Genomic DNA, 60,948 nt, shown 5'->3' on the forward strand with positions numbered 1-60,948 from the left:
TGCTTGGAGTAGATTTTTTTTAGTTTGACTGTGAGCAATGAACCTGGTGCTAAAGCTCCTTTTCCATTAGTAACTACTCGAATCGACTCACTATGGCTCGCCCCGACTCAACTCAGGTTGACTGGTTTTCCATTACAATGCAGTACTACCTAAGGCCATGTCTCCGCTTTGGCCTTCCGTCCACACTGAGACAGCGTTTTTAGTCAAGGAAAACTGAACTCTTTGAAAAAACTCTCCAAAGTGGATACATTTGAAAACGCCGTTTTCACGTCACAGTGTGGACTGCGAAAACGCAGTCAGCCCATTTAAAAAGCTCGGTGCTTTTCCTCGACATTTAGCAGCAACATTTCAAATATAAATGGCAGATAGAAATAACGCAGGTCGAATTGTCTTACATTTCACGCATGTGCAATACAGGAACAGTTTCAGTCATTTCAGTGTGGATGAACAACTGTTCGTAAACGATTACAAACGATAGTGTGAAAGCAGAGAGTTTTTAGACAAAAACGCTGTTTTCAAATTTATCCGGATTAGTGTAGATGTAGCCTGATGTGTGTGGTCTCTCTCCCCACTTGGTGGCATGCAGTCTGACGACGTCACATTTTAGTACCTGCTCACTTGGAACCCCGGGTGGGGAGGTGCTAAAATAGTACTTGGTAGCAGGTATTATGACCACAATGGAAAACCCTTAAAACCGTAGTAAACCGTGCCAAGTCGATCCAAGTAGGTACTAATGGAAAAGGGGCTTAAGTGTCCTATTAGATTTTTGAGACTTTTTTTTTTTACTTTTATTTAACTTTTTTCCCCAACAAATATAAGACTGGTTCACATCCAAAATAATAACACTACACAGCACTAGAATATTACAACATTATGTCCATAATTGTTGTCCACTAGGATCCAGTTTACAGGTTACTCCCAGTGCTTCCAGTGGTTTCTTCCATTTGTCCACAAAAATTCGGGAGCTCCCATCAATATAGTGTCCCAGCCTGATCAGAGTCTTAACTTCAATGATGAGCGACTTCCATAGAGAAATGGAGGGAGGCTCAGCCCCCACCCATCTCAACATAATGCTTTTCCTGGCCAACATTAACAGTGACTGAATTACATGCTCATGTTGTACCAGTGAGACAGGAATATATCCCAATATACACATTATTTGGTTTTCTGTCACCTGATGACCAATGGCTGTACTAATATTGGCGCAGACCTCTTTCCAAAATGACTGGATAATAGCACACTCCCACAAGCAGTGGAATCTAGTGCCCACTCTGACCTTACACTTGAGACAGTTTGGAGATGTTCCCATATTATACTTACTATAAATATACGGAGAAATATACACATTGTGCAAAATTTTGTGCTGCAGTTCTTTAAATCGGTTACAAACAGAGATTTTAGATGGAAGGACCAGGATTTTGTCCCATGCCTGTATATCTATTTCACATTTAAGCAGCGTCCCCCAAGATTTTCTCAACCATGCCAGTTTATCCACAATTAGGGCATAAATCTCGGAATAAAACTTTGATACAAAATGTTTATGCTCCCTATTATCCAGAAAAAATTTCTCCAACCGAAAAGAGGCAGTTGAGATTTGTAATGATTTAGCATTTTTTAACACATAATTTCTCAATTGCAAATACTTATAAAACTCAGTCTTTGACATAGAATACTGGGATTCTATGTCTTGTCTTCAAGGATTCAAATGATTTAAACTCACCATGTTTAAAGAGGTCATAAAACCTCTTTACACCTACTTTATGCCATCCCACAAAGCTTGACCCTACGTTCTGCGGCAGAAGGTCAGGATTATTTATAAACGTTGACAAGATATTAAACGGAAGACTACCGTTAAAAGATTTTCTCAGTTTTCCCCACGTCCACATAGCATTATATATCAGTGGGTTATGCTTTATTACATAAGGTAAGTCATTTAGACTTTAGATTTTTGGGACTTTTAATGTTCTTTTTTGTTTTTTACTGAGGTGAACCGAGGATAAGCCAGTAGCTGTGGAACCTATGGTGGTGGGTTGTTTCCACTTTTGTTGTACAGCACCTTGGGTCCAAAGTTGGTTGGTTGGTTGGTGTGTCTGTGTGATTTTTCTCTCTCATGGTCCTCAGCTTCTGGTAAGTCCAGGTTGTTTTATCTTTGATCAATGGTTGCTAATCAATGATACATCCAGATTAACAGAGTCACCTTTATGGACTGAATCTTGTCTTTTCTTCAGATGAGCCAGGGCCACTGCTGTCAAAGAATGATTTTTATCTCTATCTGCAGGAATTCATATTTAGTGGCATTGCTCTGATCTGGGTGCTTCCCTTCCACATGCATACAAGGGAAGTGTAAGGCAAGGACAGCAGCAGCAAGACCCCAGCACAGAGCACAACAGGCAACATTGAAAACAAGGGTATAGGTGGGTTGCAATGTAGCTTGCAGATGCACAGCAAACACAGTCAGGCTGAAGCGGCTTAAATAGTGTGACCTCTTTTTGACGCATAGAAGAATAATCAAGCCATCAACTGATGTGGGCTGACACTGAGACCAGTTGATCTTCCTGGATTACACCATACTTGACTTCATGATCTACCAGAATTCACTCGTCCCGTCCGCTGTCATGCCGTACTATAAAATGTCAGCTGTGTGTTTGCCAGAATCACTGGACTCTGATCTGGACGGCTGCCATTCATTCAACTGTTTTATTAGCGTACACATAAAACAAACACACACAAGCAAGCAGCGCCACCACGTCAGGACTGACATCTGCTCTCAGACCCACTTTATGGTTGCAGTGTATACTATGCATGTGTGAAACCAGGCTGTTAAGAGCTCGCTTCCATATTTGTATCATATGTTTTTATTTGTATATTGGCATCTTTGTGTACATGTCAGTTGGTGTCAGTGATTAATGAGCGTAATCCACTTCCTTATTTCTATAATAAGAAAAGAAAACATGATAACATCATATAAATTTCTCCCCTGTACCTGAGCCATTCAGCTCCCTAAATAAACTAAGAAATGCATAAACTAGCTACAGAGAGGACGGTGAAAGGTTTTTATGCACACCAAATAAATACAATACATTTGAATATGATGTAACTATGAAAATATTGAAAGCTATTTGAATGTAGGCTGTACTTGGACCAAACGTATTAGTCTGTACTGGGTGTCTGGTGTATTGTTTTTTCTGTTCACTTTCTAAATTTGTGTTATTGCGCTAATCTTTACTAATCATTTTAAAGGTAAATGCCCAGTTAATATGTCCTAAATAATGACTGAACAATGAAATTTCTGGATTTCACGGCAATCTGCTTCAGACTTGTTGAAGTGTCTTAGGTGGGAAAAGTGGTGGACTGGCCAACCAAAGTGCCATTCTTTAATTTACCTGATTATATAATGTAAATATTAAACTGATCTATTAATATGATTTCTGACTCGCTTCTCTGACACACCTAGGTACTGTAGTTCACTGATAACCGCCAATCTGACCCACTGCATGACTCAGATACAGCATTATATGGCGCTTCCGTGTCTGCCCTTTGAAAACACTCATCGATACAATTCTTCGCTCACTTATTGTATGCTTAAAACATTCAAACAGCCACTGTGGGATCAATACTAGGATTTGCACACAACACACACACAGTTACTGCTCAGGTGGTCCAGGTTTGCTTCCCGAGTTTTCCCTCAGTTCACAGCTTCAGCCTGTGACAGGGACATCACTGTCTCACTCTGATAACATGGAGCAGCTTAATGTTTAGCCCAAGACCCATGCACATGCACACACACACACACACACACACACTAGAGAGCTAAGAGATTACAAAGGCACAGAGACCCATATGCCGACAAGCAATGGAGACGAGTAAACTCAATGTGAGGCGAATGCGAGGTAACGATCAAGGTGAGTTATAACTGCTAATAGCATTTTAAAATGTGTAATGACTGAAGATGAAAAAACTTGAGGTGGTGCTACCTGCCACTGCATCTTTATTTCTTCTGCACTGAGTGAAGAAGCAAAGTGATGGAGTTCAATTCTGTACAGATGGTAAATTATTACTGATTGGATTGACTGGGGAAAATAATTGACCGTGAAAGTCGCCTAGCTGATATTTATAGCAAAGTGAAAACTTGTTGAAGTCAGTCTAAGCCTTTAATTTGCTAAGTAGGGCTATTAGCCTGTTAATCCACACGAGAGGCTGTCAGCTGTGCTGCATGGCCTGAGAATGAGCGAGTGAATTCATTTTGAACTTGTAATAATGTAAAGAACAAAATTCAACAAACTTTTCTTTCTCTTAAAATTTTATGATTTTTTTTTTTTTTATCTGGACAGGAAAATGCTGGCAAGAGAGATTAATGTTAAACACGCTGTTTAATATATTAATAGACTTAACAGCCTTCGACACCCGTTCAAGAAATTATGAAAACAGGATTTATTGCTCAGACTTTACAATTTCATGAAAGAGAGCGTTGAATAATGTAATTAAAAGGAAGGGAAATGTCTTTAAAACAGACTTTTATCCGTAAATAATCTGATTACTTTTCAGAGCAGGAAGCTATTTCCATCTATGGTTGGAGTAATTTATCGTTTCATTTTTTTCTGATTTTGATCATCTTACTTTACATCCATGAAAAACAAAAGAGTGAGAGACATAACCCATAATCCAGAGACATTATGAGAAAAAAACGTGGCACAGAATAGTTTGTTGAAATCAGTAAACTTCTTAAGTTTGGCTTTTAATAGTTGTATTAACATTTACAAATGTAAATCATCTCGATAAAATTTATAATACAAAAGCTTGAACCTTCCACAAAAAATGAGAAAATAGGAAGTGAAAACTAAACTATAGTCTTTGAACTTTGGTTAATTAAGGCTAGCTGTTACCCCCAGCTAACGTTAATATTTTGTAAATATTGTTTTCTGATGTTTACTTCAACATATTTTACATCTAATTTGTTTCACAACCTAAATATTAATTTTCAGTGATATTTCTGACCAGGCAGCATCTTCCTTTAAAACCTCATTTCAGTCCATGTAGCACATACGTGTGTGTGTGTGTGTGTGTGTGTGTGTGTGTGTGTGTGTGTGTGTGTGTACATATATATTCGTATTTGTATGTGTAAATGCAAGTATGTGTACGTGTACATAGTGGTTTGCTCTATATGTCTGAAATAAAGATACAATAACAATATATGTAATACTGTACATTCAACCTACAGGCTGACTGAACATTGTAGAACAGCTGGAGACGGGGGGGGGGGGGGGGGGGGGAGTTAGTCTGACACAACCCAAAACTAACGTAAAGCAATTATTATAATTTTTATTTTTATTCTGTACAAATTATTTCAAATAAAAACACTTTATGGCCAATTGGCTGTCAAAGTCTTGTCTGTGCACAGTAAACATTAGAAGTGAACTGAATTTATTAGGCTGACAGGTAGACAGACAACTCTAAGAAAAGGGTGCCCCAGGCAAAGAAATAGTCTGACGGCTTTTTTAATATTTGAACTGTTGAACAAATGAAACAAATAGAAGTTCATACCTCTGACAGCACTAGTGCCGAATTCAATTAAATGTTTCTGTCAAATCACAACAACAGGCACCTCTAGTTACTTTGCATTATAACGTGAAACCCTGCAAAAACAGAGAGAAATCAGTTGAACAGTCTTACTGCTAAGCTGAGCTAAATATCTGGATGCCCTTAATATTTACAGCAAAGAAATGAGAGCACTCATCTAATTTATTCTCATCATTTATTAGCCCAGGCTTAATCTGTTTACTCTAAACTATTAAAAATCTTTGAAAAGTTATTTAGAAAACTACACATATTAAATAGTTTAAGAAAAGACGAAAACGCCTCGTCTGGGGATCCTCAGCCCTTCCCATGAAGGTGGCACGGATGCCCCTCCGGTGGTCCTCGTTGGGCTCTCGCACTCTGAGGCCTCTGGATGTCTGGAGCCTGGATCTCCTCCATGCCTGCTTCATGCCCTGGGGGACGGGGCTATGGCTCCCTACATCCTCTTGCAGACCATTACATGTGGAAACCATTTGAATACAAGCGCGCTGATCCACACAGGTGTGCACACGCGTGATCACTGTTCGTAGACTTAAATTACACCTTTCTTGGCTGCTACTTCAAAGCACATTGTGCGCTGTCTGTCCTGTGTGCTGCACAACAAAATTGAATATTTAGTACTTACTGCTGTTTACACTTAGCTAGATTAATGCGATGGTGTTGTGTTTAGTATGTTGCTTTGGGTTTTTTTGCTTGTTTTCTATTCTTTCTCTCTCAACAGGTGATCCAGGAGATTTTTCTTTCTCACTGTCCCTCTCCCCTTCTGTTCTTCTTTTCTTTCCTCTTTCTTTCTCCCTTTCCTATCCCTCACTCATGTCTGTCCCGTCTGTAACAACTGAAAATAAGAAAAGAAAAAAAAAAAGAAAAGACGAAAACATCCAGTAATTTCTGTCTCTTTTTGACAGGGATTGTTGAAAATGACTCCCCAGCAGAACCACATGGCAGCAGCTCTGTTCGACCTGTTTCTGCTCTTGTTCGTCTCTACGTGTATGCGCTGCATGGCTGCCTCTGCGAGGTGGCCTTCACTGCTGTGTGGGACTGGTGCAGCACCCAGGACAGGAGGCTGGCAGGCCACAGCAGTCTGTGGGCGCTGCCCATGTATGCCACAGCAATCTATCTCATGGAGAGGCTGAGGGCCCTGATGCTCGCTCAGAATCACCCACTGACTGTGCGGCTCGTGCTCTACACTGTTTTCATCTACCTGTGGGAGTTCAGCTGGGGTGTGGGGCTTAGTTTGTTGGGAGCCTGTCCATGGGACTACTCAGGCCATAGGTACAACCTGAGAGGACTGATAACTCTGGACTATGCACTTCCCTGGGCTGTGGCTGCATATATAGCAGAACAGCATGTGATCAGGCACACTTTAAGAATAAGACTGCATAACTGAACCGCTGTTGTGACGATCTGGACTCATGTGCTTCCAAAACACTTGATTAATTAATTTCATATTAATTATATTAAAAGTAACTATTCTGTTGTTTTTAGCAGTATAATAAACCTGACTGGGAAAGTACATTAAAGGAGTAGTCTTGATTTTGGAAAATAAGATAACAAAAAGTCTCTACACAAAGCCACAGATATGAATTAGCCTGGACACTTGGAAAAATAAAATATTATGAAGAAACAGCAGGTGTAGTTTTATAGTAAAGTGAATAAAAACAGAAAGAATGATCAACAATGAGCTTTGAACTATTGAGAAAGTGAAGCCAGCTTTCTTAAATCCTTTGATCTTTTCCCAAAGGATTATTCACACTAAGCTAAAAGAATCCAATCGCTTAATACAGTCAACACTCACCTTTTTATATCTTTGCTTTAAGAAGCAGTTTTACTTTAAACGTTTAGCCTCATTGAAAGCAGAAGAAACTCCAGCAATCTATTCTCTCAATGCAACATAAATACTCTTCTCTTTGTAGCTTCAAGGCCAAATTCATGCACGTAAGCGTACAAGGAACTCTCCAATATTTCATCCTTTAAAAAGATTGTTTAAAACAGCTTGTACCGATTTGCAATGAGGAAGTTAGTGTATGTATTTTTTTTTTAAAAACCTGAACAATAACAGCACACGTGGTTCAGCACTTTTATGCACATTACACAAAGGCAAACATAGATTTACGCTCTGTCTATGCAAGACAAGACACAAGCCTATTTAAGTCTCCACAGATAACGTGTCCTGCAAAGTAGTAGATGGGAGCAAAAATTAAACAAACAGTGAGAATAAAAAACAGGAAATGTCCACAAATGTAGCTAAATGCTGAAAAGTAAGTGTCAGACCAGAAACCAGTTAGTCAAAAACACAAACACGTACCTTGCGTTGTGCGTTTAGCCCTGTACATTTGGCTGTGCTGTGATTGGTGCCTTCCTGGTAACATTTTTTGCTGGTGCATCTAAAGCAGTAAAATTCTGAATTCAAACAAGCTCAAATTTCAGCACTGGGGGTAAATAAAATAGTAGACAAAACCTAATAAGTGGGCTTTAAATTATCTTCATATATGACAATAACATCATTAAGCTTACGCACTGCCACCCCCAAAGTATCTGGAACAATTCAAATCTTTATTGAAAGGCTCTTTCAGACTGTCGACCGAAGGCTAATTACACTGCTGATTTATAAAGTGTCACCAGTTCTTAAATGTCAGCTTTGTAAGAGACTACATGACAAATGTAGGTGGTTGAAAAGCAGAAGACAAGTACTCAACCAATCAGAAATGTCCAGCGCAGCAAGCTCCACACCCATAGTTCCCATTACTTATTAATAAATATTGTCCCACCTAGCTGGAAGGTTTTATTGCAGGGCAACGTTCCTGGATCTTAATTTATAGCTTACGCGTCCATGGGAAAAGTGTAGTGAAAACAATTCAGAAAATGTTCATTAAAAAAATATTTGTATTTGTTTTTTTAGTCTGGGTGCCATCGATAATTATGACTGGCATCTCACAGCCAAATATGCTTTGAACTCATTTACAGTCATTTGTGCATTACTGGGGGAAATCCCGTACTCCATTAAACAGTGGTGATTAAATAGGAACCTGGCAGTTGGCACCTAACAGCAGTGTCATCTGACAACAAGGCTGCGTTCCTGATACTCATTGAAACTTGTGTTTTTAAGTCCTTTGAGCCACTGGGACTGAAGTTTATGAGTGACAGTCATCTTGCAAGGAAAGCACATAATGTTATTTCTGTAGATATTTATTTATTTTTCTCTCAGCACTCACATACAATTACATCTGATGGGAGAGTACAGCTTTCACGTTCTTTAATCACTTTTATTGCAGGGTTTACATCCTTTAGTCTTTATGTGTTAGTCCATGAAATGCTTCTCAGTGAGCAGGACAGCGGTTTCTAATACAGATGTGACTTAGAGTTCATGCTTGGATTGAGGAGTATTTAATGATTGAGGGTATCGATTCATACAGCTACAAGTAAGAAAAGTAAAAAGAAAAGTATCCATAAATAATTTTTACATGAAGATTTACTCACTTTTCAGAGCAAGAAGTTATATTCATTTATGGTTGTAATACTTTAAAATGTAATTAATTTTCTCATTTTAATCATCCTCTGCTATCCGGGGGGAAGGAAACAAAAGAAAAGAGAGTGAGACAACACAAAAATCAGAGACATTTTAAGAAATGAAGGTGGTTGAAATCTATAGGAAAACCTCACAGCAGCAATGAGGGTAACAGAAGGAAAAGGCTTTGCTAAGACTTTATTTTAGACCTAAAAACACTTGTTGTTGTGTCTTTCTTAATATCAAATTTTCCTTGTAAATTTCTCCATACTGTTTTGGTGACCAGGGAAATGGTATGACATAGAGGTTACTTATATTACAAATATATGTAAATTTTGGGGTGTGATGCTTAAATTAATTTGTTTTTACATCTATTTTTGTATAAAATAGGTTTTTCATGAACACAGCAATGTAATGCCTCACAGTACTAAATTGAGAAATCACATCATCATTATGTCTTCCTGCAATCTTCTACATGACGAGAGGAAAGAAAAATATGAAACATGGTTTTCTGTTTAGCCTGCAGTTGCGTTACAGTTGCACTGGACGTAGCGCAGTAGCATTTACCATCAGTTGTGCAGTTGTACTAAGATGTGCAGGGAATAGACAGGGCGGAGCAGTCTACAACGGAGGAGTGGAAATACCAACATTACTTTTATTTTCATTGCATAAAAACACAGGAGGGTGATGGTAAAGTACAAATTGTGTCCAGGACAGAAACAGCCACACTGTACTGCTAACACAACATCAGGTCTTTGCAGACATCTACACAAACAACGTGCCAGCACAGAGCCAGCGGAGACACATCTTATTTACCACCATGTAACAAAGTGAGTGATGAGTAGTCAAGCTTAGAGCGCTGTAGCATTCATTTTAGAATCACAGTGGCAACACTTTGAAGTCTATGTGGTGGTTTTCCACTTTGTTTTGTGTTCAAATGTAACCTTGAAAGAAAAACTGCTCTTTTTAAGAAAAGGATTTATCTTATTATCTGGGACTGTAGCCGAAGGTTCATACTGGTAACTGGTAATTATGTCACAGTGTATTTCAGGACATGCTACTGAGCAACATGAAAGAAATATAAAAACAAAAAGCAGCATAACAAATTACTTTTTACTGGGAAGTAATCAAATTCATTTCTTTTAAGTAATTGTAAAAGAAACACTAGATATGACCGTAATGTTATTAAACTGAATTAATTTGGTTACAAAAATCCAAACAAAGCATTGGGTTTGGCTCCGAAACTGTCAGCCTGCTGGTTGACGTGAACAGACAGCCTGCTAAGGAGTCAAATTCCTGTTAGCTCGCTGTATCAGTTCACCTCCATGCACCTCCACCTAAAAGGTTTTTGAAACAGCAGCAGGTTCTACATGTCAGTTTTGTAAGAAACTACGCAAAACATGTAGGTGGCTATGAAGCAGTTCGTTGGAAAAGTTCATCTGACAACAGTGTTATGTTCCCGATACCTGTTGAAACTTGTGTTTTTAAGTCATTAGAGCCACTAGAAATGCAGTTTATGAGTAACAGCCAACTTACAAGGAAAAGACAAATGCTCAGACATGAGGATGTTTTTATTTATGCATTTTACTCACATAAAATTACATGTAGTGATTGATGAATGCGAGAATATAGCATCATTTTGTAATTGTTTATTAATACTGTTTACCCTTACTAAATGGTCTATGCTACTTACTGTATTTGTTTTATACATAAAACACTTTCAGTTGTTCGAGCTCATTTAAAGAATTCGTGCTCCCCTCCCAGCATATGTTTCAATGCAGGTGTGATTTGACGGTTGATGCTTAAGGTCTCTTCCTCTCTGGGTTTTGGATCACAACCAAGGCGACAGTCCCCTCAGCTCTCTGCCACTGGTATCTACGACAGAGAAAGTCACTGCATGCAAAACCACACTGGAAACCCTGGAGAGTTCACTTTCAACACTTTTGATCCAATAATTTGTACACTCAGTGAAAGAGTTTGTGATTTACTGACAACTTGATATTGACTTACTGGCTCTGCTCGGGAATGAGCAAACTGTCTCCTGCAGGAAGACTGAACTCCTGCTCGTTCATAGTCACTGTGGAAGATCCCTCCTAAGAAAGAGATGTAGAAGAGGAAGGGAGATTTACATGTGCGTCCAGGGACAGACTGTTGGGACAGACTCTGCATACATACCAACTGCCAAACCCACACATCAGTTTGGGGTGTTGTCAACTCTGTGAGTCCAGGTCCGAACACCATCGCCTGTTGGGGAGGCAGTAAAAAGAGTCTTGTTTATCACTATCATTACCTACAACACGTCTAGTCTCCTGTTATTTCAACAATAATTATACCTTTGACTTGTACTTTTAGTATCAAAACATCCTTTCTGCCGGATAGACCGTACTATACAGTTGTGGTCAGAAGTTTACAGACACTCATCATGGGCATGTAACTTTGTCATAGTAATTTTGTTCCAGTAGTTTCCAGGTCAGGGTAGGCTTGTGCCTTTGTGGCCCCTGGATTGTCCCTGAAAGTCCGAGCCAATACCCTCTCATGTGAGGGAGACAATTTGTGTCTTCTTGTGGTGGCACACACATTAAACCTGTACTTACAAATATTTATTTAAGGTGTGATCTTGCAACCTACAGTTACTTAGTGCTTTCAAACAAATCTTGTTTATACTGGCAAATAGAAACAACCATTGCCAGCAGTCAACCACGATCTCTGACAAGAAGCTGGTCTTCAAGGACACTGCAGAACCTTCAGGATTGCTTATTAAAAGAAATAAGTGAACGTATGTTTATATTTGAGTGTGTTTGTACACGTTTGACCCTGCATGGATTTAAGAAACCAAAATTGTAACTATATATGAGTGCAGGCCTAAATGAAATGTTTTACTGAAAATGGCTGAAAAAAACCCTGATCAACCATCTCATATATGATCATTACCTGACACTAGGTTTCTTACCTCAGTCTCAAACTGAGCTCCGAACATGTCGATGGGCCTGCCATTCCCCAAAGACGGCCTCTGTTTTTCCAGCCAGTCTTTGAAGGAGAAGGGCGTCATCACGTTCATGGTGTTCAGCTGGAAAGGAGGTTCCCTGAAGACTTCATCTATCCATCCAATAATAAACATTGACACCAGCTCAAAGTTTACAGGGACTTACAATTTCTTCTGAACAACTCACTTGGATCAGGTTTTCCTGTTTTGCACTGCTTGGATGCCATGAACCTGAAAGTAAAATACAGTCAAGTCAACATACTTAAAAGAAAGAGCATGATCTGAGTATGACTTGTAAAGATGAAAAGATGCCTTACTCCTTGATTATTGGCACCAGCTGGGTTCCTAGATCCTGACAGTAGAACCATTTTTCAAATAGGATGTCAGTGGTGTTGTCTACATGGTACCTGAGAGCACAAATACATGCTAACATAAAAATCTGTTTACAGGACAAATGTGTTTCACTAAGATCTAAGACTCAATTCAATAACATTGTTATTTATCTATTGTAGGACCCTACAATAAAACTGAACAAAGTAGCTGCTGATGAAGATAGCCACTTAATTAAATCCAAGGCATCACTTAACATTTATCATTTATATATAAAAAATGTAGCCAGTGGTGTAAATACATATCATTAAAGGTTTATTTGTTCAAATAATTAATCATTAAGCAAAATGTGCTGGGTATAATCTGAAGTATACCAGTCCCATAAATTTTATTTGACCAGATTCAATAAAGTTAGACATTTTACATTGTACTTATTTTTGTTCTTGCTTGTACTTGAAAATTGATTAATTAATTAAAGTAGTTTAAGTCATACATTTTTATGAGTGTAGTTTTAAGTCTTACTTAATACAGCATGCTGTCTATTTAGTAAATGATGGTCCTGTATAGAGAAAAACAGACAGTAAGGAGAGTATTTGTAGAGCAGGGGTGTCCAAGTCCAGCCCTCCAGAGCTACTATCCTGCAGCTTTTAGATGCAACCCTACTCCAACACAGCTGAATCAAATGATTGGATTACCTCCTCAGCATGGCATCAAGGTTGGCAAAGGCCTGATAACAAGCCATTCATTTGATTCTGGTGTGTCGGAACAAGGATGCATCTAAAAGCTGCAGGACAGTAGCTCTGGAGTGGTAGTAGGACTGGAGTTGGACACCCCTGCTTTAGAGTATAGCCGGGTTGTGATTTATGGAGGGTCAGGAGTGCCAGAATGAATTAATTAGCAATACCATTAAATTATTAATTAAATGTTTACTAAATTAATTACATTTGGAATTTATTAATTACATAAATAATTAATTTACTGCCTATTCATTTTATTCAAAACATGTAATAATTTATTTATTTATTTCCTATTCTAATTAATTAATGACATGTTTAATTAATGAAATTATATATTTAATAGGGGTGCAACGATACTCGTATCGATGTTGAACCGTTCGATACAGTGCTTTCGGTTTGGTACGCATAAGTATCGAACAATACAAAATTTTTAATTTATTTTATCAACTTTTCTTTTGACGATGCTGTCTGTGTTGAGAGCTCAGTCGATCTGCGCTCGACAGTGCGGAGTAGTCGAACACAGATTCACTGAGAGCAGCGCAAGCTAGCAGGCAGAAGTTAAGCTCACCTTGCAACATGGCAAATTGAACCTCCCCCACCCTCATTCAGATCTGGCGTTTGGAATTATTTTGGTTTTCATGTGACGTATGACCCTGAAGGTAAGCGCGTCATGGACTAAAGTAAAACAGTATGTTGGATGTGCCATGCAATGCTCAATTACATGGGTGGGAGCTAGTGTGTTAGCGCAGTTAGCTCGTTAACGTGTTGACGCCGTCCAGCCCCACGCACGGGGCGGTAGCTCGTTAACAGAGATTTGCCGTGTTGTGACGTTAACGTCATTTCAGATTAACGCTGACAGCACTAGTGGGAACAAAATGAATATGACTGCACATTTACTCCGACATCATCCTAGTGCAAAGACAAGTGGAAGCAGACAAAAACAACAAGCACGCATGCTACAAACTTTACCCGAGTCATTTAGACAGCCGTTAGCACAGGATTCTCCTTATGGGGACCTGATATGTTTAATATGCTGCTGAGAATATAGCCCAGAAGAAGCGGATAGTATAGCTTTTATTTTGGAAAGAGCCATTTCTCTGTAATAAACTCTCTTTTCCAAAGATGAGTGATTTCTCGATCAGATACTTATTTTTTTCTTACTTTGTTGTTTCAGCAACATTAAATTTAAAAACTGTACTTTTGAGTTAAAATATATATTTATAATTTTAATAAATGACAAATTAAAAAAGCATGAACATTTTTTTTGTATCGAAAAAATATCGAACCGTGACACCAAAGTATCGAACCGAACCGTGTGTATTGTTGCACCCCTAATATTTAATTGTGTATTTATTTAATGATTTTGGCACTCCTGGCCCTCCAATTGACATGGGGACTGTTAAATCCCCAAAATGCTGCTGCTGTAATTTGATTATGTTGTCAGATTTGAATTTGATTTTATTTGTTGTAAAAATGTAAATTTGTTACATACTTACAAGGTAAACATTCAAGTTTACATCGAATCTGGTAAAATAAAATATATTTAACTGGTTTACAGTTTATACCACACGTTTCATTACTGATCTTTGAAAAACCTCTTTTTATGTCAGCTGAGTTTTAATTAAACTTATTGCCTCGTGTTTATGAGGGCAAAGAATCTTTTCTTTTTAAGTGTCCTGTCATGTTTATGACCATTCATCATTTTTCTGTTGTCAACAACTCTCTAAGAAAAAATGCAGAAAATCGAAACTGCCACAGCAGTGAACCTCAGGCAGTCGGTTTCAGTGAGCAGTCTTCTCCTTTCCATCACCAAGCCCACGGTGTTAGCCTGCCTCTGGGGGGAGTGAGGGATCCGAGCTGGCAGCAGAAACATCTAGAATTTGAGACAAAAAGTAGTGGAATGCACAGTGAAGCAGATTCACCTGAGATAAAGCTTATTGCACAAGCTTGCTGTGCTTCCTTATTTCTGATCAGCAGAGAGCGATGGGAACTGGAGCAGAAAAATAGTTTCCAGGAGGGTTTAGTGCAGTTGTCTATCTCAACCAGCATTTCACTATTATGTATAAAAAAAATTTATTCCTGTTTTGAAAGATGACCAAATAATTTCTATGTTCTCTGTTAAATAAGTATCTTACTACAAATTTAGAGCTAACACACTACATTGTGGGGGGCCTAAGAGACCTGGGCCCATCCCGACTGGCTGTGAGAAGAATTTTCTTAGGTCTTATCTTCAGTTACTAAATGTGGTTTTGTTTGTTTGTTTGTTTTTTTAGTAGACGGCTTTTATGACATTATCACTGACAAATTCTGACTATTCACTACAGCCTGTTTCACATTTACAATTACCTGTTAAATCTGAGCAGCACAGCGCGGTTCAGCACAATGTGAAGAAACGTTCCTCTACTTTATTTGGGCGCTGCTGTAGACGGCTCAGGTTGTGACATGGGTTACTGAACTTGTATGACTTCCTTATGTCTAAAAGATATTTACACCAGTCTCATCGGGAAAAACCCAATTGTTAACAAATTGGTTTTCGCAGGTTTTCTTCCTCCTTTTCACAGGAGGAGTATACTTCAGGGTCTGTCAGTGTAAAATGGGAGGAAGGGGCTACAGCATGCAAGTCAATGCATCAAATATATTTTCTTTTGAAAGTATAAAAAATGTGGAGAATAAATGGTTGTTCGAGCTGAAAGTTTCAGTAAAGTTCAGTGGCTCTGCAGCACTCACTCTTTCTCACTCATCTGATATTTAATTACAATCTCTTTGTTTAAGTGAATAGACGGCCTGTCTCAGTCTTCACAATTAATAATGATGGATTGGGAATTGTTTTCTTAATCTTTTCACACATGTGTAGCAGAAGTATTAAAAATAATAATCTGTGCAATTAAAAGGCCCAGACCAATTTACTCTGGACCCACCCAGAGGTAGAATCCTGCAGCTGCTCTTGCATAAACAGCTTAATTAATGCTTTTTTAAAAAGTGTTCTTTATGTTTTATGCAATTGTACAGTTAAATTCCATCTGAATGAATGAATGTGTATTTGTGCACAGCAAAGTACGAAGCAGAAACATAAAAGTTTAGAGCTTACCTCTCCCTCTTTGATGTGTACATCCTTGTGTTTACCATTTTCAATCACCTTCAGACACATGTCCCCCTTCACCTGGTAGAATAACTACTTAAAACAGAGAGAGAAAGACAAACGAAGAATGGCAGTGGGTTAAATACATGTTATAAATATTTATTTGCAGGCATCAGCAGATACTTCAGTTGTGGAAAAACGGTTAGTCACAATTAACATAAAGACATCTCAGACCAACCAGTCAAGGCTCAGTCTGGATAATGTAGTACATCAATACTGAAAGAACCAAGAGGGAGCTATAACACAGAGGGTCCCAAATGCAAGGAATCAAATGTCAATATTATGTTTAGCTTCTTGATATTTCTTAAAGGGCAGTGAATCCTTTCAGCTACTTTAGTCAAAAGTATTTCCATTGGCAGAAATGTAGACACTCCGTGCTTCGTGTTAGGAACAAAAAGATCCTACACTGATTGATCAAAATCAAAATCATTAACCTAGAGAGGACATGCTGAAAATCACATAAAAAAACAATGCAGCAGGCTAGTCTAATTTACCAAAATCAAAATTTTATTGCAGCAAATCAATCAAATGGTCCTCAGTAGTTTGTATGGACTCCACCAGCATGTATGCATGCCTGGTAATGTCAGGCATGCTCCTATTGAGATGGCGGATGGTGTCCTAGAATGTCTGGACCGGGACATCGCTGAGCTCCTGGATAGTGTGAGGTGCAACCTGGTGGCATCAGATGGTCCCAGAGGTGAGCATGGAGGCCAGTAAGTGGTAATTCTTTCATTCTCAATGAACTGCCTGGAATGTCTCACCACATGAAGCTGGGTGGGTATTGTCGTGCACGAAGAGCAACTCAGACCTTCCGTGGCCCTGTCCAGCTCTCCTAGAAAAACTGCCTGTCTCTGTGCTGGGAGACACAGCAAACCTTATGGCAATGCTCTGTCATCCTTGAGGAGTTCAACTGCCTCAAGAACTACCTCTGTAGTGTCCACATATCACCTTCCTTTAATTTTTTTGAGCAGCATATTTACCACCCTGCTCATCCATGAAAACTAAAAGGTCAGAGGTGGGTAGAGCAGCAGTAGGACCCTAATAGAACAGGCTTTAATGACAAAAAAATGACAGTTACTAAGTCAGATACAGCATGAAAGGAGTAGATGGAAGGGAGGTGGGTGGCAAAGTGGCTTGCAGATGTGTAGCAACTGACAAAGCAGCTTAAATAGAGCGCCACATATAGCCATATATGTGATGTGTGGATTGTATCACTCGAGCCTTCAGCTGATATGAGTGGGCATTTCTTGGAGCTGCAGCTGACCTTTACTTCATGGCCTGTTTGAACAAACACCATGTTTAGATTTACAAACAAAGAGCTCATACGTGACTCTGATTCAACTGATTGAGTGTGATGCAGTTGGTGTTCAGCAAGAAGCATGACAACAGTCTCCAGGATGTAGGCACACGTTTCTCTCTCAGTCACTGAACAAGAAATGTATGGATAATCAAATAATCAGCCTCAATTAAAATCAAAAGAAGAAAACCCATAGAAATAATAATAATAATAATAACATTCATGAGCCAAACCAGAAGCTTATCTTCCTGTGTTATGGCATAAATATTTATGACAGTCAGATTCCTCAGACTGGCTCAGGCATTTAGTGGGTTTGGTTTTTCTTTTTTCCCACAATCTGCCAAGCGCATCAAAACTTACTGGATGGCATTTCTAATCTAATCTTTCTTCCTTTCTATTTTTAAACACAAACTCTGTTACAAGAACTGTAGTTTCCATATAATTATGTTATATTAAGAGAGTCATAGTTACTCCTGCCGTTGACTGCACTTCATTGAATTTCTTCACTTTAACATTCAGAGCATTGGGCAGAAATCACATTGCGTCAACACCCACCGTGGGCCTTCGTGATGCTTTGTTTTAATTAATATGAACCAACTTAAATTAATTAAAGCCAACAACTTTGTTTTAAAGCTTAAAATTAAATGTGCAGAAACTTGCAGCTTTCACAAAAAATCATGAGTAACTGTCAAAAAAGACAGAAAAGATCTGTATTTTTAGACCATGTCAGAAATTACCACAACACTAAAAAGGGTATCCTGAGTCATGATTCAGTATCAGTGAATGTTTAAAGTTGTGAAAGTGGCTGTCAGCTGACACACTTTATACTTTGACACAGAAGCAAAAAAACCCAGTAGCAGCAGCTGGCCAAATAGCCTAACCAAGCACTGCAACACGTGGGTGGAACTGGCCCTAAAAGGACAAATGAAGCAACTTTGCGAAAAACTGTAAGAAGCTAACTAATGTTGTCTTTTGTATTAAATTGTAGGTTCTTCTGCTTCCATGGTCCATGTTTGTTGCTGGAATGAGGGAAAAAAAGAGACTAGTCCAACTCTCACCTCCTCCCCTTCCTCTATGTGATAATCCTTCCTGGTGTTAGGGCCTCCGACAAACATGACAAGCAGCTGGGAGAAGTGCCTGAGACAAAGAGGAATTAAAATCATGTCAGTGCATGCACTGCGTGTCCTCGCAGTTCAACTGACTGAATCCCAAGTGTTCAAACTGCCACATAAATTACACATTGCTCAATAATTACAAAACTCAATTCACATTTGCAAAGAATAAAGAGTGAGAGTGTAGCTAAGAGTAAATGTGTTACTTACATGAGTTTGTTGCACACTGGGGGCAGGAAAGCATTCTGATTTTCTGCAATCCAGTGTTCCACATTGACCTGAAGAGTACTGCTGTTCATTTTGATGTGATTTGTGCTGCAGAATGTAGCCTCTGGGACTCTCTGTCAGCTGTTATGACTGCTTTAAGCAAGAGGACACATAAAGTCCAAAATGCAGAAGTGGGAGTAAGCAAATCGGGGTGGAGCACAAGGGTTAAAGGTTGTTGTTTAATAAGTAACATAATGCTGTCCTGCAGACCAAATGGAATCCTTTGCAACGTGCACAACGCCACGATGGGAGCAGTTTTTACCCAGCCTTCGCTGTACAAAGGGTATTTGAGGTCTAGTTGAGGTAAAAAATTATTCTCACTCAGTTTTCTGCTTCATTGGTGGTTGTATATTTTGGTTGGGTTTCAATCAACTTGTAATTAAAGTCCGTTCCTTTAATTTTCTATTTTTATTTAAGTGAAAGCACACAAGTTACACTTATTGTGCATTTTGTGTAATCTAAAACTGTTGGGTTAATCTGACTTTAAAACAAACACAAAAAACTTGCTTAAATCATGCTACCAATTCATGTAATAAAATTAAGTTCTCTGTTCTTTCAGTGGTGTTTTTTTTTTTTTTTTTTTGGGGGGGGGGGGGGGGGGGGGGGGGTTGTGTATAACATGTAAAATATTTAGCATCTTCTTAAAATTCAATATAGCATAAAGGTTAAAAATCCGACCTGTATGCTCATTTCGAACCAGAAAGCTGTCCTGGGGTCAGTCAGACCAATCAAACTTTTTATTTTATTTCTGGATGGATGGATGGATGGATGGATGGATGGATGGATGGATGGATTTGTGGATGCTGCATCCTCTAGCCTGAAGAGGAGAGGGACCAGAGGCCATTCTGGCTCATTATCAGCACACACTTCAAAAGCTACAAAACACATGGGTGTACAAACATGGTGAACAAAAAACATTGATCTACTTGGATTTTCCAACACAACCATCTATGAAGTTTACAAAGAATGGTCCAAATAAGAGAAAGCAACACTTTTCTGGGGGGAAATGCCTTGTGTGTGCCAGAGGTCAGGGGAGAAAAACCAGGCTGCTTTGTGCTGGTAGAAAGGAAACAGTAACTGAATAATCATTACAACCAAGGCATGCGGAAGAGCTCTGAACCTGACCCCAACAGGTCGCAGCAGATGACATTCTAAAGGGTTTACTAACTTTTGAGAATCAACGATGAATGAAGATGAAAGTCTGTGTGAGATATTTGGTCATGGGCAAACAATACACTGACCAATAAAAAGAGACAGGTTTAGTCAGCCAAGTTTACATAAAGCCACAAAAACATCCACCACAAAGAAAACTGAAGTGAAAATGGTAATTTAATCTGTTCAGTATCATATCTGCTGTACAAAGTGTGCTTAGAGTTAAGACATTTAATCAACTGGTAATCACTTAACCTTCAGTATGAAAACAAAACAATTAACTATACTATTGACAATGTTTTTGATGCAAGCTCTGTCGTGTTTTCAGTGTTTTCTTGCCAAGATATGTTGAGCAAGATTCATCACAAGAGCAGTTGCTTCTTCCTTATCGTATTATATTGTGTGACTAATATATTCTTTGCTGAAGAATTATGTGACCAGTGAGCAGCAAGTACATCAGAAATTTGAAGTTCAGTGGAATATGAACAAAGAAGTCCTTCAAGTGCTGTTCAGAGATATTTAGTAAGTAAAAACCTGCCTCCTAGTGGGCCCACTTGAAATGACAGTTTTACAAGTAGCTCACATTTTTTAAACATATGCAGCAAAAAAGTATATGCTGTAAGTTATCGAGAGCATAAACAGATTTTGCTGTTTAAACGAAATTTTAGGTAACTTATCAAACTGTATATAAATGAAGACGTGTAAGTGCACACAGCCATGTGGAATGTTTTAGACAGTTAAAGTGTATTTTGTCCCAAAAAAGAGCTTGGGAACATGGTTATACTACTTCTGTTAACCCCATTCAATAAAAAGCTGCGTCTACACTTAAGGCACATTTTTTTTATCCTTTCAAATCCATCGTGCTGGTGTGCAGAGGTGTACAAAGTTAAACTACCACTGTCCAAAAACATATTAAACTCGCTGTAGATGCTTTTAAAGGAATTTCCGCCAGTTTATTCAAAGAGTGAAAGTCTGAGTTAACTCTATGCCATAAACAAAATAAGAAAAAAGAAAGAAAATACTTTTATCTATCTAGTTATTGTAACTAAAGCTATATTTTGTTGCATCTGTTATTTATTGTTTTTTTCTGTGAGACGGTCCCCCCCTCGTGGTCACAAAGGTAATAAAATATCATCCCAATACAACAGTTACGAAGTATTTATTTTGTAGACAGACTGTACATAAAGTCAGAACGCGTCTATCAATTACAATTCAATTAATATTTTTAATGTACTTTTAATTTTATGAAAACTGTTTAAGCGGGGTCATTCAATGAAGGGATAAAGACTTAATTGGTTCTCTTCCTGTGTGTTCCTTTTAACCCATCACAACCAACATTAGCTTGTGTACACTCAAATTAGTAACGTGACCTCTAATCAACGTATTATATATTTTTATACTTAGTCGTTTTGAAGCTTATTATTTATTTAAGTATTGATTATAGTTTATATGTTATTCCTGATACACTTTTTTAAAGAGAAAATTGGATGTTAGCGCTACCTGCATCCGCTCGTGTTTTGTTGGGCTCATCAGGTTCAAGCTAGGCCTCGGTGGTCACGTGATTTGTGGCCTCACTGAGGCGGTGCCTTCTGCTCAGCGTGCTGCACGCAGTTGTCTCAGCAAACACCGTCACATTTGTAATTTGGGGTTCAAAAAATTCCATATAACATTTGGACGTGTGTTTAGCTGATAGAAACCGAAACGTCCTTGCTTTTTGCGGATTAATTAAATATAAATATTCTTTCAGAGACACGAACCGATATGTTCACACATAAGAACTAATTCCGGTTCACTGGGAAGCTTTGAACTGCTTTCTGGAAAGTGACCATTGTTGTAATCAGGTCGAGGCTGTTATCATTTCCACTTGCTGACTTTCTTTGTGTTTTTTACGGATTTGCAGCAGAAAAACAGCGCAAGCTTTTTAGAGTGTCATGAAAGAAATGTCAAGGTAAGTTATGCATGTGACACATTTTTTCCTCATGAATGATTTTGCCCGCGTTTAAGACAATTCTGAAGAATAGGCTACAGGCTAACGTTAGCAAACTGTCACAACAAGGCCTGCAGCCTTCGGTTGCTGGCTGTCCCGCTTTGTCGCTGGTGGGAAACTGCAGAGTAAATGTGTCAAAATACCCGCATAGTTTCCACTTGTTGGTTTTATTTGGGAAAATGACAACTTTTAAAATGTCTTTCTGTCGAGTCGTTACTTAAACCAATTCTTCCGTAGCATCCGGCTAACGTTTTGCCAACTTGCTAAATTAGCCAAATTGTTAGCTTCCCGTCGTGTTTGTAGCATCTCTGCTAACGCTCGCACGCTGTAAGGAGAGGTTGAATAGTGGCACTTTTTAAATTTGCTGTCTTGGTCAACTCGCTTTCCAAGTTCGACATTGCACACAACTATGGATTTAAAGCTTGCTGTGTGTGGGAGATGTGATTTAATCAGGTTGCTGTCTGTGGAGTGTTTACACAGTATAGTGTTCGCGGCAACAGAACAAGCTAACTGCAAAACCCGACTGGTGTTTATTAAAGTATTGTTAACGCGTTGGGGAATGGTTCATGTCTTGTTCTTACTGAGCTTGAAACTTAAAAAAAGTGTGCTAAGTGGTGGTGTAGTATCTGCTTTTTGATCTGTTGTACCACGTTTATCGCAGCACCATGCCTAGTGGGCAGCAGCCTCAGAAACACTATGGCATCACCTCTGCGATTAGCCTCGCGCCCCCACGAGAAATAGACCACCACTACACCAAGAAGCTCTGCGATGCAATGAAACCTTTTGGAGTGTTTGAAGATGAAGAAGAACTCAACCATAGGTGAGGAATGCATCTTCTCTCTCCCTCTTTCTTTGTTAATAATATACCAATCACCACAATACAGTTTTTGAATATGTTGATTACAAACCTATGATTTGAAGAGCTATAAGCATTTAAACTAAGCCTCTCTGATATCTATTGTCTGCATTTTATTTGATGTGCACATTAACTAAGTGAATGTACATGGGCATGTAAACTCTTAGGACAGGTGACCTTGTGAAAATCATTTTCACTCTCTCAATGAATTTGTGGAAATGAAGGATTGTGAAAGAAGTGTCAGCTAAAAAGTCTTTCTTTTCAGACTTGCAGTTCTTGGGAAGCTGAATAACTTTGTTAAAGAATGGATTGCAGAGATCAGTGAGTTAAAGGTAGGTTCTGCTTGGGAAGCTGAATGATTTCTAACCCTATTACCAGTTTCCACCCCCAGAGTTCATTTTATGGTCATGCTGAACTGAGATTTACGGTCCCAAAAATTTGTCTGCCTGTTTGCGCATCTCTGTTTGGGGGTTGTTCACCCACCCCAAACCTACTGTCCTAAATCATATTTGCTTCCACACACTCCTCCAAAGTCCTGATTGCCTGTCGCTGGAAGTGGGTGATGTGTCATCCTACTCTTGATTAGTTGACAAGTGGGCCAGAATAGAGAAGGGAGCAACAGTGGAGTTCGCTGGGAACGGGTGAACTGTGGAAAAAGAATTCGAAGATAAAAAGAAAAAAAATACAGCATGAAATACACAGACCCTAGCTACTGTAGGCACTACTTTTTTTCTTTTCTTTTTTTTAACATTTGGTTTCACTTCAGCTCTTTGTGCATCAGAAGTTTGATCTTCTCTGTTTCTGGAGGAACAACAATCTTACAAGCAAGAGTGGCCCACAGATCAATTCTACCACATACTCTGTACACTACCTCCACTACGCTGATGACAAACCTGTCTGCAGGCCTGGAGTGGACAGTGACCGCACCACCACCACTGGACCATAAATCCCATTTAAGACTAGGGCTGTTCTACTGTCTAATGCTTGTTTTTGTTTTTTGTTTTTTTAACTGTTTATTGAGTTAGGCAAAATTTTTGCAGAGTTTTACAGAATTTCCCACTCTCTATAGTTGTGTGACATTAATTATTGGATTAACAGGGGAAAGCGCTCAATTTAAATGAGCTTTATCAACAATGCATGAGTATCACTGCAGATGTCCACGTGTTTAGCACTTTATTTGTGACCCCACAGAAACACTGTGCTACAGACACACCAACTACGCAAGCACCCTTTAAAGAATAAATAACAGGTGTCTATTGAACCAGCAGAGTATAATCTTTGCTTTAAAGTTTCCTCGTCCACGAATATGCAGAGCCATATGACGACATCCACATGCCTGCCAATTTTTGTGACTACTCAGCTGCACTACAAAATAATAAATACCTGTGCAGTAAAGCACAAATGGTCTTTGGTGTCTGCATCTCTCTACGTTTCCAACCAAGTGTATTCCCCGTCTTGTGTGAAGATGATGGGGCTTAGTGCTTTATGAAGTGTTTAATCTTAAACTGTCTAATCAGACACTAAAGTGACACTAACACTTTCTTCTGTTTTTTTTAAAAGTCATACTGACTTCAGTTTCTTATCTCTGCTCTACAGAACCTTCCACCATCAGCTATTAGCTGTGTTGGGGGCAAGATATTTACATTTGGTTCATACCGACTTGGAGTGCACACAAAAGGTATGTGTATCTGTTACTCTAATAATTTAACATCTTGTCAACGTGAAACCTGTAGTGTATGATGATTGGCTGGTTCTTTTGGCACAAAAAGAGCGTGTTAGCTGAGCATTATTACCACCTATTGCAGAACCCTGTACAAGCAGGTGTGCAACATTGTTTTTGAAAAGCTCAGCTCTCCCTGACGGCACTGAAACACAAGGCTGTCGCTGTCATTGTCATGTTCCTGTGCTATTGAGTGGTTTTGAAAAGGCTAGTTTTGGGGTCAGAAAACTGGGTAAACAAACACTGGTGTGAATGTGGTTTGAGTCTGCCATTGTTTTAAACAGCTGGCCAGTGTGACAAAAGGGTAAAATCTTTATTTAAATACAAGAGTATAATAGTGATTTGCACTCTTCTCATTTTTTAAAGTTACCTGGTTAGCATGTAAACTTTGCAGTATTTTATATTTCAACCTTTTGCTTTCTCGGACAGAATATATTATATATTGATATATTATTGTAATTGTAAATATTTTTCTTAGTAATGAGCAATCAGATATTGCAAAACTGCAAATGAAGTTCTTTGTCTTTCATTTCAGTAATTTTAGTTGCTGCGGAATGAAAATGTAGTGCAAACATGCTGTCATTAAAAACCTGCGATGTCACGTATGACAGCCTGATCTGTATTACAGTTTAGTCCAACTTAATGCAATCACGTGTGAACTACTGTTATGCATTGGTGTTTTAATGTGAGACAGCAGTTACCAGTCCTGTGTGAGATAATGAGCTGTTATGGTCACAAACATTGCAGCATCGCGTACCCAAGTTCCACCATCCTGAGCAAATTTGGAGATGGTTCTGTTAAGCTAAGGGTGCACAGTGTGTTTGATTTTGTTTTGGTTTTGTTTGTTTTTCCATCTTGGGATCTTCGTAGAATTCTATTGTAGATTTCTTCTATTTTACTGCCATATGACACTTTCAAATCATGTGTCACATCAATCTCATGTCTCACTCTTATAAAAGTGTTACAAAAATGTTTTCCCAACTTCCTTCCACACACCTACAGTTGCCTCTGCTGACTTTACTAGAAAAAAAACCAATAGCACCATCAAGTAGACTGAGAAAGCAACGGATTTTATTATTGTAGTGCTAAAATTCAATTTATATTTGAAATTTGTGTAATAAACAGAGGAAGGGCATTGCTGTTCGACAAACTGATGCGACAGTTTCTGTTATGCTGGCCACAAATTGTCTCTTAAGTGATTCAAAAATTCCAACTGTTTATCAAAACATTTTCATCAACATGGTCAATATTTAAACTCCTTTGTTAAAAATCTGCTCAGGTTTGAATGTTCCCTGTGTGTTCTTCCTTTCTAGTCCCCTTGGCAGGTTTTTTTTTCCCCTCATGTAAATGTTCAGTAATTTAGTCACCTTGAACATTGCTACTTCCTCTAAACCCATAACATTTTCTACACTAAACATGAGCAGTCATTAGGCCTGTTGTGCTCAATAGTTGCAGAACTTCTTTGGATGTTTACATACCTAGTTTAGTATTTCCTAAGTCTGTGCTTTAAACCATAACGTTTTATCATGTAATCTTGACTGAATCAACTTTACTATCATTTGATTCATCAACCCTTTATCCTGCTGATCAATCCAGATGACACTGATCAAAGTAACTCCTCCTTACAGGAGCTGATATTGATGCCTTATGTGTGGCTCCACGGCATGTAGAAAGAACAGACTTTTTCCAGTCTTTCTTTGAGAAATTGAAACAGCATGAAGAGATTAAAGATCTCAGGGTAAGTCTTGTTGACACAGCGGGGGGCGGCAGACTGACCTACAGTGTCCTCAGATGTCCTTTGTTGTTGATGAGGCCTCTTGTTTGTTCTCTACTCCCTCAAGGCTGTTGAGGATGCTTTTGTACCAGTGATAAAATTCAAATTTGATGGAATTGAGGTGAGTTTCATTGTCACCCAAATGATAATCATGATTACATCAGTGCATGCATACTGATTAAAGTAAACTAATTACACTACTGTGTTGGTAACATGCTTGCTGCAGGGTACTTTGTGCCATGTTGCTTTGGTCATGTTTCCCATTTCAACAAGTATGAAGGGTTAATCCCATGACGCAAACATTTTTATCTCTAATGTTTTATGTCTCTGTGTGAGCAGATTGACCTGCTTTTTGCCAGATTGGCCTTACAATCCATTCCAGACAACCTGGACCTGAGGGGAGACTCCATCTTGAGAAACTTGGACATTCGATGTATCCGCAGCCTTAATGGTGCGCTCAGTGGTCACTGCTGATCTGAGGCTTTAAGTTAAAACTGACACATCTCCAAAGTTTTCCTAATGGTAATTTCCACAACTGTAACACTGCCTTTTTTTTTTCTTACAGGTTGTCGAGTAACTGATGAAATTTTGTACCTGGTGCCGAACAAAGAGAACTTCAGACTGACACTGAGAGCCATCAAACTCTGGGCAAAACGTATGTGTGCTTGCACTTTCTATGTGTTTGCCGTTGTTTGCGTTTATTGTATTTATTTGCACTTGGGTTGTGTATCCTGTATAGAGGTTTAGGACGTGGCGTCATGCACACATCGCTTGAGAGCTGCCATATTGGCCATAATAAGCGTTAGCAATCATGTCTAATTACTCAAGTAGTTTAAATAGAAATTGGATACAGGCATCAAATAAACAGTATAATGGCGTAACAAATATAAGTTACTTGAATTTTTAAAATCACCAGTGTTTGTTTGAAACAATATTTGACTATTTAAAATTTTTACATGTATTATCTCGTTTTGTTTTTTTTTTTTAATTTATTTTATTATTATTATCTTCATCTGCCTTCTTCACCACTACACTCAGCTTCTCACCCTCCTCATCTTAAGCTTCATTCCTGAGTTGAAGTTAAATGGTAAATGGCCTGTATTTATATAGCGCTTTACTTAGTCCCTAAGGAGCCCAGAGCGCTTTACACTACATTCAGTCATCCACACATTCACACACTGGTGATGGCAGCTACATTGTAGCCACAGCCACCCTGGGGCGCACTGACAGAGGCGAGGCTGCCGGACACTGGCGCCACCGGGCCCTCTGACCACCACCAGTAGGCAACGGGTGAAGTGTCTTGCCCAAGGACACAACGACCGAGACTGTCAGAGCCGGGGCTCGAACCGGCAACCTTCCGATTACAAGACTAACTGCCAACGATCGCCCCAAGTTAGGGTTATAACATGAGTAATCCTATGTGAACAAACTTAGTTTAATCTCTATATTGTTGCAATTGGTTAACGGTACCAGATCAGACATGTGACCCTCCCGTTTCTGGACAGCTGACAAGAGATGGCTAAACAACAATATAACATCACAAGCTAACATCATGCCAGCTAACATTAGACTCTAGCGTCCAAAGACTTTTAACTGCTTTCCCTCTGATCAAAACTTTGATTACATTCTCAAATCACCAGAGTTTATGTTCTAAGTTCGAATCTGCCCACATAAGATCCAAAGTTTCAGGAACAACCATAAATGGCAGCAAACAGGAAATAACAGCAGCACTTACTGACGGAAAATTACAGATATCCTCAACAATTCATCTCAGTGTGACTGTCGTTAATCAGAAATGAGCTACGTTGACCCATTGATAATGTAAGGGATAATGCACAGAGAGGTGCCAATATCAATATCGTGGTCCACTTGATCCAGTGACTACAGTCCAGTAACTAGAGTTTGTTACCCATCTTGACACAAAATACTGATATACAAGTCGACAAAAGTTTGAATGTTTATCTCGTTCAATATAATGTTTGATATAAATCGTGTGGTGTGATGTTGGGGAGAACGCCAGGAGAGGGGAAGTTAACATCCATCTTCAGCTCTTCGCTGCCAAGTTTCTCCACATAACGAGCAAGATGCTTGTCACAAAGTGTTTCACTTCCTCTGAGAGAGTATATACACTTGTTTGTTTATTCATAGCTGCTATAGTGTGTCTCATCTATATGTGGTGTAGGTTTTTCACTATGTTTCAGGCTTATTACATGTCCGAAATGGCCGATAAGTTAATGCCACGTGGTAAGCGGTCACATGTCTGCAAATCCTTTATGTAAACATTTGTGTTTACTATCACATAAGGCCAGAGGGGCCGATGGCGCGATATGGCAGCCTGGCTTCTGTCAGTCTGCCCAGGGCAGCTGTGGCTACAACTGTAGCTGCCTCCACCAGTGTGTGAATGTGAGAGTGAATGAATAGTGGCATTGTAAAGTGCTTTGGGTGCCTTGAAAAGCGCTATATAGATCCAATTTTTTATTATTATTACTACAAAAGCGCTCCTCCTGTTTTTCTCACATGTCAGTGTATAACTCAGAGTGGTTAGTGATGCTCTTCTCAATAACCTGTAACATTTCCTGTGGCTGCAGGTCGAGGAATCTACTCCAACATGCTGGGCTTTCTGGGTGGAGTGTCATGGGCTATGTTGGTAGCCAGGACCTGCCAGCTCTACCCCAACGCTGTTGCTGCCACACTTGTCCATAAGTTCTTCTTGGTTTTCTCTAAATGGTGAGATTCTGCAACTTATCGTCTTCTGCTTTTTGGCAGCGTCTCACAGCCCAAATATATTTATTTACTGCATTCATTACCTTCCTTTTGTAGGGAGTGGCCGAATCCGGTGCTTTTGAAACAGCCTGAGGATAGTAATTTAAATTTGCCTGTGTGGGACCCGAGAGTGAGTATTACACCAGTGTTTTACCTTCTTATGGTATTGTTATGCCCTCTGTTTTACACATGTATTGCTGTGTAGACACTGGTAAAGCTATCTGGATGGAGATGTGATAAGTTTGTTGGTGTGTTTTTTAAATTTGGCTCGACAGCTAGTGTGTAGGTACATTTCACATCTCTTATTTCATGTCTCCTCATCCCTATGTCCTCACGTGACCACGACATTGATTGGGTCCCACTCATGAGCTCCAGTGCTCTTAACTCTGCTCGGAGGAGGCCTCCCAGAGCAGAGCAGTTTGGAGGAAGGAAGACTTCCCACATGGACGTCTTGTCAGATAACACACCCCTACAATAGAAAGTGCATTAGATACAGAATAGAGCTGAAATCTTTTTTTATGGGAGTCTCATTTATTTTGGAGACTAAGCCCTTCGTACCTTCTAGCGCTAGTATACATATGGTAACCGTACCATAAGTGGTAGGGCTGAGTGGGGCAATGGTGTGTGTACAGAATATTTCAGGACATATTGAGACTTTTTTTTTTTTTGCAAATGTAACTCTGTTCTATCTTGTCAACCTCACAGAGCCATGGGAAATTACTTAAACTGAAGAAGACATTGGAGCTATTAATAAATGACTTGGATCTGTGTAAAAATAAAGAACATTTAATCAAACTTTCTCGGAATTTGAAAAAAATCTTTTCGTCTGAACATTTGTTGTTCCTGTGATAGTTTAGGTGGTTTTTAATGAACAGTATTTGGTGGTTTGGTGGCTTTTAAATGAACGTGGCCTCCTAATTTTGCGTTTTGATGTAAAAAAACAAATTGTTTTTGAATGTAAAATGACTGTAGGTGATCGCATCCTTACACCAGGGGGTGCTGCAGAGTTGATGAGAGGGGGTATTGAGCCTGTTCTCTTACAGTCAGAGCAGGAGCAGCTCGTCTCTTTCAGTCTTTTCCTTTTCCAGCTGTCATATGTTTGTTTTTATAACTTTGCTTATAAATCTCTTTTCAAACTAAATGCTTTTTGCCTTAATTGAAAACACTCAAGCCCTTTGTAACTACTGTGTCATGTTTATTGTGTCCCTTCAGCAATAAACACTTTTTAATTGCATATTGGTGTCCTTTCCGTTCAGTCACTTGGCGACTGCTGAGCTGTAGGCTGAAAATACCATTTAGATTTTATTCATGCCACATGTTTGTTTTACGCTGAGACATTCATCACAGTGTGGACTGTTAAAAGCACAAACTGTTTATTTCCTGGTGGTAAGTTGGCATTTGGCCGTAGGCCCTCCCCTCTCTCTTAAATACAGAAAAGCAAGTATCCAGTGTAAAACCAATCATATGCAGGATACTTAAGAATGTGTCCCACTTTTGTGACAGGCTAAATCCAGATTTGGTGATGCTTATCATGCAGCTGGTGTTAAGGCTCATTGTGCACATAAAATTTCAAGTGTTTTGTAATGCTGGCAAACATGAATAGCTCTCATTTGATGTTAAAGATTAGTTATGGCTCATAGCCTTTTTTTTTTTTTTTTCATTTTATTTTATTTATTTATTTATTTTTTGTTTTTTTTAGAAATAGTTTCTTTAATTCCGCCATCCTCACATTGCCTGAGGGGAAAAAATGCAAATGAGGGAAATTTAAGGCAAGCAGAGTGAATTGGGATGTACTGTGTGGGTGGGTGGGATGTGTGTACCTTTAGCTTTATGTTGCTTTTGTGCGTGTGGGTGTGGGTTGTGGTGTAATTGATCTTCTCATTCAGCTCGGTGGGTGGAGTGCACTGACGCAACAGCTCCCTGATCTGCAGAGAACCCAACAAGAGTCCCCTGTGCTGCGTCTTTCCTTAATTAATCGACCTTTTTAAATTCTAGGTGAACCCAGCTGACAGATATCACCTGATGCCCATCATCACACCTGCCTATCCCCAGCAGAACTCCACATACAACGTCTCCACGTCTACACGTACCATCATGAGCGAGGAGTTCAAATACGGTAAAGAGTGAATCAGCAACGTAGCACTGCGAAGTCACTTCATCAGTGTTTTCCAATTTACACTGGGTGTACACGAGGGCTGAGTCATCAAATCCATCTTCGTTCTATCATGAACAGGTCTCAGCGTCACAGATGAGATTCTTCAGGGCAAAGCAGAGTGGTCCAAACTGTTTGAGCCGCCCAACTTTTTCCAAAAATACAAGTGAGTGCTCTGTCTGTGCTTTTGAAACCGCCTGAGGATAGCAATGTAAGTGTACCTGTGTGGGACACCCCTCCCCTTTGCTTTTTGCTTGTTCTACATTTTGAATTTGCCAGGTGCATATTTAAAAAGACACAAATGCTTTATGCAGCTGAAACAAACTAGTGCAACTTGCTCTACACCCCCCCCCCCCCCCCCCCCCCCCCCCCCAAGCAAGTTATTGTTTCTGTGGTGTGGGCAAATTTGAGTCATTCTGTGGTCACTTAGGGTGACTCACTTTGTTTATGAATGTTCCTCCCACACGCAGTTTCTGCTGGCTTTCTGTTGGTGCTGCTCTGTTACTGGAGCTACAATGGTCACCTGAGCAGTGGTGGGACTGTCGATGCCCAAAAACTGTGGATTTTGCTCCTCGGTGTGGTATTGAGGATTGGTACAAGATCATTAAGACTGCACAGTAGTGCATCAGCAGACCAACACCAGTCTCTGTGAAAGCCTGAGGTCTTTCAGGACCTCTGGATTTATTATTTGCATAACTTCCATCCATTCTCTTCCGCTTATCCTTTTTAGGGTCGAGGGGGGGTGGAGTCTATCCCAGCTGTCTCAGGGCGAGAAGCAGGGTAAACTCTGACCATAACTTGTCTAACTTTATTTATTTTCTTCTTTTTTTGTGGCAGACATTACATTGTTCTCACTGCCAGTGCATCGACAGAAGAAAACCACTTGGAATGGTGAGTGTCAAAGATCAAGATTTCTAGTAGCTCAGGAGCTCTAAATCTGTAAATCACCATCAGCCATCATTGTCTTTGATATTAATTGATACATTTGAGCCTGCCAGTTTGCATGCCAGCTTAGTTTCATCTGTATTTACAGTCATGGTACAGGATCATCTATGTAAAGTGTGTATGAAAAAGGTGAATGTAGCTTCGGTGTGTGACAAATTAAGCTTTTGCAGAAGTGTGTGACTTTTGTTCTTTTTAAAACAAAAAGTGAAATTGTTTAGATGTATAGGTCTTCATCTAGAACCTCAGTAAACTCTTTCCTGATGAGTTTAGTCTCAGCAACTAGTGTCAGGTCTTATCGAAGACAGTATAATGATCATTTTTGTCCGATTAAGTCCAAAACAAGGATTTAGCAGGCCTAACTTGTGATTGTGAGCCCCATCCGGTTTCCTTAGGTTTCTCTGAGATTTGCGGCAAGAGCCAAAACACTCAGCTTGAAGCTTCAAAAACAGGCCTTCACTTAATGGGTGATGTTACAGTGACTATATCCAGCCATCGTATACAGTTTGTCCTGCACATCAGTTGGAAAACTGTACCAAGTGCACTGTAACTGGGCGATTTGCTTCATAGTGTAGTCGTCCTATTTCCCCCTGTTGCATTGCCACTGGGTGCCTGAGAAGTCTACCATTATGATTATGCTGCCGTTCACCATTCATAACGTACAATACGTCTCATACATGCACACAAAGGGGAAAAAAGCGTAGCAGCTGCAGCAAGAGTCACATTTATAACACACAGAAAAGTTTGTATGTTGACATGCAAACTTGTCATTAGTAGTATAACAGTCATTACTGTTATCCTGGGTCCACTGTCATGGGGTGCACATATTTGCGTCGTTCAGACCAGATTCATGGACGCGGAAAGTGTAATCGAGGCTGAGCAGTCAGAATTATTCTCCTGTTTTCTCTTATTTGATGAAGCAGTGTTGCCGCGTCACATACACGCCAACCTCAGAGCACGCAGGAGTCAGAGTGTAGATGTGTGCGCGCTGTGTTGCAAGCATAAGTTATCTGTGAAGAATTGACGGGAATCTGCAGCTTTGTAGGTTGAATTTAATGCGGCTCTCATGCATCAGATAAGTATAGATAAAAATCACCTTGATTGGTGAGGTATCACCTTTAACTGTGACCATCATCGATCGATGACATCATTGCCTGTCAGCACAGCCTTGTGGTGTACCCTCCCTGACCACGTCTTAATGTTGTTGTTTTTTTTGTTTGTTTTTTTTGTTTGTTTGTTTTTTCCCCAGGATCGGCCTGGTGGAGTCAAAGATCCGTGTTCTGGTGGGAAACCTGGAGAGGAACGAGTACATTACCCTGGCTCATGTAAACCCCCAGTCATTCCCGGGATCTAAAGAGAACCGGAACGAGTGAGTCCAGCTTCATCCACAGACGCTCAACCAGAACATCGAGACACATTCTAAGGGAGCGTGCTCTTTTTGTGTTTTTCTCCAACAGGAACGATTTTGTGTCGATGTGGTTTATTGGGATCATCTTTAAGAAGGTGGAGAATGCAGAGAGTGTGAACATAGACTTGACATATGACATCCAGTCTTTCACAGACACTGGTAGGTCTAACCTCACTCTGCGTTTTAAATGAGCTGAAGGAAAAATTGCTGCTAAATCTTTTCGAACATTCTAGGAAAAAGGACAATGGCTTGTTTTGTTTTTTTCAGCATTAACATGTGCTCTACTTTAGTGTATATATCAGGGAAAACAGGCGAGTTTATAAATGAACTGAATGGAACTGCTGCAGAAAATACCTTTCCAAACATTTTAGCTCCTTTTTCCAAAGGTTTAGTTCAGATGTTTGTTGTTGAGGGTTTTTTTTTAAAGGGATCCTATGAGATGTCCGTGTTGTGCTTAGTCTTTATAGTCTTTTCTATGTCCGCAGTTTGCAAAAGCTGAAGAGAGTAATGGTACCGAAGCGAAGGCAAAAAATGTTTTTACTGCTGCACCATATCTTACGGCAGTCCTTCCCAACAGAGCATACACACACTCTCTCCATCCTATCCACACAGAAACAGTCGTTTTATTTCCAGAATACACAAGTAGATTGTTTTTTGTTTGTTTTTTTTAGCTAGGCTTTTGAGTCCTACTACTCAGATTCACACAGTGTGATGAATCATTCGTGCGGCTGTGTAACATACAGCTCTGAAACGTAAAGTTTCTGTATGAGTCAAACAAATCTGGTGGCTTTCAAAAGCGCAGGTGATGAGTTCAGTTCTCCACTGAAAATGGGCTGACGGCAAAGTAAAGTGGGGGGAGATGTTTTTGGGTTTGTTTGGTTTTTTTATGGTTATTAAATTTTTTTAAAAAACACTAGTTTTTGCAACTTTAACAATCAATCATTTACTGTGGTTTATAGTGGTGTGTAGGTTGTGTGCTTCTGCTGCTGTAGTTATGTTGTTATGTTTAGTGTAAATGGAGTTTTAACATTAAAAAAAGGACACAAACATACCACAGATACATCTCGGGTGTTTCACTGAGTAAATTGGCAGAAATGACCGGAGCTTATTTGTATGATTTTTATATGTTTAACAAACATTTATATACACCTGTAGAGGTTGTCTGTCCTGTCAATGTTAACGTGACATTGTGCACATCAGTGTACAGACAAGCCAACAACATCAACATGCTGAAGGATGGGATGAAGATTGAAGCAACACATGTGAAGAAGAAGCAGCTCCATCAGTACCTGCCTCCTGAAGTGGTGCAGAAGAAAAAGAGAGTAAGATGTTGCTCTGCGATGCTTGTCTTGTTTTTAGGTTTGTTCTCCTCCTTAACAAATCTGTCCTCCCGCAGAGCATAGCAGAGTTGAACCGTAGTTCTAATGGTGGCAGCTCTAAGCGGCTCTCCCTCGACAGCAGTCACCTGGACAGCTCCAGAGACACAGACTCAGGGACTCCCTTTAACTCCCCGCCCAGCAAACCCTCCAAGCCTACATCTGACACAGACGACAGGTATGATGCACTACTTGTGTGTAATTTTTACTGTTAGTGTTGTCCTTTTTTTCCTAATCCCCTTTTACCTCATGAATACAGTTGTCTTCAAATTGTTGTCATGTTTTCTGCTCTTCATTTTGCAGCGTCAGTCCTCCTAAGCAGCTTTTTGTGGAGGGTTCTCCAGCACCTGTTGCAGCTGCTCCTCCTGCTGCTGCTCCTCCTGCTGCTGTTGCTGCTCCTCTTCCTGCTCCTGTTGCTGCTGCAGCTAAAGACCAGGGCATGTCCATCCCTGTTATTGGTACAAGTGAGTTAAAATAAAATCACACAGGGACTGTGTATAATGCATGTTTTACTTTGCTTCCTAACAGAAATGTCGATTTAAACTGCAATACTTTAATTAAGGAAATGCAGAAAGTGTTACTGTGCACTTGTTAAGTTGGTCTCTAACATGTCCTCTTTTGATTTCCCAACTCCATCACCTCCTCATCCTGAAGAACCTCCTCTTAAAGCAAAGCCTCCTTCCCCACCAGCCAGCAGCTCCATCACCAGCAGCACAAAGCCTACCGCCACCAGCAGCCCCAAAGAGGAGCCCAACGGCCTGGAGGACTCAGTCAACGGAGCTCCTTCCAAGAGACCGCACTCGCCCACACAAGAGGACCCGGCCAAGAGGCCAAAAAACACAGACGTAAGCATTTGGACAACTTATTGACATATTTAAAAGAATGGACCAGATGCTGACACTGTTGTGTTTTGCTGCTGCAGGTGGTGTCAAATGATGACGCTGCCTTCAAAGAACCATATCCACCCTCGTCTGACCCCCAAACACACGGAGAAGCATCCAGCATTGTAGGTGTTACTGCTGCTGTGTCTGCCTCTGTTAACTGTTAATAATAAAGGATTTTCTCAGTAATGTAAAGCAATAAAAACAAATTACATTTTCTCTTCGTTAGACTTCTCTTGCTGGATCAAAGGCAAAGCCCATTCCAACCATCGATACCTCAAGAACACAAGCAAGTTCTTTATCTTTACTTGTTAAATCACTTATTAAAAGACTTGAGGTGATTTCTAACACTGCTGTTGTTCTTCCTCCCTCAGAGACTTCCCAGCATGGAGCTGCCTGATGCCTCCTCGCCTCTCCCTGCCAGTAACAGCTGTCGTGTTGTGAAAAATTCCATTAAACTGGCCCTCAACCGCCACAAGTGAGTTTCATCAGTTATTTGTATGTATGGAGTTTTTCTCCCATCACATTTAGTAGTTGAAAGTGCTGCTTTCACTGATGCAATTCTGATGTGCTGTATGTGTTGTCCTGCTTGTTTTTCAACGTGTCTGTGCAGTATCACACCTCCCAAGCCGCCCGTGTTTGAGGACGCCCTCACCACAGACGCTCCTGCTGCCAGCGAGGAAAAGGGCATGTCCATTCCTGTGATTGGCTCAAGTGAGTATTTGTTTCAATAGCTTCTTTTCATAAAACTGCACATCATTAATTAGAAATCAAATAAATTACAAGCAACAAACAAACGGCAGCGATGTCCATAAGATTTTATTTTATTTTTTTTAATAAACCTGTAGTAAAGTCACTGCTGCGTCCTGTCAGTTATCAGAGACTATATTTACCTTTCTTGTTTACTTTAAAAGGACAAGAGATTAATCACCCTGCGATCTGGTCATTTACAGGTCGGCAGAACAATCCGACACCTGTTTGAAAAACACTCATGGCATACTGCTGCCTGTGGAATATCAAAGAATTAATAGGGTCATATATCATCAATTGCATCAAATCATTTAATCAAGCTTCTGTAATCAAATTCTCCTGTGCTTTTATTTATTTATTTATTTATTTATTTATTTATTTATTTATTTATTTATTTATTTTAAAGAGCTAAATAACCCAGATGTGTGTTATCAGGGTTAGCAACCCTGGTTCTTGGATCAAAGACATGCCCTAAAGTAAAATGAACAACTCCTTTAAAAAGATCAACCTTTTTAATCAGATAAAAAAATGAGGTTGGGCAACTTCAACCAATTCTTTTATTTTTCAGCTCGCAGTAGCATTGGATTAAAGATTTTTCGACAAAATACTTATGAACCAGCATGTAATGGCTGGAGCAAACGCAGTAACAAACCCCAAAGCCGCACTACAGCACAGCATTTGTTTTAAATGGTAACCATCACCTCAGCCTACATTACCAGCAGCTGTCCTAGAATTAATTGTGACCTCCAGAACGGTGATCTTGCACTCATTTCTGAGTGATGCACACTACATTAGTTCAGATGTTTTTTCCATCGCGCCGCTCAGCTGTCGACTTTGGTGACGCGTCAGTGCTGCTAATCGCAAACCACACTCGTGCATCTGCAGTGCTGCTCACTACAGGTGTTCTTTAGCGACCTGCTGCGTTTCTGATTTGCCCCACTAAACACCACATTTTCCATATCATTTTAAAGTAAAAGCAGAGCTTTGTTTTGCTTTCCTTTACGATGTTGAGTTGGTCAAGTAAGATTTTACTCTTTGTGATCTATTAGATTGTATTGTGTGTATATAAGAAAGTGATATTTTTTTTTATCTTATCCATTAATGAAGATCCAAATGTATTGCATAATTTCTCCATTAGTTTGTTAGCACATGCTAAGCTAAGATACAATACAAAGGCTAGTGGAAAAACTCACCATTTCTGTCCCAATCTTTCTCTCTGTAGAACATGTGACATCCAAACATGTGGTGCCTCCCATCGGCAGCTCCATCCCCACGCTAGTGAGTCGAGTAGTCGACCCTCTGAACGGAGCAGCCTCCAAGAGACCCCACTCCCCATCGTCGGAGGAACAGGCCAAAAGGCTGAAAGAAACAGAAAAGGCCAGAATCCATATAGCTTGAACTGCCAACAAAGACTGGATTCACACAGATAACCGAGGTGAGGGGCTTTAAGTAAAGTCAAACACCGAGGACGTGACTTCACACAGGGACAGGCGGCAGCGTTCAGGTCAGTCAGTCTGAAGCGTGAAGCAGCACAGACACCTCACCTCAGACTTGGAGATTACAGTCTTGCCAGTGGATAGGGGATTCGGCCATTGCTGTCACACACTCACAGCCAGAGGGGAGTTTAACCCCCCTCCCGCAGTCTCGGAGATATGACACGAGAACTAAAGCAGCAGGTTTTTGTTCTTTTCTTTTCTTCTTCTTAACTCTGTGTTTAGAAATCTACACATTACAAGAGGAAAACATGCTGTCCTTCTATTTCATCGTCTCCTTTTTTCCAGTTTAAAAAAAAAAAAAAAGAAAAAAAAAAGGCCCTGATCATTTATCAGCACTTGCTACACACATTTCTGGTGTATGCTGATTTTCTTTTACTCCTTCATTTTCTTTTGTCCTCAACAGAAACCTGTACAGTAAATGTTGATGTACATAACTTTTTTTTGTCTTAAAAAGGAGCAAAAGATCACCGTTAAAACTTTTGACCATTCTATTGTAGTTTTATCTAAAAATGGGGGAAAAAAAGTATATTAAAAAAATGTAATTTTTCTTTGTTTTCTCTACTGCTTGTCCAAAAACAAACTGTCCAGTGCCCTGGATATCTTCAGTAGATACTGCATAGGTTGCAGGGAGGGTTTAATGAGGGTGTGCTTGGATGTGACTGGATACTAAAACCACAGCTCATTGGACCAGCATGGACTCCAGGTGTAGGCGCGCAAATGATCTTGGGCAACACAAGAGCTTCTCAGGGGCTGGTAAGGGCAAGAAAATGTTGTCATGACAACAGGAACAGTCACCAGAACCATATCAAAGTGCCACAGACGCTTATAGTTCTATTTGTCTGAGCTTCAGTGTCGCACCCGTCCGTCTCTGATTGGACAAGAAGGCTGACTTTTTCTGCTCACGTTCGTTCAATCCCTAGATGTCAGAAAAGTGTCCCGACACAAAAAAGTGAGCGTTGAACGGTTTAGACACCGCCCCCCCCTCCCCCGAAGTGCTTTCTATGTCTGTGATTGGCTGATTGTCTGACACGTAGTAATTTCGCTCTAGTCCATCAGGAGGACTAAACAAAATGTTTGGAAATACTGCTTGACCCCCTCCCAAACACACACACACCCCTCCACCTGTTCACTGTGGTCTGGTTTTGCTTGTGAAGTGTGATCCTTATAAAAACCAGGTCCCGGTTGTGAGTGCATTTCATGTCCTTTTGGGAAGTTTGTGGTGCTTTGTGACAAGAAAAAAAAACCCAACAAAACAAAAAAAGATGGTTCGAAGCTTTTTGAAGAGTTGTGAGTGTATGCATGCATATCTGGTTGACTGTGTGTGAGCGTGCATGCATAGATGGCTGTGTTTATGTGTTGGAGAGAGACAAAATTCCCTTCTATATGGGTGTTAACCCTCTGCGCCTCCTGTGGAGGTTCTTAAAAGGCATCTCCTGGGGCCACTAGTGGCAGTGGTGGTGGTGAGGAGAGGGGTCGGGAGATAACTACTTTCTTGCCTTGCCTTGCCCAACCCTCCATCTTGAAGCTGGGTGTCTTTGCATTTGATTTCAGTACAGAGGATATATAAATATAAACATAGTAAAGTGTAAAGCGATGCTAATGGGGCGCCCTCTTCATTGGAGCAGGTTGACAGTTGGGACATAGGCTTTCTAGCATCAGTTTCCCCAACTAAATGTACAGAGAACAGTTTTTTTTCCAAAAGGCATATTCTTCATTATTTGGGGGTTTTCTTATCACTTTATTTATATTTGCATATTTGTACCATGTGATTTTTTTTTTTTTTTCTTTTTGATTTTTTTCTTATTTTTTAAATAGCATTCATAGCAGGTAGGTCTTTTGAATCTGCACCACTCTGTTTCAGACAACTCATGTTTTACTGTTCAGAAACATTTAACAAAACAGGTCGTTTAGATGTTTGTTTCTAAAAATGTATTGAAAGGGTATTTTTGTATGTGTTTATCACTTCCTTTAAACAACTGTACACCTATTAAACCCCTAAAAACAATGTGCTGTCTGTGGTTTGGTTTGTTTTTTCCTCAATTTTATAATTACACCTATGACAACGCCGTAATGGGAGCGATGGGATTGGATGATAACTGATGTGCCGTGTTTGATTTCCTGGAAATGTTTATCGTTGAAGTAAAAAATGTCTTCTAAGAATTAATAAATGAGAGCCAGTAACTATACAATCCAGTCTGTTTGTGTGCAATGGGGAAGAAAGCCAAAGCAGGTCAGGGAGCAGATGAGCTGAAGGGGCCAAGGTTACAGTAGTTAACTAAAAAAATCATTAGATTGGGGGGGGGGGGACACAATTTCCTAAATCTTTCCTCTGGCAACTACCCCATACGATTGTTGTTATTATTATTATTTTTTACATCTAATATAACAACTGAACTGGATTGTCAAAAATGAAATCAAAACTAATTAGAAAATATGAAACTATAATAACAAAGCCTGGTATAAGATGCAAAACTGCTCTAGCGGAGTCCAAGAACTGAAATATAGATCTGGGAATGAACAAAGCAGATCCTGTCTTAGTGAGAAGCAGTGTAATGCTGACATTACTATATTAAAATGAGGTATAGCATCTTTACCCAAGTTAGCTGCTGACCTCATCCTTCACCTTGTGTTTCCCATTATCATTTTGATTCCTCAACATAATATATTTGTAATCTTTAAAAAACCTTGAATCTCACTAAGACTTTCTCACAAATGTACTGTTTTTCTAATCATCTAGAAGAAATATAAAATCAATTTGAATTTCATGCTTGCACAGAGCGTTCAGCTTGTCATAAAGGTTGCAAATGTGACTTAGTGCAGCAGCTTAACCTGAGAACTTGCATACTGGCAACTCTAAAGCTAAAAAAGTCATGAACAAATACCAGATGTTTTTCTGAGCTGCAGATTCACAGCAGACAGCAGAGAAAACACTGGAGCTGGGCTGATTAAAGTATAAATACCAATGCTGGTAGTGGTATCGGATTGATACTGGTACTACAACAATAATAACTTTGCTTTGATCCTCTAAGTTCAGTATGTAACCCACTAAATTGTTTTATACGATTTTTTTTTTTTTTTCCTCCCCCAGAAATTAAGAAAATACACCTCAAACATATGGCATAGGGTCCAGAATCGGCTAGTAAAGAATTCAATCTGGCCTACTGGATGACTTTGGAAAATGTGAAGGAATAAAGAAATTTTTGACTTCTACCTGTATTTTCATAAGTTTTTTTTTCTGTGTTCCCATTTATGCCACACCAAAGTAAGTTACAGAGTCATAAAATTTTGCACATTTACTTAACTTTAAACCAATATATTTTTACTGATAGACTTATTTCTGTTGAAATATATGTTAAAACTTAAAATTTTAACATATAGGATATCTCAGAGATGCTTAGTTAAGCCCAGAAAGGACAGGTTCACAGCAGAAGCCAACAAAAAGTGCTTTAGAGACGAGCGCATTTACAACCTAGATACAACATACATGAAAAGCTGAGCTGTGTGTTTTGTTGTATTAACTACTGTGTAAAGTAAAGAATCACAGTGACTTGGTGGTCATTCAAATGTGTTCAGAATTTTGCAAATTCATCTCGTAAATCATGACATACTTGCTCTCCCCTACCGCCGTTATATGTTAAAAGTATCAGTATTGGTAGTGACAGCACTGTTCCTGTGTTTACTTGGTATCGCTCAGTACTCATATCTGCTGTATATGTTATATATACGGCTGCTGTGTATAACAGTGTGTATATGTAAACACACAGTGGCTGTGCGTGTGGTGCTCCCTAATTGATATCTATTATCTCTAATTTTTCGTGTTCTTTATTTGCGGCTGCTGTTGCGTGGCTCTTCTTTACGTATGAGCCCACCCTCATTCTCGCACTTCCGCCACCCACTTTAACCTCCAGCCCTGAAGGACCGACCCCCGTGGACCGCGCCGTGCATTTCCTCGAGCGACCGGGCAGGGAGGAGGCATAGTTGAGAGTGAATCGTCTGGACCCCGCCCCTTTTTTTCAAGGAAGCTTCTCATTGGCTAGATCAGATGTGACGGACGGGAATTCCCCCGCTAGTGTCTTGACAAAAAATAGTTTTCTGCCCGCTGTCACTCATTCAGCCCGAGGTTCTCCAAGACACAATAACCCGTGACAGAGTGAAAGAGTGTTTGCATCATGGACGGTGAGTAGCAACACCTTTTATTTCCTGTGTAATAACAGCGATAAACGTGTAGAGTGAGCGGGTAGGAAACAAACGGTAATAACCACACCTGTGTACCTGTGTCAGTCAAAAAGTCGAAAATGTAGTACTGGCTATAGGTCATCGTGCTGTACAGTATCACCACGAACTGGAGTACTTACTCTTGACTTTGATAGTATTCGACACTGGTTGTGTGTACTGTCACTGCTGAATGCTGTGAACCTCCTCGTTGTTGCATGACTAGCAGTGTTATTGGTTGGGCAGCTTTAGCTAAACTGATTGGGCTTACAAGACCAGTTTTAGCAATAGCGCCATTACTGCCACAGAACAACTCCTCTGTGTGTGATTTGGATATCTATTTGCCTAAATTTTTTCTGTGTCACATTTTCCTCCCCAGTTCTTATGTCCTCCGTGCTGCGGGACGAAGCACACCTACGTAAGTCAATTTCATTTGTGCTCCTGACAAAAATAGTCTTCACAGGTTAAAACTTAAAAGTGCAGAAATGTGTGTGTTGGGGGGGGGGGGGGGGGGGGGTGATGGTTCACTGAACAGTGTCTTTTCACTTCCTCTTTTTTGTTTTATTGGTAAGCATTGTATTTTCAGACTTATGTTGTAAGGATGTGAGAGAGCCTGAGGTTCTTGTAATCTTTGTCTTTACCGGTCTGTGTGTTTATATAGTGTGTAGTGAGTGCGCTTGAGCCTCATGATCTTTCAGTTACTGAAAAGTGATCAGGGCAAAACTTGACTGGGCTACTTTTCTTTCTTTTCTTTTCCTTTTTTTTCTCTTAATCATTTCAAAAATGTTACTTGACTTGTTTCATACTGGCCTGCCGGAATAACAAGCAGCACTCTGATCTGTGTGCTTGCTGTCATGTCCAAAAATAACCACGTTTTGTGTTGTTACTTCAGTGGAAACAGTGTACAGCAAAAACTGAAACGCTTCCCGGATCAGTTTTAGTTCCTCTCTTGCACGGGCATCATGTGGGGTCGGTTTTATTTCCTCCCAGAAAAAAAAAAAAAAGGTTGAGGAAACAAATTTCATGCCTTGTCATTATGCCGAACGGCTGAAATGTGCTTTTCTGAGTTAACACTTGTGTTAAGATTTGCAGTCACGTCCTATCAGCATTAAGTTGTTTGAAAGCTGAAAGATTTCTACACATCTGGGTTGAATTCAATAGGTCTGTTCATGCAGCAATCTTTAGTATGTAGAAATCACTTTCTAACAGACCTGCTAATTTCCATATTTTTAGTCTCAGACTCTACTGAAATAGCTTAACATGATTTGATTCTCAAAATAATGCCTCTTAATATCACACTGGTGCAGGCCCTTTGTTTTAGGCCCTTTTCGTGTAAAGAGACATTTGCTGCCCCTCAGAAAGGGAACAGCAGTAGGTGCGCACAGCCAGAACTGTTTGCATGAGATGACCATATTAGGGATAGATGCTCTCAGTGACATCACACAGAGCCAAGATGAACTTTCTAAAATGGAGCCTTAAAAGCAGTCTGAAGTAAAAATTTACACATGTGCTGATGTAAATCACTAGATTTAATATGAAGGTTCACAATTGTTAGAGTATATAAAATAAAAAAAGGAAATGGCCTAATAGGTTCCTTTTAAGGTTCATAGACCAGTACTTAAAGATTAGTATTAAACCATAATAAACCTTTTTCACAGCAGGCTCGACATAGTGGGAAAGGTTCAGGTGTCACTAAAATCATGGTTCCCAAGAAGGCAATGACTGTATCTGAAACTGAGGCAGCTAAATGGAAAGCAGCCAGCAATTTTTTTTATCCTGTACAGCTGCATTTTTACTGCTGCGACATGTCGAAATGTTTGCTGAGAAAAAGAAATTTGAGTGTTAGATGTAGGTTTTGAGCCCCCTGCCTCCCAGCACCAAACCACTCATGTGGCAGCCCAAACAGGAAAAAACTAAAGCAGATAACTGTGTCAGATTCACACTCGGGTTTTCTTTTGTCGTCTTATCAAATCTGTTTATCGTCTGCTTGTTGTCACCCCCTCCTTAGTGCCTGAGCCAGGGATTCAGATCTTCGAGCAGCCCAAGCAGAGAGGAATGCGCTTCAGGTACAAGTGTGAGGGTCGCTCAGCCGGAAGCATCCCGGGAGAGAAGAGCTCTGACAACAACAGGACGTACCCCAGCCTGCAGGTTCGACCCCAATCCTCCTGTGTAACCTGTGTATTTGTGCGTAGAAGCACCTAAGCATGTGTCTTTCTACATGCGTCTGAACGCACACCATTCCTCCTTCTCCTCAGATCCTGAATTACTGCGGGAAGGGAAAGGTGCGCGTTTACCTGGTGACGAAGAACGAGCCGTACCGACCACATCCGCACGACTTGGTGGGAAAGGACTGCAAAGATGGATTCTACGAGGCCGAGTTTGGCCCGGACCGCAGAGTGATCGCGTGAGTGCTCCTCCCACGGTCGCCTCCACCTGTCCAAACTCGCTCTTTATCAGCGTCTGCTTACTTCGCTGCCAGTTGTTATCGTTGAGAGCCCTAGTCTCAATCTTAATCAGCACACTTTCACCGAAATAAGTAACCACTCTCTCTGTGACGCACTCACAGAGCCACTCACTGCACAACCGAATTGCTCTCTATTAACAGTATTTCGTCTTTCGCTTGATGGTTTCGGGAGGCATCATGTGTAAACTGATGTCCTCTCAGACACAGCTGAAGAAACTCTTACAGCACACTGCACACACACACACACAAAGCATATTTGTCGACCCATGTCTGTGAGGATGGCAATATGGGAATTCCCCAAGTGACATCACCCATATTTACTGTGTGTTAGAGAGAGAAAACAAAATTTTGCGCGTGTGTGAGTGCTGGAGCATGTGTGTGAGTGTGTGAATGAGTCAGTATCTTTTGGTGTGTATAATTTGCAAATCCCAAACAGACTTCTGTAGTAAATACAGAATCATTTTGAATTTCAGGCCTTCTGGGTAAACAAACAGAATTAATCCAGTAGATTCATTACTGAATGTTTTCTTTACTACTGAAAAATGTGCCGGTCTGACTGGATAGGTGAGAGTAATTGCGTCATTACTTTGACCTTTAAGCACAACAAAATCATTGAGTTCATTTACAGTTTTAGAGATCCCTTCACTCAGGGTTTATTCAGCATGTTTGAGTGCTGTCATTTTCCTCATGACATTTTTTTTTAAATTTCTTACAGTTTCCAGAATTTGGGTATCCAGTGTGTGAGGAGGAGAGAAGTGAAAGAGGCCATCATACAGAGGATCACCAGAGGAATCAACCCTTTCAATGGTGAGTGCTCTGAATTTTTATACGGTGGCTCTATAACTACATCAAGGGTCAGTGTTATTTATGTTTGAGAGAAAAAAACATGTTTTTAGACAAAAATGAAAAAAAATACTGAATAAAAAAAATTGGTAGATATGTTATATTTACTTATTTACATATTTATTATTGAAACCCAAATGTGTATTAAGCCGCAGTTGAAAATACTCACCCAAACCGTACAATTTCCCCCAAATAGAATCATTTAAGTTAAATTGACAGCCTTCATATTTGTATGTTACCTTTATTTGTAAAAGCTGGAAAATAAGTTGACTTTATTGCCTTAATGGGCCTAAATTCAGGCACCTTGCAGCCATGAAAATGAGCTAATCCAAATTAGCCGTGTAAAGTTAAGCTAATCTCAGTTCTGAGTGTACAGCAATGCTAGCGGCTCTGTGAAACTATATGTCAATCTTTGCAGGCTTGCAAACCATAAATGATTGCAAATGTTTTTGGTTTTTTTAATTTAATAGTAGTCCATCGAGCAGAATTTGAAATGAGTTATTCATATAATCCCTCTTTTCAATCCCAAGGGACTAATCTAAAAGAACATGTAGTAGTTAACAGGCTAATAACCTTCTAGCTCCTAATAAAGTATCAAACAAGTCAGCGGAGTTGTAAATTAACAGAGCTTTACAGGACTTGGTAAAAAGTAATTACAGAATGTCTTGGAGTCTTTTACACTCTTTCTTAGCAAAAAGTAAATTACTAAGCAGTGTGTTAGTACTCCAGAGGATAAGGCTAGCATTTGTTGTGCCGCCAATATGTAAATTAAAACAAGACTGTTACCTTTCAAAGAAACCTGTCCAGCATTATGTCCAGTAACACATCCAGCTAACTTCAGTGGTATTTCTGCTTCAGAGTTATTGTGTATAACCAGACATTTGCAGCAGGTAATATTCACTAATGTACATACAGAGATTCTTTGCTAGCTTTATGATTCTTATGTGTAGCTACAGCTAAAGTGTAATAAAAGTGCAAACGCTTGTGTGATTGAAATAATAGATAAATAACTAGAGTTTTGCTGGTATAATATCCAGCCTGATGTTAGCTGATATTGTCATCTCCCCAGTGGATGATCCACGCTAAAGTCAGCAGTTGACAAAACAGCAAATGGAATTGTATGTGGGTAAAATATAAATATCAATCCTGTTGCTGCTGCTTTTCCTGATCTTGTTACTGTTAAGCAGCTTCAAAAACAATTCACAAGAATTGTTTTCTAATGTTGGTTGACCTAGTTCTCAGGCAGTTTAGCAGATTTTCCTAACATCAAGTCACAAATCCGCTCTCTTGCCACCGCGCTATCTACAGCAATGCCATTTCCTCTCTGTGCTTTCATTCTGCGGTCCTCCAGAGCAGACAGACACTTCTCGTGTACAAACAGGCGTTGAGCTACTTCCCCATTCTTTGTTACAGTTGCTCAATTCAGCACAGTGCAGAGATGCCACGTGAGAGCTGGGAATGCAGGATTCATTAAAAGGGGGAGGGGGTGGACCGAGGGGGTTCCCCAGCCCTGAGAGATGATGATAAAAGTAGAATAGGGTGCTTTACAGGTCTGTAAAACTGTGGAGGGAGTGTGCTTTTAGCTTTTGTTTAGATCTCAGCTCTCACAGTTGTTATAGAAAAGAAACCGTGTAAGTGCACTGAGTACATTTGCATTGTAGCAAGTGGCAATAAAGAGCAATTTGAATTGCCTTTAATTACTAAAACCGGGCCTGCTGTAAAGTGCACATCTTTTACTTGTTTGTAGTCTTTTTACCTGATAATTGTCTTAGCCTGAGCGCTCTCGCAGACCAAAATATGCAAGTGACACAGATGTGTCCTGCACGATATGAAAAGTAAGCCTGGCTGACATTTTTAGCACCTGTCACCACTGACTCAGATATGATCATATCTCTGTTTCTTACCCCTGTTAATAGCCACTTGGCCCTTAAAAGACTTGAGCTACTTGTTGTGTCAGGCCATATAGAAGCCCCACTATAAGCACTTGTGTTAAAATGTCCTTAGCTGCAGAAACTCGGCGTATTTATTGCCACAGACGTGTGCGATGGACAGCTTGATGTCTCTTTTTTTTCACATGGCTCAAACCTTCCCTTCTCTTAAGTTCACTTCTGCTCTGAAACTCAGCTGCTTCCTGTGTTAGGATGGGGTGTGGTGGAGTGGGTAGGGGGGGTTGGAGGCACTTTCCCCTCCCTGTCTGTGAATACATGCATCTGCACTTTCAAAAGACTCTTTGTGAGCACTGTCCGTTCTTGGCCCAAAGCTCCCCTCACCTGCACGAGTGATGACAAACAGCCATCCTGAGTAGGGCGTAGTAGATTTTTCTGTAGTACCGCTCCGTCACATTCTAACATTGTGGTTGCACACCTGGCAAGTGTTTGTTTATTTCACACGGGACATAAATCTGCCGTAAGACGACGTCCATATTAATTCAAAGAAATACATGTGGCTATAACCGCACTGACAACCAAAGAAAATGCACAGCGGGGCTTCAGATAAGTGCCTGTACAATTCTGCTGAAGCCTGTGGTTTTGAAATATCTTCTGCAAACAAGTGGAAAACTACTCAATTAAACATCCTTTGATTTTTTTGTTTGTGAAGTTACCGGCGTTGAATTTTACCATTCTTCTCGCAAACTGAAAATCTCACAGATCCTGCTTTTATCCCAACTCTATCGGATTCAGCCACAGCACGATCACAATTTCTTGCAGATTTAATTGTGAAATTATGTCTGAATATCAGTGGACATGTACACATTTGCCAGTGCACTGCAGACAGTAGTTTTCTATTAGAAATAAGCTGTTTAAAAATGAACATTTTACCGAAGAGGATTAAGGTGCAGTGATTGTCCTTTAAACTAACTTCCATCATGTTCGGCTCCAAACGGTCCGCTTTTATTTTTGTTCCCTAACGAAACTTCCTCATGTGCTGTAAATGCACACACGTTCATATAATGTTATATGATGCAACAGCAGACTTCTCATGTAGCGACTGCCTCAGCCTCAGCCAGACACAAAAGCTCCACGTCCTAAAACGTGGTGAAATTGTGAGTCATGCAGTGGAGACATTGTTTGTGGTGAGACTTGGCACCTGCCTCCCCGTCTTTCTCACTTTTACACTCTGCTCTCACAGTCATAATAACCACTTACCCTGAACACCCCCCCTTCGGAGCCACATACCACCCCCACCACCTGCAACCCCCCCCTCCGCTGTCACTGAACATGACCCACCCCCCCTCCCTTGCAGCCCAGTGTATCTTATGACCCTGGGCCCAGTTTCTTTCCACCACACACTCTCAAACATCAACCACCATTGCTACCTACAACCCACTTTCCTGCACCTGTCCGTCCAAGCTTCTCCCTCTGTCAGCGACACTCCACCAACACTCACGCAGACCAACACAGCATGTTCCATCAATATTTATTCTGACGGTTTCGTCTTCACTTCTCCCTCCTTCAGTTTCTCCACTCACTGCGTGTCTCTGCCACCTACAGTAGGCAAACCTGATGACCCAACAGAAAGCTGCACAACAGAGCAGTGCTCCACACCGCAGAACAGAGTATTTGAGACCAATTAGACGTCCAAAGCTAGCAGGATTTGTCGTGCATTCTCAATGAGGAGACCTACGCTACCTCCTTCTAGAGGCTCTCTTGTAATAATGTTTTGTTACGTTGATAGAGTACACTGGCACCAGACCAGAAAGAAGCATTATAGGGAATTTGCTTTTTTTTAATCTGACTGTGCCGATGAAGTTTTTTTTTTTTTTTTTAAACTAACAGTAAATCCCTCATCGGGTAAATGCTTCGTATTAATTATGCCACATAAATACAAAATTCTTGAATGGTAGTCATGCACACATGAAATCAAGTCAGATTCACAGCATGAATCTGATTACTTCTGACTAAACACAAGCAGACTGTGAACCTAGAGAAGATTAATGTCCGGTGCCAGCAGCACATGCAGAGACAGAGCAGGAGAGCTAGCTGGCTCACTATTGGCACTCAGCATGCCCACTAAGGATGACGACTTTCCCTACACAGCTAATGTGTGACTGCAGTTGTATTGTTTGGGTTTTGCACATATAATTGCCACCTTATATGCCTAAAATAACAAAAAAATGATCACGCTTGAGTATACAGAGTAAGACGCTACTAAAGAATCAAAACTAAAAAGCTTATAAGATATTTTCTCATGTCACACCACTTTCACATACGTCAGGAGGCTCCCTGGTCACTCGTGCAGGAGAGTCTCATCTCTTTACTTATGTGCGGTGTAGACACTCAAACACACACACACAGAGGCGCATACTTGTTTCCACTCTGAGGTGACGTGTGGAGCGTCACAGTGGCGACACTTTGTAGGTGGGGATGGCCTCATGAGCACGGAAGATAGAAAGTAGGTAGATGTGAAAGCCTGCTCTGTGCATGCGTGCGTGTGTCGGCACGTGGGCGTCTCTCAGTATAGAGTGTGTGTTATGTGTGTGTGTGTTTGCGTGTTGCTTCTGAAGGCGGGTGATGCAGATGAGCATGTAGGCTGAGGACGTTTGAAAAAGCTTATCTGTGACGTTTTTATGTTGATCCAAAGGTGAGGTTTTGTGGACAGCCTACAGATGTGACTGCATAACTACACTGTCTGCCTGTTTCTCAAAGCAGGAGCGTATGCTTATAGCATGCCTTTGTTATTGCTGTAATAACGTCTGTTCAACAATGGTGTGCACTTGAAATGCAAGTATTTAGTTGTGCTGATGGTTTGAAATATGTCGGTACTTCAGTGTGCAGCTAGGTAACCTATATCAGTGAGCCAATAGCAGATGACATTTACTAGTCACAATGACCGATGTTTATCCAGTTTGCAGGTTTTAGCTTTTTTTTTATAATGAAATATTGTTTCACTGAAACAAAAAAGAAAAGACATAATGACTGGCATTTATTTTTATCCCCATGCTAAATAGGCAAAGTCAGAGAAACTAGAACATGTTACGTTTCAATTTATGTGTCATCCATCCTTAAGAGCTGTGCTCCACACAAATATAAATTATATTTAAAAAAAAGAAAAGGCTGGACATTAAACAAACTGCAACTCTAAATGTTGCTGGTTTGCCAGTAACCTGGTAGGTGCTAAGGGTGCTAACAGTCTCTACAAATTAGGTCCACAGTAACCACCAGGTAATACTTGCACTGGCCCTTTAAAGGGAAAGTCTGGTGTAAATGTTTCTTAGTTTATATTTCTGAATGTTTGCTTTATTACCAGCTTCATCTAACTGATGTGTGTTTTATCGTAGTGCCACGGGAGCAGCTGTTGCAGACAGAGGAGTACGACCTGAATGTGGTTCGCCTGTGCATTCAGGTTTTCCTGCAGGATGAGAACGGCCACTACACCCGAGCGCTTAACCCCATCGTCACCAACCCCATCTACGACAACAGTGAGTGACCGAGCGCCGTCTGTGTCAAATACACTGACGTCACATCATGCAATTGCATGAGAACATAATGAAATAGCCGTATAGTTGCCCTGACAAGTACACGGGCTCCCCAAGGTCAGCTTTGTACACCTGTAGAGGTCAGATAACAGCAGACTTCAAGAAGTGATTATATAAGATTAAGTACATACTTAATTCCCTTTCCTGTGTGAGTATAACAGTACTGTGTAAGTACTGAGAAGTGACACATGTAGTCGTGTTTGTACATACAGTGTGTACCAGCAGCTGCAGCATATGTGAATGCAAGTGCTTTTTGCAAGACCTGTGTACGTGTGTCCACTAGTGTTTCAAGTGTTGCAGTTGGTGAACTAGTTCACTGTTCCACACATACACAAACACACAGAAAGGGGAAGTTCTTTATACACACCAACCTTCAAACAACACTGTTACCATGGAGCACTTCCTCTTCTCGCTCCAGGCATGTGACATGTGACTCAACCTGCTGAAGCTTTAGCTGTAAACTGAATGAGGATTGTTCTTCAAAACCAAGGCAGCTTTTTAAGCTAGGCCCACCGTGTCAACAAAAGCAGATCCTGGTTATATTGTTTTTGTACTGAGCAACTTGTAACTTGTAGTATTTGTTGCGTTGTGTGTTTAGAACTTGTTTTTTGTATTACCAGGGGCCCCAAACACTGCAGAGCTGAGGATCTGCCGGGTCAACAGAAATAGCGGAAGTGTCAGAGGAGGAGACGAAATCTTCCTACTGTGTGACAAAGTACAAAAAGGTACATCAAAATGTTCTGCACTATAGACCTTTGCATTTTTGCACACTGTACTAAATTTATTTGCATCTGTTTTCTCTTTCTTCATCTTTATTCAGTCCACTGATTTAGTTTACCTCCCACACCCATAGTGCCTGTCTCTTTGCATGCTGATGTACTTTTCTGTTCCTGTATTGCTCCAGATGACATTGAGGTGCGGTTCTTCTCCCCTGATGGCTGGGAGGCCAAAGGCTCCTTTTCTCAGGCTGATGTTCATCGCCAAGTTGCCATCGTGTTCAAGACTCCGCCCTACCACAACACGTCCATAACGGACTCGGTGACCGTGCACATGCAGCTACGCCGGCCCTCTGATCAGGAAGTCAGTGAACCAATGGATTTCCGGTATCTGCCTGATGACAAAGGTGAGCAGCAATCGCTTTATTTCTGCGGGGGCTTACTAGTGGCACCTAGTTCTCGGTTAGACTCACGTAGTGTTAATATTGTTGTTTTTCCATCAGATCCTTATGGATACAATGAGAAAAAGCGCAGAAGAGAGCACTTGATGAAGATATCGGGATTGTCAGGTAAGCAATGTGGCAATTTATATATAGTACACCTCATGTGATATGATTACTTGTGATTGCGAAGTTTGCATCGCAGCTAAGGTTTCCCGTCTCTTTTTAGGTGGTCCTTTTAGCGGTCTGACAATGAATAGGCCCAAGGCAGTACCACAGAGTACCATGAGTCACCTGAAAAGAGGTAACTACGTTTGAAGTCATCATAAAAAGGAGGATGGCGATATACTTCATTGCTGTGAAACTAAAACTCTTTTCTTTTTTACAGACATGGGCAATGCATACCCAAGACAACAACAGCAACCTTCTATGTTCACCCAAGCCTATCAACAGGCTCCTCAGAATCTAATGGCACCCAATCTACAATTAAGCCATGCATGGGCAAATTCCAATCCAACGCTCTCTATGGACACAGTCACCATAAACCCAGGTGCCAGCAATCTGCCACGTCCTGTTAGCAGGCAACAGCCACCGAACCGCAGCTACCAACATCGTGTGGACCACAACAGCTGTGAGAACAATGCCCTCCCTCAGCTCTCCATGCGGGACCTGCAGTGCTTGGATACAGGTTCTCAAGCCCCTGTAATGAGAGAACCAGAGCAGCTCTTCCACCAGCAGAATCAAAGGGAGGAGCTCCGATCAGAAACTCCAAACCAAGCTCAGAACCATCTGGTCAGCCAGAACCAAGGTATTCAGTGGTCCAATTTTACTACCATGGGTTCAGTTCCGAACCCCTTTAATGGATCTGGAGGTGGAGGGGGATCACAGGGGGTAGGGTCGTTCCCTTTCTTAGAGGGAATAGAAGAGAATGATTTTCTGAAGAACATGGCGGGAGCACCTCAGCCGTGCTTCCAGTTGAAACAGGAGTCCCAGATCTCAGTGGGACAAGAGAGCCATACTCCCCTCATGCAGTCCCCAAGTCAAGGAAATACGTATACTAACCTGCTGCCCCGTCCAATGAGCAATGGCACCAACAGAGATCCAATGCGGCCAGACGGTACTGCCATCAAAAATCTCCATAGTCCTTACGTAAACAACGGCACGACTGCAGAAGCCCACTATGCAACTTTGGAGGACTGGATGAATCAAAATGACTGAAAGCTGCTCAAATTCTTCTTTTTAAACAGTAGCAGCTCAAAGGAGAGCAGAAATTTCTTTACTCACGCTGGCCCTGCTATGCTCAGTAGGCCTTTGCTTGGGTTGTTACCTCAGTGGGACCAAAATGATTGACAGTCAGTCAGCCTTAGGCAATGTTTCGCAGAGATACAACTGGTTACTGATCACTTGATTGGTTAGCAAGAGTACTTCCTGATTCTGATTCTAACAACATGGTACCTTGTGGTTGGTCTTTACTTCCAGTTAGTCATCAACATTATCAGGTAAATTTAGTTTCTTGAAAAACTGGAGACAAGCTATTCCCAGTGCTTGTCCTATTTAAATTGGTGATACATTGTTTCATAATTCTGTACAGTGGGATTCTGTAAAGTTCAGCCCCAACTTGTAACCTGTGATTTGTTGTTGCTTGTCTAACAAGCCTTTTATTTGTGGGGGTTCAGCTTTCAGCTGCTGGTGTTCACCATACTAGTCAGTTGAAGTGATTCATCTGGTCTCTTTAGGGGGTAGGATCTTTAAGTGGACGATCCATGTTTTTAATGACTATAAAAGAAAAAAACAGTAGCGTTGGCTTCCAAGCCAAAGTTATGCCTTTGAGGAAGTGAATGTACTACTTTCTTTCTTGAATATTTTTTTGTAAAGTTAGAATTACTACCAATATACTGTAACATAAATGATTTGTTTGAGGTTTCTTGGATCTTGAGAAAACAAAGGAGTAAATTTATTGTTTTTGTATGTCATAAAGTGGAATGGACAAAGTTTAACTTGGTATTTTTATTTTCTTGCATGTAGTGATGTGTTTTATTCTTTGATATTTTTTTAGCGCGTAGTGTTTTATTTTGTTGGGTTTTTGCATGCTTTTGTTTTGTTATGTGATTTGTTCTGGGAGGATGCCCATTCCACCGCCCCTCCTGATCATTAACCTGGCACACCTGGGGTTGGCAACAGCTATTTAATAAGAGAGAGCGTGAGAGAGAGAAGGGGAGAGACATGGTGTGGTAACCAGTGTGGGCGACGGCCGCGCAGAGCGGCACAGAGGCCCAAGGCGTGCGGCAAAGGAGAACGAGACCGAAGATTGCGGATGACCGCGCACTGGAGAGAGTGATCGGGGCTGAGCAGAGAGGTCCGTGTTGGTGTTGACGGAAGGTAGTTCCTCGCCGAGAGGCCCACGGCAGGGGATTGAGAGGCAGCGGGGTGGTGCCTTATGTCCCCGGGACGCCGAGATTATGGCTACGCGTGTGAAGCACAACACTGTGGCGGCCGGAGTTAGGAGCTCTGCCCATCCCCGGGCTAAGTCCCGATCCATCCCGTCTAAAACGAACCTCCAGTGGAATCTAAAAATGGTGACTGCCGCTGGCCCTCTCTCCTTTCTTAGTTGGCACCAGAATGAAGAGGCAGACATTCTGCACCGTTTGGACTTACCACCCGTGAATCCACCTATTACATGTGTAATGCTGGAATATATTGCTTATTGTTTTACTATTGATCTCTTTGTAAAATTTTCATACATATGAATTATAGTACAATACTTTTTTGTTGATTTTTGTTTTCTTTTTTTTATTTGGTACCAAAGCATTTACTGTTAAGTGCACTCTGTACATACATGTTAGCCATAGTTGAGAGTTACAGCAATACCAATGCCGAAACACTCAAGAAATGGCAAGGTACTGAAATTTCCATTGAGGAAGTGGGAGGAAACACATTCAGCTGTGTCTTTCCTCTGTAATGACTATGTCATACCAGAGATTGCATGTATTCAGAGTTCTCAGAGCATTTCTAACAGATGTTTTATAGATAAAGATGTCAGTTTTATTGTTTTATGTATTCAGCCGATGTTCTCTGAAACATCACTGAAAGTATCTTGTTAAAGCATTGACGGCACAAAGCTGATGTTAGACAAACTTTGTAGGCCTTCCAAAAGCTTTATGGTCTAAAATATAAACGTATATTCTGATGACTACTTTGTAAGATTTGCTATTTTTTATTTGTTTTGATTTTTTCTATGAGATCAATTCTTAATAAACAAAGTCGGTCATTTCTAAATATTTTTGTCATTGTTTATTATTTATTTATAATATTGTAAATGGTAAAATGTTATAGCTCATTGCAAACATTATGCATTGTCATGGGCATATTATTTCATAGATGGTCGTGATATTGTGTGAAGGCATAGATGTGACTGGACATGACAGAAAGAAATACATTTTAAATCCACCAGTGCTACCTTAATGTGATAATGTGATAAATAAAAACCTTAATATAGTTTAAATAACCCAATTTGAATAGCTGTGTTAAAGCTAAATTCCCAGATTAAACATCAGTTAATAGTGTAGATATAAAAATTTAATGAACAGGGTGTGGCACTGTGATTTTTCTTGAGACAATAATGAGGGGTCGATAGCCTGTCAGAGGATGTTTTCCTGAATAATTAGTGTCTCAACAACAAAACAATAAGTAGACTGAAGCACATGACTCTTAACTTTCAATTTAGACCGAGTCCATCCTCATGTTGATATTTAGTAGTGATGGGATTTCTGGCTCTTTTTAGAGAACCGGCTCTTTTGGCTCGGCTCACTAAAAAGATCCAGCTCTTTCGGCTCTGAACCGACTCTTTAGGTTGTTTTGCTTTAATTAATTTATTATTAACAACAATATAAAAGGAATTACTAATGTAAAAAAAAAAGTGGTTTTATTTATATATGTTTATATATAAATATATGCGGTGGCCCCTAGAGACAAAGCACGTACAAACTCCAAAAAGCACGTACAAAATACAAAACACATTTCTAGCGTTAACTGAACTTCCAAAACAGAGCTACCTAGATCATTTAAATTAAATTGTTTATGTATTTATACACATGCACTCATTTATATTCAAATAATTTTAAAAAAAAATGTTCATTTACCTGTTACTAACACACACCAAATCCGGTCGCTGGTACTTGAATGGCTTTTGTAGCCAGTAGGTAACAAAAGCTCAACACTGCGCCTAGCATCCTGGAGCACTTCTGTTGTCTTTTGTACGTGTTTTGGAGTTTTTTACGTGCTTCTGAGTTTTTACGTGTTTTGGAGTTTATACGTGCTCCGGAGTTTTTATCTGCTTCGGATTTTGTAGGTGCTTTGTCTCTAGGGGCAACGTAAATATACTTTTATTTATTCACTCCACATAAAATTTAATAAATAAATCATATAATACAAAAAACAACTATTCACATTTCAACTTTTAACTATTTAAATTTTTCCTTTTAAACAAATTTAAAGTGAAACAACACAAAACACTGCAAACCACAACACAATTAAATATAAATTAAAATATGAAAACAAAAAGAAGATGTACATTCTCTGTCATATGAGCCTGCATGAATAAACTTTCTGAATCCTTTATCATCCTCAACTAAAAATAGTTGTGGATGATTACTATACCTTTCTAATGTGACATTGTTGTCCCTGGCTCTCTTTCTCTCTCTTTCCCTCCCGCTCTGTTCCTGTGCTACTGTGAGTGTAACTACTGCCCCTCCCTCCTCTTCCCAGCGCAAAGCACAAGGCTCGCATGCGGAGTGAAGTGGAAAAAAAGTGCGAGCCTAGCTTAGCTTAGCATAAAAGCTAACAAGAGTGAATGGTTTAGGAGAATTTCTCAGCTTAACAGTAGTGTGGCATATTATCACATAAATGTTAAAATGAATGTTATACTTAAACGATCTCCCCTATTTGGGCAAAGTCTCATTTTTTCTGTCGAAGACATTTATTTTTATTTAACCGTTAAGATTGGTTTAGCTAGTTTAGCTTAACTTAAAAGACTCGAATCAGACATGGTTCATGTCTAAAGATAACATTTTTGCAGACTTGTAGAGATTGTATTTTTAGTTGTGGTGGTGTTTTGTCACATTTTGACAAAACCAGGCTAACAATCTTCCCCATTTTCCATCCCTGTTCTATGCTAAGTTCAAGCTTGGCTGCGTTGCCTTAACACTGTCACTGCTGAACAAAGAAAAACAACTTTTATTCAGTATTCCTGTAGGTCAGGTTTCTGCACATGATATGGACAAAATCAGGACTGACCAGTTGCACAACAGGGGAAATGTAGTGACTTGAATATTGTTGAGCAACGTAGGTTGAGTAAGTGGCCACGGTGTTTGTCCCAAACACTTTGGAATAGTGCAGTAGTTTGTTATTGATTACTTACAATTTCTGAGTAAAAAAGGTACATAGAACCATCCTGCAGAAAGTCTTTTACACGTATTATACCAAATCATAAATCATTTTGTTCCCTTTAATCTATATGTTTGATATTTGTGTGGCTTCAATGATTCTCCAGGTGATCTTTTCCAAGTAAAGGCTTAACCACTCTCAAGAGAAGCTTAGTTTAGTTTCACTATAGCTAAATACATTGTCATAAGGCAATTTACTTGAAATCTGTTAATTTGATTTCTTATCAGTATGACATTTCCTCACCACCAAAAACAGATTATCATCCGTTTTTGGTCAATGGTAAAGTCACTATGTCATCTCCCGACATATTTCTGCCTATTCAACGTATGACGTACAGTTCTGACACATGTGAAACTGAATTATCTCAAGGTGTCAATAAGCTGGCGGCAAGAAAGTAAAGTTTTTGCTGAATATTTTAAATCTTTCAAAACAGAGTGGTTCTTGCAATTTTCGGCCTTTTGCTCAGTAGCACTTCATACAAACATAAGAAATAACCTACAGTTTCTAAAAGGAGTCAGATGGTGCACACTGAAAAATCCATATCAGTGTGCTCTGTGCTACTCAAAAAAACTCTCCAAAAGCTGCAAGAAGAACTAAGAATGGAGAATTAATATAGTACAGTGCAAATGTCATAAGCCAATTTGACAAATTGCTCATCACCACTGGCTAAAATGCAGGCCCAAAATGACAGAGCCTACAGATAGTTATGGACACTGTTGTTTCTATGAGGTTAACACGTCACATCAGGAGAAAGGCTTTGGCATACAGCTTAACCTTTAACTCACTTAGACAATACTGAAGCCATTATGACGAAAGAAACATCAAACAAGTGCAGCTAAAGGGAATTCACGAATTTCATATTTACATCAGTACCATTCACATTTTCATCACAAATAAGAGATTTTGATGTCGATAGGTGACAAATCAACAGCTGATTATCATCTTTTCCTGTAAAATTCAGTTTTTCACTGCCAACAAGGTAGTTTACAATCAGTGTGTCCTGAAGCGTCATTACCAAGGAACCCAGGATGTACTACAGGGGAGACGTTTGTTTTCTCTCGTATCAGGAGGCTGAGAAGAAATGCTCTGTGTAGCTTCCTTCCTGTCGCGTTGAACGGAACCACAGCGAACCCTAATTTAACCTCAGTGCACAGGATACTGTAAACAATCCACTCACAGGTTATATTGGTTTTGGTTTATTCCCCCAAAACTTATTGGTAGACACAAAGCATATTCTTATTGGAATCTCAAGTTTACACCTCATCTGGTGTTTATTACGTCTTCTAATAGAAAAAGTTTTCTAGTTCTGTTCTCCACCAGCTAGTTGCTGCTAATTTTATTAAGGAAAGCAAAATAGGTCAGTTTCAAGTGACAACACCAAAACAATGAGCTCAAAGAGGCTAAAACAACCCCCAGAGATGACTGCATCAGCAGTAATTTGTGACAGCTAAATAAATGGCGAATTTACCATTACACTTAAGAATGCATATTTAATTTGCTTTAATCCATATTCATTAACCTGACAAGAAAAAAAAAACTGTAAAAAAAAATCAGATTTTGTGCTTTTCTAAGTTTTTGAAACATACCACAAGACAGTGTTGGATTTTATTTAAAAGAAAAAAGAGTAACCACAAGTAAGTAACATGTTCTTTATTGCTTTTTTAAATCTGCAGCTGAAAGATGTAAGATGTTGGTTCCTGTAATGGTGCTGTTGTACTGACATTCAGACTGAACATTCATAATAACATACTCGAACTGGGCTGACATCATTCCTTTTGATGTTTATTTAGATGCAACTCCATATGTTGTGGAGGCCACAGAGAAGCAAACCATTTATATAGACTCTGAAAGCTCTGAATTGGATGAAAACCAACATATGGTGCTCTGTGATTACTAGATCTTCATTAACTTTGAATCCCAAACACCAGCAATGTCACAACCACCATATCCAGTACAGTTTTCTCAAACTTTCAGACCGCAACTCTGGTCTTCTAAGATTGTTGTTCTTCTACTATCATTAACTTCCAGTCTTTTAATCCAGCACTTAATTAATGACTTAATAAAAACAAGTGGAAACAGGTTAAGCTAGAACTGTCCTATATTGCAACATCATATTTATTGGTAAATAATTACAGGACAGAATGTCCTCACGTTGACAAAATAATGGAGTAACTCATCAGAACATTTCACCTCTGCAAGGATCTGCATGGAGATAGGCACAAGGTCCTCACAACATCAGCACTGAATGAGAGTTTAGCTGCACACAGATTCCACATGCATGTGTTTGGATCTCTGTGTGATAGACACAGCTTGTCCCAGGTACTCACTGCACCGTATGTCTTTGAGTATTTCTTAACCATGTCCTGGAAAAGGCGAGCTAGACCTGTTTAGCCACCTATTTCCCGTAATGCCCCTCCTCTGCTGCTGTCTCCTCCCATTTCCCTCAGGTCCCCTCCTCCCCCTTCTCTCCCCCTCTTTCTCTTTCTCCCTTCACACTGTAAATAGTTGCTGACTACACCAGCTCCACCTGAATGAATTTGCTATCAACTCACAAAATTAGACAGAAATTACTACAGGGTAGTCCTTTCCTCATTGCATTTATTATAAACAGGAGGTTTCTTTTAATGGCATTTATACACTTCCCTTATTTACTTACATACTTCTCGATTACATAAGTTATGGGAATTTATCAGATTGCAATATATTACTAAATATAGAAACAAAAACTGGATATTTTTGTCCTACCCTGTGCACAAATAAGAAATTTAGACTAAAGCTGACTTCACACTATAAAGCTCTGTGTTTTTCAGTTACCTCAGTTTTGCATGGGGATTTAAAGAGTCCGTTCACTTTTGTGACTAATATTGATCTGAATTAACAGATCAATAACAATGCCAGGATCAAAACTAGCTCTCTTTCCCACTGATTTGTCTATGAAGTTTGGAGCATGCCTTTACTTCCATTCTCTGATCCTACAATTTCCAAACTTCCTGCTGCACATTTTAATGATAGGTATTGTACAGTATGTGTTGCTAGAACAGCTCCTTATGCAAGACCCAACTCATGTTCAGAGCAGGGAAAATCCCATGTAGCTGTTGCTGTGAATGTTTGACTAGAAACAGTATATACCTGTCTGTTGATGAGTGTTCAGCAG

The 60,948-nt window shown here is 40.0% G+C and overlaps 4 protein-coding genes and 1 long non-coding RNA gene across 11 annotated transcripts in view; 4 read left to right on the forward strand and 1 right to left on the reverse strand.

Moving 5' to 3' along the window:
• LOC143421826 (uncharacterized) overlaps positions 1-3,378 on the forward strand; it is a 4,844-nt gene extending 1,466 nt beyond the window's left edge. Inside the window, exons 1-3 of one of the 2 annotated variants that reach the window (XR_013101428.1) lie at positions 1,991-2,127; positions 2,279-2,414; positions 2,501-3,378. This is a non-coding gene — a long non-coding RNA (uncharacterized LOC143421826). Of the gene's footprint in view, positions 1-1,990; positions 2,128-2,278; positions 2,415-2,500 lie in introns of those variants that run through there. The other variant, XR_013101426.1, reaches the window with a different exon arrangement.
• Positions 3,379-3,772: 394 nt separating this feature from the next.
• LOC101477954 (transmembrane protein 229B) lies at positions 3,773-7,172 on the forward strand. Its single transcript, XM_004554585.4, has 2 exons — positions 3,773-3,902; positions 6,480-7,172. The coding sequence occupies exons 1-2, from the start codon at positions 3,854-3,856 to the stop codon at positions 6,959-6,961; spliced, it is 531 nt and encodes a 176-aa protein (XP_004554642.2). The 5' UTR covers positions 3,773-3,853; the 3' UTR covers positions 6,962-7,172.
• Positions 7,173-10,632: 3,460 nt separating this feature from the next.
• haao (3-hydroxyanthranilate 3,4-dioxygenase) lies at positions 10,633-21,721 on the reverse strand. Of its 4 annotated transcripts, none has more exons than XM_023155619.3 (12): positions 21,597-21,686; positions 19,623-19,761; positions 18,888-19,034; positions 18,624-18,702; positions 16,218-16,301; positions 14,896-15,002; positions 12,380-12,469; positions 12,250-12,293; positions 12,030-12,175; positions 11,255-11,323; positions 11,090-11,172; positions 10,633-10,954 (listed from the first exon to the last, which is right to left on the reverse strand). In XM_023155619.3, exons 3-12 carry the CDS (start codon positions 18,974-18,976, stop codon positions 10,882-10,884), a joined length of 864 nt encoding a protein of 287 aa, XP_023011387.1. In that variant the 5' UTR covers positions 18,977-19,034; positions 19,623-19,761; positions 21,597-21,686; the 3' UTR covers positions 10,633-10,881. The 4 variants fall into 4 exon arrangements, with proteins under 4 accessions (XP_023011387.1, XP_014269875.1, XP_012775485.1 ...); XM_014414389.4 differs by having other exon boundaries at positions 18,888-19,037; XM_012920031.5 differs by lacking the exon at positions 19,623-19,761 and having other exon boundaries at positions 21,597-21,721.
• Positions 21,722-21,774: 53 nt separating this feature from the next.
• papolg (poly(A) polymerase gamma) lies at positions 21,775-40,206 on the forward strand. 3 transcript variants are annotated; one of them, XM_014414385.3, is made up of 24 exons: positions 21,778-22,044; positions 22,745-22,903; positions 23,205-23,271; positions 24,536-24,617; positions 26,288-26,397; positions 26,501-26,554; positions 26,773-26,884; positions 26,999-27,088; positions 29,022-29,160; positions 29,254-29,326; positions 31,192-31,312; positions 31,430-31,514; positions 32,186-32,239; positions 33,540-33,659; positions 33,748-33,857; positions 34,899-35,020; positions 35,095-35,252; positions 35,378-35,538; positions 35,729-35,919; positions 35,997-36,080; positions 36,185-36,244; positions 36,330-36,433; positions 36,569-36,669; positions 37,928-40,206. In XM_014414385.3, exons 1-24 carry the CDS (start codon positions 22,028-22,030, stop codon positions 38,101-38,103), a joined length of 2,550 nt encoding a protein of 849 aa, XP_014269871.1. In that variant the 5' UTR covers positions 21,778-22,027; the 3' UTR covers positions 38,104-40,206. The 3 variants fall into 3 exon arrangements, with proteins under 3 accessions (XP_014269872.1, XP_014269871.1, XP_014269874.1); XM_014414386.4 differs by lacking the exons at positions 31,192-31,312; positions 31,430-31,514; positions 32,186-32,239; ... (9 more) ...; positions 36,569-36,669; positions 37,928-40,206 and adding an exon at positions 29,902-30,430 and having other exon boundaries at positions 21,775-22,044; XM_014414388.4 differs by lacking the exons at positions 29,254-29,326; positions 31,192-31,312; positions 31,430-31,514; ... (10 more) ...; positions 36,569-36,669; positions 37,928-40,206 and having other exon boundaries at positions 29,022-29,164.
• Positions 40,207-42,275: 2,069 nt separating this feature from the next.
• Positions 42,276-55,628, forward strand: rel (v-rel avian reticuloendotheliosis viral oncogene homolog). The gene is made up of 11 exons (XM_004554593.6): positions 42,276-42,377; positions 42,793-42,831; positions 44,422-44,561; positions 44,669-44,817; positions 45,593-45,684; positions 50,999-51,139; positions 51,817-51,921; positions 52,101-52,319; positions 52,416-52,481; positions 52,582-52,656; positions 52,741-55,628. Exons 1-11 carry the CDS (start codon positions 42,371-42,373, stop codon positions 53,568-53,570), a joined length of 1,863 nt encoding a protein of 620 aa, XP_004554650.1. The 5' UTR covers positions 42,276-42,370; the 3' UTR covers positions 53,571-55,628.
• The last annotated feature ends 5,320 nt before the right edge of the window (positions 55,629-60,948 follow it).

Source organism: Maylandia zebra, linkage group LG13 (genome assembly GCF_041146795.1).
Source record: "Maylandia zebra isolate NMK-2024a linkage group LG13, Mzebra_GT3a, whole genome shotgun sequence".
Lineage (NCBI taxonomy): Eukaryota > Metazoa > Chordata > Actinopteri > Cichliformes > Cichlidae > Maylandia > Maylandia zebra.

Coding starts and splice junctions, on each gene's coding strand:
- LOC101477954 (XM_004554585.4), top strand. CDS start 3,854: ATGGAGACGAGTAAACTCAATGTGAGGCGAATGCGAGGTAACGATCAA. Junction 3,903..6,479: donor AATGCGAGGTAACGATCAAG/GTGAGTTATAAC, acceptor TCTTTTTGACAG/GGATTGTTGAAAATGACTCC.
- haao (XM_012920031.5), bottom strand. CDS start 18,976: ATGAACAGCAGTACTCTTCAGGTCAATGTGGAACACTGGATTGCAGAA. Junction 16,302..18,623: donor ACATAGAGGAAGGGGAGGAG/GTGAGAGTTGGA, acceptor TGTTTTAAGTAG/TTATTCTACCAGGTGAAGGG. Junction 12,470..14,895: donor ACTGAAACCGACTGCCTGAG/GTTCACTGCTGT, acceptor TTGTGCTCTCAG/GTACCATGTAGACAACACCA.
- papolg (XM_014414385.3), top strand. Junction 31,313..31,429: donor GAGCGAGGAGTTCAAATACG/GTAAAGAGTGAA, acceptor TATCATGAACAG/GTCTCAGCGTCACAGATGAG. Junction 35,920..35,996: donor AGAGGCCAAAAAACACAGAC/GTAAGCATTTGG, acceptor TTGCTGCTGCAG/GTGGTGTCAAATGATGACGC.
- rel (XM_004554593.6), top strand. Junction 44,562..44,668: donor GGACGTACCCCAGCCTGCAG/GTTCGACCCCAA, acceptor CCTTCTCCTCAG/ATCCTGAATTACTGCGGGAA. Junction 44,818..45,592: donor CCGGACCGCAGAGTGATCGC/GTGAGTGCTCCT, acceptor AATTTCTTACAG/TTTCCAGAATTTGGGTATCC.